This window comes from Apium graveolens, chromosome 8 (assembly GCF_009905375.1).
Source record: "Apium graveolens cultivar Ventura chromosome 8, ASM990537v1, whole genome shotgun sequence".
Lineage (NCBI taxonomy): Eukaryota > Viridiplantae > Streptophyta > Magnoliopsida > Apiales > Apiaceae > Apium > Apium graveolens.
Genome location: NC_133654.1, coordinates 23,983,968 through 24,056,056, shown reverse-complemented (window position 1 = coordinate 24,056,056; position 72,089 = coordinate 23,983,968). Strand labels below are relative to the sequence as shown.

The 72,089-nt window shown below is 36.5% G+C and overlaps 7 protein-coding genes across 7 annotated transcripts in view; 4 read left to right on the top strand and 3 right to left on the bottom strand.

The window, feature by feature from the left end:
- Positions 1-24,089: 24,089 nt before the first annotated feature.
- Positions 24,090-24,851, bottom strand: LOC141679407 (uncharacterized). Its single transcript, XM_074485909.1, has one exon. It carries the CDS (start codon positions 24,849-24,851, stop codon positions 24,090-24,092), a length of 762 nt encoding a protein of 253 aa, XP_074342010.1.
- Positions 24,852-35,733: 10,882 nt separating this feature from the next.
- On the bottom strand, positions 35,734-36,267 carry LOC141679406 (uncharacterized). The gene has a single exon (XM_074485908.1). It carries the CDS (start codon positions 36,265-36,267, stop codon positions 35,734-35,736), a length of 534 nt encoding a protein of 177 aa, XP_074342009.1.
- A 5,365-nt stretch (positions 36,268-41,632) lies between these two features.
- On the bottom strand, positions 41,633-42,208 carry LOC141679405 (uncharacterized). The gene has a single exon (XM_074485907.1). It carries the CDS (start codon positions 42,206-42,208, stop codon positions 41,633-41,635), a length of 576 nt encoding a protein of 191 aa, XP_074342008.1.
- A 5,647-nt stretch (positions 42,209-47,855) lies between these two features.
- On the top strand, positions 47,856-48,553 carry LOC141679404 (uncharacterized). Its single transcript, XM_074485906.1, has 2 exons — positions 47,856-48,104; positions 48,188-48,553. The coding sequence occupies exons 1-2, from the start codon at positions 47,856-47,858 to the stop codon at positions 48,551-48,553; spliced, it is 615 nt and encodes a 204-aa protein (XP_074342007.1).
- A 78-nt stretch (positions 48,554-48,631) lies between these two features.
- Positions 48,632-49,303, top strand: LOC141679403 (uncharacterized). The gene has a single exon (XM_074485904.1). The coding sequence runs from the start codon at positions 48,632-48,634 to the stop codon at positions 49,301-49,303; it is 672 nt and encodes a 223-aa protein (XP_074342005.1).
- Positions 49,304-65,306: 16,003 nt separating this feature from the next.
- Positions 65,307-65,828, top strand: LOC141679402 (uncharacterized). Its single transcript, XM_074485903.1, has one exon. The coding sequence runs from the start codon at positions 65,307-65,309 to the stop codon at positions 65,826-65,828; it is 522 nt and encodes a 173-aa protein (XP_074342004.1).
- A 380-nt stretch (positions 65,829-66,208) lies between these two features.
- The window catches only part of LOC141679401 (uncharacterized), a 10,354-nt gene continuing 4,473 nt past the window's right edge, over positions 66,209-72,089 (top strand). Inside the window, exon 1 of the mRNA XM_074485902.1 lies at positions 66,209-66,567. Within this exon, the coding sequence (XP_074342003.1) occupies positions 66,209-66,567 (359 nt within the window). The remainder of the gene's footprint in view (positions 66,568-72,089) is intronic.

Below are 72,089 nucleotides of genomic sequence, written 5' to 3'. Positions count from 1 at the left end.
GGCTTTTGACATGAATGGGAATTACTTAGACTTTACCCTAAGTGATCAATGCTTTAACAAAAACTCATTCATATTGAAAGTCAAAATCTTTCTTTCTCTTCTTAATACTGCTAGCTCATTAGTCTGTGTCTTATCAAATCATTTATCTTTTTAGGTATAAAAACAGACTTGTGCACTCGAACAGTTTTAGGAGAAAATCAAACTTCTTTCAACATTAGTGATTTCTTATTTCATTTAAAATCTTTTGAAATCACTATTGTACATCATTTCTCTCAAAAGATTAAATGTATAATTTTCATTTATTATAGATTTTAAGTACATTTTATCTCTATTGCCATATGTTCTGTAATACAGGTTCAGCCTCCAATGGCCTTCTTTCATTGACAGTCATGAGGTTGAAAACCCACAACATCTATCCCAGGCTGTAAAGACAAACACAGAAACAGAATCAACCAACACTCTCTTACCACTAAAATGAAGTATAAATGAGCGTGAGGGAGATAGTGCCTTAGTGCACCACATAAGGAAGGTTTCGAAGTCAACCCAGCAGCTCTGTCTCCTACAAAGATGAGTAGTATTTAAACCGAGACAACTACTAGCTCCCATACATCTTCTCAAAAATATGTAATGGCTGAAAAGGCACAAAAACAGTTACTAGATTCATCCTCTCAACATGGTGCGTCTATTAAAATTTGCTTGTCGGCCAGGGTATCCGATGTAGTGTCACCACCTCAAACATAAACAATTCTTGATGCACAAGGAAAGGTTACACACACAAAGGAGGAGTTGACGGAAACAAGAGTTTCGACCATTTTAAGGTCAGATTCGATTATGCAAGGTTCTTTAATGGACCAATTGCCTTTACAGGTGTTAGGAGAGGATATTGATCCAAAAGCCATATGTCAGTGGTCAGTGTCTACCTCCCCAGGCTTAAATCCCCTGGATGCATCTGCGGATAGTGGATCTGACATAAGCGCAGATCGGTAACTTGTTGACAATGATTCAGATATTACCTGATGAGTCACAAGGAAATGTTTTCACAGATAATAGAAGGGAACTTTGATCTTTATACTAAATTCTTTGGATCATTGTTTACCTTCCCAGAATTCAAATCTGGAACCCTAAAAGGGAAACTAGCAACTTGTAGATTATGACTCAGATTCATCTGACGAGTTTAACAAGGATGGGGATTTGCGAACTCCCATTGCACCACCTATGACCTCCCTAAGGATGGCTAAGGTGATTTTCCTTGTAGGTACAGCTGAATTTTGGAGCTATGAGAGGAGTGATACACTTGTGAGAATGAGTGTAAACATGAGTGGAGAGAAGAGTGAAACACATGTGAGGTACACTAAAACAGAATCACACACTCACGGTGAGGAAGAAAGAGAAACTACTTGTTATTTCTTTTCCAACCAAGTGGAATATAAGAACTCCTTCAGACAACGGCATATATTCCTTCTCTAAGGGGGAGATAAAATCTTAAGGAATAGTTTGGAGGATTCCTCAACTAAGGGGGAGAAATAGCAGGGAGGAAGAAAAAGATCCTACATATGTACACTACACCACACCATTATTATTTGTAACTACGGATCCTATTGTACGGGAGAGGTGGTAAACACAAGGTGATCTCCTTTAAGAAGTTGATTCTGATAGGGGGAGAAGCAAGAGAGATATGCGCTTCTCATCGGGAAATGTGGTTGTACAAAAGAAGATGAAACTACTTGAAGAAATGTTCAGTCTAGAGGAACATCTATTTGGAATCTGGAAAATGTTAAAAGTTATCCAGAACTTTTCTGCTATTTACTTTGCAATTCTGTTAACATCTTTTTCTTATTTGTTAGTTGAGTTATCCTCTAGGTATTTGTTGTTATTATCTAACAAACAAATAGGGGGAGATTGAAAGGCATATGTCATAGCCTATTTGTTTATTCGAGGATTTAACTCAACTCAAATAAGAATGTAACAAGTAAATAGTAGATCCATCGTCAAAGAGATCTCTCAAAGTAACATTTGTCAAAGGATTCAGAAACAAGGTTCATCTACAGACTTGAGGAATTACTTCACTGGAAGAAGTCCAAGAAATTGATCAAGCCTCAGTGATAAATCAAGATTGTGGATTTAATCAAGTGACAGAGATCTTGTCAGGGTATCAAATAGTTACAGGGATTTAATCTGAAGAAAATCAAGTTATCAAAGTCAAGACATGAAGAAACGTCACGAAAGTTAGTCACTCATGAACCAGGCAGTACATCGAGTGTCAACATTGAAGTGGTGGAATTGATTCATAATTGACAGTGATTTTCAGAAGAATGGTTGCTGTTGAAGAGTAGTATTAATTCTCTATTAATTAATTAAGTCATATAGTTTAATTTAGAAAATAAATTATATCTGCAAAGATTAATTTATTTATTAATTGAATTAATTGATTAATTAATTCTGAATTAATATTATGAATTTTCAGAATTGATTTTGAATTTATATTCAATATTAATTCAGCATGACAATCAATTGAACTGGTATGACAATCAGATTGTCATACCGAAAGTCATCCTAGTTCAAATTGATTGTCATACCGAAAGTTCTACTAGCTATGGGATTGTCTTGCCAGTTCAAACAATTGTCTCACTGATTATCATGCTAGTTCAAGCAATTGTCATACTGATTGTCATGCTAGTTCAGGAGATTGTCTCACCGAAAGTCATGCCAAGTCACAGATTGTCTTTCCAGTTCATTTCAGTTATGTTGATTAATTTAAAAGACAAAGCAGCAGACATTCAGCAAACTTAACGTTTCAACCAATTCAAGAACAGCAGCCACAGAAGAAATATTTTATCTCTCAACTGCTGAAACAAGATTATCAATTTCTAGTTATTAAAGTTAAATCCAAACCACTAGAAATCATTCTCTTGTTCTTGTGTAACTATCTAGCGGATCAAAATCCCTAGAACTTAATCTCAAATTGATTTTAGCATTTGATTCTTTTTATTGCAAAAATAGAAAAAGTTCATGTCGAATTTATTTTAGATTTGTGATAATTAATTTGAGACTAATCCCTTGTAATCGATACCGTTGTTGTAACACCTTTCAAGTTTAATAATATTTTTATTTAACTTGAATTTTGTTTCAATTTTTTATTCCACACTAAATTTGATTAAACGGTATAGTTTGTATTCAACCCCCCTTCTACAAACATATTTGGACCTAACATTCTTTTTTGTAGAAAAGAAATCCCTTGGAGAAGGAGGCGCTTACCTGTTGGAGCGTCGGAATAATACTGGTAACAGTCACTCTGACCTTACTGTTGTTTGTCTTTCTATTTATTTTTGTATACTGATGTAATAATCTTTTAATTTATTCATCTTGTTGCCTTGTTTATATATTATTATTGCATTTTCATATTTACGCCATACTTTTTCATCTTCCCATATTCGTCATATTTATCATTTCATTCATCACTCTTGTAGTTTTATGATTCGCCCCTCTTTTATTTCTCTCTTTAACTTGTCTTCAAGCAGATTGTGAATTTAAAGCTGATGAAAGCAATCTTATTGCCAAAGAGATTGTTGCGAAGATTCGTGCTCTTCTTGTTGGTGATAGGTTATGGCCCAATTGCCTTGATCGTCCTATCCTCAATGCAAGCAGAGTGAACGTTAAAGAGTTTGCTGCAAAAATGAGGAATGTTAGTCCCTAACAATACAACAAGAATTACAGAAGGGGGGTTGAATGTAATTCTGGCTACTTTTCGAGATTAATTAAAAGTGAATCTAACTTAATAATATGTAGGTGTTTGATTTGCAAAGTGCGGAATGAAGAGTTAGATAAATCAAAACACAAGTAACTAAAAACACAAGTCTTTAAAAACTTTCTGGTGGATTTGAATGTATCCACCAAAGATATATATATATATATATATATATATATATATATATCAAGAGAACCCTGTGAAGCTTGAATAGCTCACAGCTGCTTACAAATATGAACAACTAAACTTACAGAGAAATGCTACAGAATTCAGCTTACAATTGTTTCTCTTAGAATGTATTTTTTTGGTCTACTTTGTTCTACTTGCTACTCTTGGTTTATATATTACCAAGATTACATAGTAATAAGACAAGATAATAAAACAAGAACTTATCAAGTCTAATACCATGTTGCTTCACTACTCTATTCTAGCATCTTTGAATATCTTCATAATAGTATGGAAATGGTAATGCTTCTTTGTTCTAAAAAACCCAGCTGAATAGGATGCCACATTCCTTTTACAAACACTTGACGCATGTGACTGTGTTGTCACTGTCAACGGATGTTTGAATTGATCATCCGTCGGGTACATGATTATCATCCGTCGGGTTGCCTTGTTGATCATCCGTCGGGAGCTTTGTTGATCATCCGTCGGTGGCTTTGTTGATCATCCGTCGGGTAGCTTTTTGACACTTGACTTCATTTCATTTATCCATAATTATAAGACATCTTTTATTTACAATTAGTCAACGTATTCTGCATATTTAATTAAAGTCAACATGACTTATATGCTACTACAGAATCTATACAAAGGTGTTTGCAGAAATGTGCTACATGACTTATTATTACATAAGCTAGTCACTCGATGGATGTCAAATCATCATCCGTCGGGACTATATAGAGTCATCCGTCGGGACTATATCTGATCATCCGTCGAGTGCTACATTTTTCACTAATTTGAATCTACTAAGGTGTTTTGTTAATGTAATCATCAAGTTCACAACATATTCCCAACAATCTCCCCCAATTTATGTCTACTAGAATTGTAGGCATAAATTAAGAGAAACTTGATGATAACATAACACTCTAAAAATACAGATTTTAAAAGTAGTAGATAAAACTAATAAGTGCTGCAAGATTTACTGAAAAATTTACAAGGCAAAGTGTATAAAGATTTGCTCACAATTATTTTCAAGGTGCTCCTCTAGTCTGAGCAGATTGATCTATTTCCTTGATTGTCTGGATTTCTTCCCAAGCCTCCTGTTGTTTTCTTCTATTTGATTTTAGAGCTGTCTGTGGAATTCAAGTTCATCAGATTCTGAAAGATCTAGCATTCCTTGCATTTTCAGAAGAGTCTCATTGATAGAGATGCTCAACTGGTCCTCTAATCTGAAGAATCTTCTAACTCCCTTATCATCCATGAATTCCATCAGCCATTAGGGCCTTAGATGCACTCTACTCCCTGTGTAAGGAATAGTTAAGGTCTTTGGGAGTGCATCTTTGGCTTTAATACTCCTCAGTTCTTCAATCTTCTTTAGAACTAGTCTTCTAGCTGTCACATTGAATCCAAAGTTCTTTTTTAAGGATGAATAAACTTTTATCAGTACAGATTGGCTCTCTTGAAGAATATTCCTGTGAAGTGGCCATGATATCTCTTTTCCTCCCTTGTACTTGAATACTAATCTTTCAGGTAGATTTCTGTAAGCATCAACCCCTCTAACTTCTTCCAGTTCATCTAGATAAAGGTTTAGTTCAGAGAATTCCTTGATGTCACAGATGTACATTATATCTCCCTTGTTGACCTTGGTTTGAGCTTTGATTAGGGACTTGGATCTGAGAGTTGAGGGCTTCACTTTCTTGACTGTTCTAGTCTTTGTCTTCTTTGGCTTCATAAAATGAGGTAGATAGAGTTCAGGAATTGGTAGACTATCCCAGTTTATTGGCTCATCCTTTGGAATGATAGGTTCACCATGGAAATTCTTGGATGGATCTATCTTGAATTCTCCAGATGTCACAGAGGGCATGGATGTTTGAGTTGTTGTAGAAGTAGACTCTTTAGGAAAGTATCCTTCCATCTCCTCATCACTGAAATCCAATTTTCTCTTGATTCTTTGCTTGTACCTTGGCTTCTTTGTCTGTGGGGGTTCATTTTGCACTACTTAATCTTGAGATTTAGCAATTTTAGATGGTTGTGCAGAAATTTGTTGTGTGGGTTTCACAGCGTGTAACTTGGCCAAGATAGCAGCTTGCTCCTTCTTTTGTTTGAGCTTTTTAGCATCTAGAGCAGTTTGCTTCTTTTCTTGCTTCAATCTTGCCTTTTCTTCCCTTTTTGCTTCAACAAAATGAGGGTGTCCAGCCACAACACAAATTTCCTTACCATTTCTGAAAATCTTGGCAATTCTTCTTTTTAGAACTGAATCTGCAGGATCCTTGTAGAATGCTATAGACCTGGCCAACAGCTCCTTCTCATCAGTCTTTGGTGTCTCATACACTGTGTCCAAAGGATTCTTTAGTGAAGATTTTGGGTAGTTCACCTTTGGCTTCATGATTAGTTCTGCCTTTGGAGATTTGATGCAGGATGTCTGGCCTCTTTCCAGATAATTCATGCTCATGTCATTCACAGATATTTGCCTGACTTGAGAGTGATGAATGGCTGATTTTTCTGGCTTCTTTGCTAGACCAAACTTCTTTTGAATATCCTCATCAATTTTCTCCCAGTTTATTGGACTAAACTGCTTCTTCTCAGCTGCTCTCAAAGTGGTTACTACTTCATTAATTAGATCAATGTTATCTTTGGCTGGTGGCTTTGTGAAAGCAATTGTTGGCACAATTGCTTTACTCACTTGAATGTTGAGCACTTTTTGCTCCCCCTACTCCTAGAACTCTCTTTCTCCCCCTTTTTGTTATCATCAAGCTGAGTAGAGGAGGAGGTTTGTGCAGCCACCAGTTTTTGAAGCAAGTCTGTTTGTTGAGCTTGGTGTAGATGGATTGCTGTAAGAGATGCTTCCATTGTTGTCATTCTTGTATCCAAGGCATCTATCTTTTTGGCAAGATCAGAATTTTTTCCCGAGTTATCTCTTAATGTCAAGCATTGTAGCTTCTGGAAGTTTAGAGTCCATCATGTCAGAAATGTCCTTTTTCATCTGATCAATATCACCTTTGATAGTGTTGACATCTTGAGCATGTTGAAGACCTTGGATTTGTTGTAGTTGCAGAGAAGCAAGATGTGCTTGAAGGAGCTTTTTGGTGTTGGCATTTGTGGTGGTTTGTAGAGCAGAATTTGTCTGATTTATAAGTTGAATCAGGGTTGTCTTGAAGTAGTGTTCATCATATTGCTTTGAAAATGCCCAAGATGGCATGCCTGATCTTGAACTAGGGCCTACTTTCCCCCCTATGTCCAATGGCTCTTCTTCACTATCTCCACCCTCACCTCCAAAGAATTCTTCTGAACCACCAGTCTCATAATCAACATCACCAGCTGTTGGAGGCAAAGCTGTGATGGCATCCTTAGCTCTTTGCATGGACTGTGTGGTGTGCACCAAGTTTAGCATCCTTTCTGCATTGTCATTGCCTTGTCCAGCTAGAAGTTGATAGGCTGGAACAGGGTGAGTAAATGTCTCAGCATCTAAGGAGGTGGAATTTATAACAACTTGAGTTTGCTGAGACAGTCCATCCCTGTCTGCATCCTGGACATTCAGTAACTCACTTACAATGACATTCACCCTTATATCTCCTGTACCTGCATTTCTCTCATAATCTCTCTTTTCTTGCATCAAGGTCTCACCTTGGCTTCCCACCCTCACACCCTCACCTTCACCATCTAAGGTGGGACTCCTTACACTTACTTTTTCCAGTCCTGAAGAAATGGACAGCACTGGATCACTCTTTTCCTCTCCTTTTTCCTGGGAGCAACCCAGACTCTCACTCATGTCACTACCTTCCCTTAATCATAATAGTGATTGCGCAATTACTAAGTCATATGCACTTGTGACTATAGTTGAACTTTGGAGTTGTGTAGAGACACCCGACGTATGAGAAATATCCATCGGGATAGTAATTTGACCAGTCGGCGGATGACTACTGTTAGGCACATCCGTCGGGATACAATCACTACTCGACGGATGAGCAATATCCATCGAGTGAGTAGAAATGAATGAGTTTGGAGTGGAGACTATTGTGGACTCTGTGCAGATTGATGAAAATTTTGGCACAGATGTCTCAACAGTCTCAGAAAGAAATGGCAAGTGAGCCAACAAATCATTTAGAAGATGATGCTCACTTGCATGGATTTTTTGCTTCTCCAACAGAGTTAAAGATGGAGAATATGGTTGTGATGTTTGAATCAAGTCAACATCCAAAGAGTGTGTGGGAAAATTTGGTGTTTGAGGTGTTTCAGTTTGTACAGATTTTGGCTGTGACTCCACATTTGTTGGAGCCACATCAATTTGACTTTGAGATGGTGCAGTTGTAAGAACCCAAATTTTTTACATTGGTAAAAGTCCTTTATGAATAAAATTATATAATAACTTGAATTTTTGAGACCTTGTAAAATGTTTAATGAATAGTAACCCTGACGGACGGTCCAAAACTTTTTAGCCCACAATATGTTGTGCATGAGAAAATGAGTTTCAGAATTGATAACATGATTATACGTACCAAATGAGTGTATGTAGACACTATTAGTTTTCGAAGAAAACGAACTTTGAAAAACGACCATATTTACGAATCATCGAGGATTACGATTCGATAGAAAAGAAGGAATGGTGTGTATTTTTCGTTGGGGATTGATCATAATATAATTACGAATTTAAAACCCTACGGACTTATATCCAAGTATGATAATTCAAGACATAAGGAATAAATACGAAAGGAATTACGTCGCGAACCATTTACGAGAAAGTATTTCGAAAACGTTTAAGCGACCGAGCGAACGCACAAACGATTAAATAAACGTAACGCACTAACTAACCATGGTAAGAAATTATCCATGGTTAATTTATCAAATAGTGAGCTAGAGATAGGATGATCAATCAAGGCTAAGCAAATAGTGAGCTAAAGGGCTAAGTTAAGTAGATTAGCTTACAAACTACAAGGCTAGCTTGTTTTCTTGTCCATGGATTTGGCAACAAGAATAAAATCCTAGGATCTAAACTATAAGATATCAATCAATATAAGCTATCACAACCTCATTTTTAAGAAGCAACCAAGAAGCAACCAAGAAGCAAGCATAAAAACTCTCATTCTCTCCCTAAAAACTCCTATTCGGCCCTTCTTCTTAAAACCAAGAAATCAAAATCAAAACTTCAAGCTCTAGCCATGGATAAATCCTCCCATTAATTCTCAAGATTCCTAACAACTAAACTAAGGTAAGATAAATCTTTGAGCTCTTTTTATCAAGGTTTGATGGGTGAAATAAAATCAAGAAAGTTGCTAATGAATAGTATGAATAGTAACTTTTCTTGGGTTTCTTGATTTCAATGGTGGTTTTAGGTTCCAAAAACTATACTAAGCACTCCCAAGACTTCACCATCATCAAGAACACATCTTAAGCTTTCAAGAAAGGTAAAAAATTTTGACCCAACTTTGTTTAAGATTCAATTTCAAGATCCTTTTAGTATATAGTGGTAAACCTAGTTTTAGTGGTGATATTGTTGAGATCTTGATGTTTAGTTAAGTAGATTTAAGGTTGATTGTTGTTGCCTCAATAACATGATGTTCTTGAGAGGAGTTAGTGTGTTGATGATGATATGTTGATTGGTGGTGGTAGTATAAAGATCTAAGACGTAAACAAAACTCCGATCGTAAACGTAATCTCGTTAAAACGAACAAAATGTAACTTTAAGTTTCTGCAGAAATTCCCGAGAATTTAAAATGTATTTTCTTGAAAAATAACCCTTTTTATGATAGATAATGTTACAAGGATCGTTTAGGCGCTTGAATCGCTTGATTCTGATTTACGGATCAAAAGTTATGACCGTTTTACTAAAAGTGATTTACGCGACAAAAACTGCTACGAATTACGAATTTCAAAAATATAAAGGACCGACTTAAAAATATTCATAAATCATGAAACTTTTACAAAGAGTAGAAAATTTAGTTTCCTAACTTCCATAAATATTTCAAGTGAAAATAATGATTTTTCAATTTTATAAAAATATCGGAGCCGAGACCGCGTGATTAGAAACCGTAGAATCCATAAGCGGAGCCGACGACGAAAATGAAAATGGACTTAAGATACTTTGAAAAAGGAAGCGACCATAATGTGAATAAGGACTTAAAGAAATAATAAGGATAATATAAGTTGAGAGGGTGCATAATGATTAGCACATGAGTGCGGGTAGCTGTAAATTAGAACGGAACCTAACAAAACGACTTGTGTTATGGTTATAGATTTCCGAGCGGAACCTAGAGCATCCTCCACCTCAAAATACTCAGGCAAGTTTTCAAACCCTAACTTTTAAGAACTGTTGTGTTGTGAATATTTTACAAAACTGTGATATATGCATGAGATTTCTTTAAACTGTTTTACGAAGTTTGAGATGTCTTACATTACTCAATTATTGATAATTTCTAGTATATGTTCATACCGAGTTCGAAATGTAATATTTAGACCAAGAGTCGGTCGGTGTAAGCTTATAAAATCCAGAAGTATCCCGGAAGAGTTTATAATTGAGAACTTTAACGCTAGCGAGTTGTGTGGTGTGTATATATTTTAGACCGAGAATCGGTCAGTAAAAAATTGATGAAAACCCGGAAGTATTCCGGAGGTGCTTTATTTAAAGAATATTAGCGCTATAGCAGAGCGTGATGTATAAGTTATAAGACCGAGAGTCGGTCAGTTTTGTTTTTGTAAAATAAAAACCCGGGAATTATTCCGGTGATATTATAGGACGATTACAAGTCCATAATAGTACATTTTAAAGGGACTCAACCTCCACTTACCAATATTAAACACCTCGAGCTTTTATTAAAACGATTTCCAAAGATCGTATTCCCTCAACTATACTTTATCATTTGGACAAGAAATAATTACTTACTATTCATTTATTAGGGAGAAGTATTCTCCAGTAAATATTTACTTCAATCTCGATTAAATATTAAAGTTATTAATGTATTAAACATAAATTAGTTGAGGAATATTATTTTATTCTTTTAAAAGTAAACTCCTTCGAGGTTTAATTATTTATCGATTATTATTTAATTATTTACTATTTGTTAAAGGGTTTATTTATGATTTTAAAATCATAGAACCTGATTTAAAATACTTTCCGATTTTCGAAAATCATTCGAATAATTTCAGATCGTCGGATAATATTATCCCGACTTATTTAATATTTTGAATATAGTTTCAAGGAGAAACTTTTCCCCCTTAGTTAATTATCTGTTGACAACGGTCAACTCACATCCTTAGTACTTCCTCCGAAAATTTCGGAAGTACGTATATATATATATATACATTTATATCTTAGTAAGATAAACTGTTTCTATCAACAAGTAAAACGCTTGGGGAACTTCAATGTGGTTCGAGTTCTCGAGATATGATAGAATTCTTTTAAAAGGACAAGGGAGGGGTAGACTCTGGTACTATGTGTGCTAGATGGACTACCAAAGGTACCACAGGCGAAGGTACTCTGTGTACTCAGGAACTTGTGAAGTATGTGTATACCCAAAAATGGGACACGTATCCCGAATGCAGCAAGGGTGATAACCGGGATACGAAGGTGTCGTCCTTCTACTAGTAGAAAAGGTTACTATTATCGTATTACGACTGATCATCATATGCGGTGGCTCTAACGAGTGTCCTATTCTTCCAATTGGAATTGTGATGCAATACCATAACCCAAGCCTAGGTGTTGGGTTTACCATTAAGGTATTCGCAGGATAATAAAATCCACTAAAGAATTGATTTCATGAGAAGGTGTGTGTCACCAAGAAAAACTATTTTTGAATAAAACGTAATTATCATATATGATGTTTTAAGTGAGTTTATCATACAGTCATTTTCACACTGTACATTATTATGCTGGGCATTATAGCTCACTCTTGCTTTCTTTTAAATGACACAACACAACAGATAACCAGTATGCCGGTGTGGGACTTAGTCGCTTGCAGTCATGGGGAGAATCCCTGGCAGCCTTGTCTCAGGTGTGCCAGAGTATCAGATAGGTATAGGATATCAGTCGTAATTATTGTAACTTCATGTAGAGGTTATGAATAATTGTTTGAGATCCTGTAAAGTACATATGACTTTTAATAATAGATGATACTTGTCGTACGTCATTTCTAAGGCTATAACTTGTGAGTGTGTGAGATTGGGGTTCTGTGATATGGAATTATTGGATTATCGAGTTAATGCAGGTTACACATGATTGAAGGATTGCGTGACGACCCAGGTTCCTGACCCCGGATTTGGGGGCGTTACAGCAGTGACTGGGTCTTTAGCTCCAGTTTGCACTGTGTGTGTACCATGTGCATCCCCAAGGGTTTTAGATTTTTTCTTTTTTGTGTAGGTTTGTGGTGAACTTGTGTCCCTACCCCTTTTGTTCTGTGCTCCTGGTTGAGAGCTTGTTTCAATAGTTATATCCTTTTGGGAGGATGAAACTAGAATTGAGCTTTTATCCTTATTAACAACCACAGTTTGTTGGGAAACTGTGGTGTTGCTTAGTTTAGGCACACTATGCTCACCATCCTTATTCTTAGGGCTTCTTTGATTTTCACCCTGTCCCTCACTTATCTTTCCCACCTTCACACTCCCCTCTTTGTGTTTAGTGGATTTTACAACTGGCATCTTTTGAGAGACACCAGAGGGGGCTTTCTCTGTCTTTGGTTTGGAAACTTTGGTTTTGGTAGCTTGGGTAGGCATCTGTCTGGTCATTGACATAGATGCCACTGCTACACTAGAAGGCAAAGAAATGGTTGAGGTTGGAAGAGTAGAGACAGTTGAAATTACCCTACTTACCTAAGGTGCCTCCATTATAGGATAGTAGAAGAGTGGCACCTCTTTGTGATGATCTGCTCTATTGAGATCTGCAATAATTCTTCTTTCCTGAACCCAACAATCTAACTTATTAGTTGGGTTCTCAAGCACAATATCCTCAGAGAGGTGGTTAGCAAGCATCATTAAACATCTAGCATAATAAACATTCTTACCTCTCTTATTAAGCTCACCTAACTTAAATCCCAACTCAAACAAGACTAGATCACTAAAATTGAAATATTTATCAGTTACTAGCATATAAAGCATGTTGAGCATGGAGATATTAACAGAATCAAAATTGCTAATTTTACAAGAAAATACTTTAATGACTACATCACACAGATAACTCCATTCTTTTCTAAGACCCAATCTCCTAATTTCACTTAATTTAGAGATGGTGAGTGCATAACCCATAAAGTTTAACATGTTAATAATATCAGTGTCTGTGTGTGGAGTAGTGACAGTATTATCAGGAATCTTAAAGCATGCTTTAATAGTGTCACTATTAACACATAATTCCTTACCTTTAATAGTAAAGGTGATGGTATTGTCAGTTGAGTTGTATATTGCAGTCATCCATATTTTCTCCACAACCTCACAGTAGATAGTCAGAGACTCCAACATGGCATATTTGAGCTTACAGCCTTGCACAAAATCCATCATTTTGTGGTAGTCGCCAGACTGCTGAATCCCCTTGTTCACTAAAGCCGTGAAATTATTCTTCTCATAGATAAAGCCAGGACACAAGCTTGTTTCCTAGAAATTGACAGGTTCCTGTTGTACTTTTTTTATAAATTCTACAACCTGCATAATCTGCAACTGAATAACCAGTTAGATCAAAACCAGAATCTCTAGGGTACCAAATGCCAAGTTTTGGTGTACCTTTGAGATATCTGAAAATTCTCTTAATAGCAATTAAGTGAGAATCTCTAGGATCAGCCTGAAATCTAGCACAAAGACATGTAGCAAATATTATATCTAGCCTACTAACTGTTAAGTATAGAAGTGAGCCAACCATGCCTCTGTAACTTGAAATATCCACAGACTTTTCAGTAGTGTTTAATTCAAATTTAGTTGCAGTGGCCATGGGAGTTTTTGCAGATGTGCAATCCATTAGTTCAAACTTCTATAAAAAGATCATAAATGTATTTAGTTTGACTAATGAATATTCCATCACTAACTTGCTTAACTTGCAAACCAAGAAAGTAAGTTAGTTCTCCCATCATGCTCATTTCATACTTACTTTGCATCAGTTTGGAAAACATTTTGCAAAGATTTTCATCTGTAGAGCCAAAATAATGGCATCTACATAAATCTGAACAAGTATGCTAGAGCCATTAACATTTCTAAAGAATAGAGTTTTGTCTACAGTACCTCTAGTGAAGTGATTCTCTAAAAGAAATTTTGACAAAGTGTCATACCAGGCTCTAGGTGCTTGCTTCAATCCATAGAGTGCTTTCAAAAGATAGTATACATGATCAGGTAGATTTGGATCTTCAAAACCAAGAGGCTGACTGACATAGACTTCTTCCTCCAAAATCTCCATTTAGAAATCCACTCTTGACATCCATTTGATAGACCTTAAAATTAATATGGGATGCATAGGCTAAGAAGATTCGGATGGCTTCAAGTCTTGCAATAGGAGCAAAGGTTTCATCAAAATTTATTCCTTCTTGTTGATAATAGCCCTTAGCAACCAATCTAGCTTTGTTCCTGACTACTATGCCATTTTCATCCATCTTGTTTCTGAATACCCATTTGGTGTCTATTGGATTCTTTCCTTTAGGCTTGGGTACCAGCTTTCATACATTGTTCCTTTCAAATTGGTTTAGCTCCTCCCGCATAGCTAAAATTCAATCAGGATCCACCAAAGCTTCTTCTACCTTCTTTGGTTCTTCCTTGGATAGGAAACTGCTATATAGACATTCTTCTTGAGTTGCTCTCCTTGTTTGAACTCTAGAAGATACATCACCAATGATGAGCTCAAAGGGGTGATCCTTTGTCCATTTTCTTTATTGAGGTAGATTAGCTCTAGATGAAGAGGACTCATTTTTGTCTTGATGTGTGATTGAGTTTTGATTATTAGAAATTCCCCCTGAGTTTGTAAATCTATGATTTGAGAGAGAGGGACTTTCTGTAAGTGATCTATTCTGACTTTCAGCTTCTTTTGATGACCCGACGGATGGTGTATTTTGAGTTTCGACGGATGAGGCTGATTGTCTCCCGATGGATGATGCAGATTGTCTGTCGATGGATGAAGCATTTTATAACTCGATGTATGTTGAGTTATTGGCTTCATTGGTTGTATATTTTTCTGCACTATCCTTAGTTGTAGTTTCTTGATCACTTTCATCATGACTGTCATCACTAACCATCTCCACATTGTCAAATTTAAGGCTCTCATGATAATCTTCATATTGCAGTCCTTCAATCTTTTTATCATCAAACACAACATGTATTGATTCCATAACAATGTTGGTTCTCATATTGTAGTCTCTGTATGCTTTACCAACAACACATCCAACAAAATTCCTTCATCTGCTTTAGCATCAAACTTCCCATTTTGATAAGTTTGATTTCTCAAGATATAACATTTGCAGCCAAAGACATGAAGAAAATTTAATGTTGGCTTCTTGTTCTTGAACAATTGGTAAGGAGTCATGCATTTTACCTGATTAACCAAAGAAATATTCTGAGTGTAGCATGCAGTATTTACAGCTTCAACCCAGAAATATGTTGGTAACTTTGATTCTTCAAGCATTGTCCTTGCAGCTTCAATAAGTGATCTGTTCTTTCTTTCTACTACTCCATTTTGTTGTGGAGTTCTTGCTACTGAAAACTCATGCATAATCCCATTCTCTTCACAGAATACTCTCATAACAGAATTCTTGAACTCAGTTCCATTGTCACTCCTGATTCTTTTAACTTTAAAATCAGGACGATTGTTGACTTGCCTTATGTGATTGATGATGATTTCACTAGCCTCATCTTTAGACTTTAGAAAATATGTCCAAGAGAACTTTGAGAAATCATCTACAATTACTAGGCAAAATCTTTTCCTTGAGATGGACAACACATTGACTGGTCCAAACAAATCCATGTGTAGCAGTTGCAAAGGTTCTTCAATTGTTGAATCAAGTTTCTTTCTGAATGATGCTTTGATTTGTTTTCCCTTTTGGCAAGCATCATACAGTCCATCCTTAGAAAACTCCATTTGAGGAATACCTGTAACCAATTCTTTCTTTACAAGCTCATTCATGGTCTTGAAGTTTAGATGGGATAGCTTCTTGTGCCATAACCAACTTTCATCTTGACTTGCTTTACTGAGAAGACAAGTAACAGATTCTGCATTTGATGAGTTGAAGTCAGCTAGGTACACATTTCCTTTACTCACTCCAATGAGAACCACTTTGTTGCTCCTCTTGTTTGTCACAACACAGGCTTCTGTAGTGAAGGTTACTGAATTGCCTTTATCACAAAGCTGGCTGATACTCAAAAAATTATGCTTGAGACCATCCACTAAGGCAACCTCCTCAATGATGACATTGTCTTTTGAAATCAAGACATATCCCACAGTATAACCCTTGCTGTCATCTCCAAAAGTAATACTTGGGCCAGCTCTTTCCTTGAACTCTGTGAGCAGGGTAGAATCTCCATTCATGTATCTTGAACAACCACTATCCAAGTACCATAGATTCTTTCTGTTTCCCTGCACACATTAAAATGAAATCAAGTTGATTTTGGTACCCAAGTTTCCTTGGGTCCTGCCTTGTTAGCTTTCTTCTTTTATTTCTTAAATTTGATCTCTTTTGACTTGGGGATATCAGATTCATCCTTAATTATCTGATTTGGACCTTTGAAACCATTCATTAAAACAGAATTATCATGCACATTTTGATTAACAGGAAATGGCATGCTATTTGCAAACATGTTATTCCAGTAGGGCATGCTAAATGGCATTTGAGGCATATTAAATGCAGCATAATAAGGATTAGGTGCAAATGGCATATTAGCAAATTGTGCATTCATATTCTATGTAGACATAGCATTCAAAGGCATAGCACTCATGTTGGGAAAAGAAGGTGGTACAGTCATGGAAGTAGGCATGGCAAGTTTGTAATTAACAGAAAGATGATTAACACTACCATACTTAATACAGATTTTTCTAGGAGCATACTTATCAGGTGTGTAGTTGTTAGGTTTGTTAATTCCTACTTTCCAATTTCTATTGTTTTTCTTTTTAGCCTCTGTTTTAACCTCAATCTTTTCTAGTCTGTCATTCAATTGCTTTATGACAGATGACCAACATTCACTTTCTTCTCCTTCTTCACTTGACTAGATTCTCCTGAAATAAAGTTTTTGAAAACTGATCCATATTTATCATTTAACTTGGCAAGTTTGGATTTACTCACAGGTTTGCTCACAGCCGACAGATGAAGATTTATGTCACTCGACGGATAACCTTTTTTGATTATCTGACGGATGACTCTCATCATCCGTCGAGTCTACATCTGTTAGCAATCCTTCAACCAAATTGGATTCTAGCTTCTATTTACTCTTTTTCCAGGCTGCATCACAGAAAGACTCAATACCTTGAACTTTGGTAATTTGAGCATGGACATCTCTAGATGATTTCCATGCCTTAATCACCTCCTGTTCACGATCAAGCTGCTTCTTCAATATTTCTTCTTTCTTCAAGGACTCAGTTAATTCCTCCTTAGCAATCTTATATTCTATTCTCAATTTTTCAAATTCAATAAACTGAGACTCTAGCACATTATTCCTCTCACTTAAAAACAATTTTTTTTTCTTTGATTTTAGCATTTTCCTTAGTGAGAGACTTAAGTGTAACACACAAATGATATAATTCTGTAGACATGTCATTTATTGCATCATTACACTCAGCTTTAGATAAATGTGCAAGGTTAGTGGTGATTACCTGATTACTTGAAGAACTTGTCTCTGTTTCATCAGACTTGGCCCTTAGAGCTAGATTGACATAGCTGACATCTTCATCCTCATCCAGACCATCTGCTGCTCAGTCACTTTCTTGTGTAATAAAAGCCCTTTCCTTTTATTTGAGCAACTCAAAATACTTCTGTTTATAATCCACAGGCTCAAACTTTTTTTTGCTGGAATCTGACTTTCTACACTCATTGGAAAAGTGCCCTGCCAAGCCACATTTGAAACATTTGAATTTTTATTTATCTACCATGTTTCTATTTGGCTTAGTTGCTCCAAAGTTCTTCTTGAACTTGAGCTTGGCAAATCTTCTAGAAAGAAATGCAAGATGTTCATCAATATCATCCATATCATCTTGGCTCAAAGAATCTTCATTTTTTGCTACCAGCCCCTTGCCCTTGTTTTCACAGACCTTTAAAGTAGACTCAACAGCTTCTATCTTCATCTCCTTCTCTTTCTCTAACTCAGCAACCAGTGCAATGGACCCTCTTTTCTTTCTCCCTTTCTCCAGTCTTTCATCTTGCTCTATTTCAAGCTCATAAGTCTTTAGAATGCCATACAGTCTCTCTAGTGTAAACTCGTTGTATTCTTATGAATTTCTCAAGGAGACTGTCATTGGTTTCAATTCTTTTGGAAGGGATCTCAGGAATTTGAGGTTAGAGTCTTTGGTTTGGTAGACTCTTCCATGTAGCTTCAGAGCATTTAGTAGCTTTTGAAATCTACTAAAGATATCAGTGAGAGTTTCACCTTCTTCATAGTGGAAATGCTCATATTGCTGAATCAGTAACTACATCTTGTTTTCTCTAACTTGTTCAGTGCCATCACAGATTATTTGAATGGTGTCTCAAACCTCCTTGGTTGTCTTGCAATTGATGATGTTGTCAAACATGTAACCATCAACTCCATTGAATAAAATATTCATGGCCTTCTTGTCTTTCCTGACTTGTTCAATATCAGGATCTGACCATTCATGCCTTGGCTTGGGAACTGATGGCTCATTTCCAGTTGCAGCTCTCATTGGTACGTGGGGACCTCTCTATGCAATCCACATAGGACTCATCTTGAGAAAGTAAATGAAGATGCATCTTTACCTTCCAGTGATGCTAATTATCTTTGTCCAGAAAAGGAATCTTGACTCCAACATCCTTCTTGTTCATCTTGTTGTTTGTTGTGATCTTTAAACTCTTTGTGCTTCAAGAGTTAGTCCCTAACAATACAACAAGAATTACAGAAGGGATGTTGAATATAATTCTGGCTACTTTCGAGATTAATTAAAAGTGTTTCTAACTTAATAATATATAAGTGTTTGATTTGCAAAGTACGGAATGAAAAGTTAGATAAATCAAAACACAAGTAATTAAAAACACAAGTCTTTAAAAACTTTCTGGTGGATTTGAATGTATCCACCAGAGATATATATATCAAGAGAACCCTGTGAAGCTTGAATAGCTCACAGCTGCTTATAAATATGAACAACTAAACTTACAGAGAAATGCTACAGGATTCAGCTTACAATTGTTTCTCTTAGAATGTATTTTTTTGGTCTACTTTGTTCTACTTGCTACTCTTGGTTTATATATTACCAAGATTACATAGTAATAAGACAAGATAATAAAACAAAACCTATCAAGTCTAATACCATGCTGCTTCACTACTCTATTCCAGCATCTTTGAATATCTTCATAATAGCATGGAAATGATAATGCTTCTTTATTCTCAAAAACCCAGTTGAATAGGCTGCCACATTTCTTTTGCAAACACTCGACTCATGTGATTGTGTTGTCACTGTCAACGGATGTTTGAATTGATCATCCGTCGGGTACATGATTATCATCCGTCGGGTTGCCTTGTTGATCATCCGTCGGGAGCTTTGTTGATCATCTGTCGGTGGCTTTGTTGATCATCTGTCGGGTAGCTTTTTGACACTTGACTTTATTTCATTTATGCAGAATTACAAGACATCTTTTATTTACAATTAGTCAACCTATTCTGCATATCTGATTAAAGTCAACATGACTTATATGCTACTACAGAATCTATACAAAGGTGTTTGCAGAAATGTGCTACATGACTTATTGTTACATAAGCTACTCACTCGATGGATGTCAAATCATCATCCGTCGGGACTATATAGAGTCATCCTTCGTGACTATATCTGATCATCCGTCGAATGCTACATTTTTCACTAATTTGAATCTACTAAGGTGTTTTGTTAATGTAATCATCAAGTCACAACATATTCCCAATAAGGAAGAACGTGGAAAAAGATGAAGGATGTGCTTCTGAGATTCCTGGAAGTAAGAGCGCGGCTGCAACGACTAGAAGTAAGTTATTTACCCCTATTCCTAAGCCTTCTTTGTCAGATAAATTACTTGACAAAAATGAATAAGTCACTTACGTAATTTTGTAAAGCAGTCTTTTTATTTTATCATCATTGTATATTTTAATGATTTACTTCTTTGTTTCAAATGTAATTGTAATTGTCAATTCACTTTTTTTGATTCGTCAATATACGTTGGTGCATGCACTCATAGAGTGGTTAAGAGGCCTTTATCCCTCTTGAAACTCACCAATTATTATGTCATTTATTAGTATAACATGGATGCGTATAAGTGTTATTCGCTATTGCAATAAATTTAATAAAACTTTCATGTCGACTATGACTGTTGAATGCTTATAGCATTTGTATTTGAAGCAACACGATTGTAGTTGGGTGATCAGCCCTTATGTCCATAATTGACATGTTTTGTTTGTCATGTATTGGTATATAGTAACATTATAGAAATAACTCTAACAAAGTAGACTTGCGTAAATATGAAAAAATCTAGAAGACAAGCACAACTGATAGAAATAACTTGCATAACGACGTAATTCATGATGCAAAACACAAAAAATTGAAAATATATGACCAAATTTCTTCACATAAAATATCATGTCAATATAAACAAATCTCAACAATAGAGTATGTCATAGCGACTTATTAATCAAAGGTTCCAAGAAAACTAAATTAAGAAGATGAGTTAGAAAACTTTACCTGTGATAAAGCTTCAAGTGTAAAGCATTCCAGCTTCTTGGTACTTGAGTGTCATCCACACTCGACAACCGATAAGCCCCACGTCCAACAACTGTATCAATAAAGTAAGGTCCTTCCCATGTGTCGGCAAACTTTCCTTCTGTCACATCCATGGTGTTTTGGAACGTCTTCCTTAGTACCAAGTCACCAACACGGAAAGCTCTCACATGGACATATTTGTTATATGTGTTGGCCACCCTCTGTTGATAAGACACTATACGAATTTTTGCCATCTCTCGAAGCTCATCCCCCGTATCTACGTCATGAGCCAATTATTTGTTGTTCATTTCAGTTGTCAAAAAACCATACCTGGTAGTGGGCATCATGATCTCTGTTGGTAAGATAGCTTCAGTCCCGTATACTAAACTGTAAGGCATCTGTCTAGTTGACGTTTTAGGACTTGTCGTGTCCGATCACAATACCCAAGGTAACTCTTCGGACCATTTTTCTTTGCATGATGACAATCTTCTTTTGAGATTGTTGATTATGATCTTATTGCTCGATTCAGCTTGTCTGTTGCCTTGAGGATATCTTGGTGTCGACTTAATCAAGTTGGCATTCCATTATTTGAAAAATGCTCATGTCTTGTCGCTTATGAAATATGATCCATTATCACAAATAATTTCAGATGGTACACCAAATTTGCATAGAATGTTCCTTTTGATGAACGATATCACCTCCTTTGATGTAACATGCTTAAACACCTCTACTTTGATCCACTTCAAAAAGTAATCTGTCATGGCCAACATGAACACCTTATGCCCGGGTGCAGGTGACATCTTCCCCACAATGTCCATCACCCATTTCATGAATGGCTAAGAGGGAATGGACATGTTGAGATGCACTGATGGTTGATGTATGACGGGTGCATGTCTCTGACAGGCGTCACATTTTCTCGTGTAATCTAAAGCATCTTGTCTTAACATCAGCCAATAATAACCCAAAAATAGAATCTTTAATGGGAGGTTTCTTCCATTGGTGAGATTTCCACACTCTCCTTCATGCACATCCCTTAAGACCATGTCAGCCTCATGCTTTCTCAAGCATCTTTGAAGCAGCCCCGTAGAAGATTTCTTGAATAACTCATCATCTATGACTGTAAACCTTGAAGCCTTCATCCTAAGTATCCTAACTTCATTGTTGCTTTTGGGTTTAACTCAAGGTTGTAAGTAATATTTGTATGCTTGAATCCAGCTATCTAAGACCTCATTGGTATTGTCATCATGCTGATTAAGAGCTAACACTTCTATGTCATGAACCAACCTTTCAACAGCAGGCTTGGTGATATGAATGATTGGAATGTTGTTTAAGCTGAGACTTTTGGAAATAACCCCCAAACCAGCTATTGCATCAGCTTGTACATTATTTTCTCTTGGAACTTGTTGTATGCTGAAAGTGTCAAAATGGTTCGTCAATATTTCGGTGATGTTCCAGTATGTGATCATCTTGGGGTCTTTAGCTTCATAGAAATCGTTGACATGATTAACGATTAATGACGAATCATATTTTATATCAATATTTCTGATATTCATGTCCTTAGCAGTCATGAGCCCTGCGATCAATGCTTCATACTCAGCTTCATTATTGGTGGCTTTGAAGTCATAGCATATTGAATGTTCTATCATATCCCCCCTGTGGCGATTTGAGTACAAGCCCCAATCCCGCTCCATTCACATTTGAGGCTCCATCAGTAGATAGTGTCCATGGCTTGATGTCCACCCTTGAAATGACTTTTTGAAACTTCTCCTCAGCCATCGTCATTTGGCTTGGACTGAAATCAGCCACAAAGTCAGCTAGAGCTTATGATTTTATGGTCATTATGGTATCATATGTGATGTCGTAAGTGCTTAGACGTATGGCCAATTTTGTCATCCGTCTCGTCAAGTTAGGTTTGCTCAAAACATTTCTCAAGGGAAAGTGACATGTATTTTGTGTGATTCAAAATAATGCCTTAATTTAGTTTAAGTCATGGCCAATGCAAGTACTAATTTTTCAAGAGAAGTGTACCTTCCGCATCTACCAAGCTTTTGTTGACATAATAAACAGGCTAATGGAGACCTTCACTTTTTTTGATGAGCACTCCACTTACTGCATAATCTGTAACAGACAAATAGACGTAAAGGTCTTCACTTTCAAGAGGTTTAGATAAAAGTGGAGGTGTAGCGAGAAAACTCTTCAAATCATGTAATGCAGCTTCATGTTTTTCATACCATATAAACTCCTTGTTCTTTCTCAACAAATCATAAAAGAGCTTGCATTTGTCCGATGACCGTGAGATAAACCTGTTTAAAGCCGCGGCTCTGCCCGTCAATTTCTAGACATCTTTGACATTCGATGGACTTTTTAATTCGAAAATTGCCTTAATTTGTTATGGACTAGCCTTAATGCCCCTCTTGGTCACCATGTGTCCGAGAAACTTTCCTAACGATACAACAAAGTTGCATTTAGACCGGTTCAGCTTCATGTCGTATGATCTCAATATGTCAAACACCTCCTGTAGGTCACAAACATGATTTTCAGCGTTCACAGACTTGACCACAATGTCATCTATATAAACTTCCATTGTTTGGCCTAACAATCCTTGAACATTTTATTGATGAGTCTTTGAAATATTGCCCCAGCATTGCTAGTCCAAAAGGCATAGCCAAGTAACAATATATCCCCATGTCCGTAATGAATGTTATCTTCTCGCAATCAGCCGACTCCATTTGAATTTGATTAAAACCACTTGAAGCATCCAAAAATGTAAGCAATTCATGTCCAGATGTTGAGTCCACCATGGTGTCGATGTGGGGTAGTGGATAGGGGTCCTTGGGGCAAGCTTTGTTCAAGTTAGTGTAGTCGACACAAACTCTCCATTTCCCATTCTTTTTCTGTACTATGACAACATTTGTTAACCACTCGGGATAGTCAACCTCCTTGATCAACCTAGCCTTCATAAGCCTGTCCACTTCATCGTTAATTATCTTATTTCTCTCTGCTGCAAATTTCCTTCTTTTTTGTTGAACAGGGTTGTAGCTAGGATCAACATTTAACTTATGCATGATGACATTTATGTTTATTCCTCTTATGTCATCATGTTCCCACGCGAACACATCCAATCTCGTAGTCAAGAAATGCACCAAATTTGCCTCAACTATTGGGGATAGGTCTTCTCATATTAAGACTTTCTTGTCTCGCGTCCTTAGATCGACCTCAGCTAATTTCTCGGGTCCTGTGACTGTGGCCACAGGTGTCTCATTCCCATGATGTTGGACAATTGGTACATTCACGTGCCATATCTTGATCCCCTCGTATTTCCTGAGTTCCCTATGGTCTTGAGAATTTGAGAACTTAATAATATGTTGATGGTATAACTTTCAAATTATGAATCCAAGGACTTTCCATGATTATATTGTATGTTGAATCCACTTCTACTATGCAGAATTTCTCCAAGAGATTGACTCTTTGTGCATACGTCGGCAGTGTGATCTCACCCAATATACGCTTAGTCTCTCCACTAAATCCCACCAATGTTGTCGATTTCTTAATCATGTCGCTTTCCGCCAAAACCATTTGTTTCAACGTGCTCAGCATCATGATATTGGAAGCACTCCCGTTGTCAACTAATATCCTTTTGATCAGGCAATTCCCCACAGGGAGTGAGATCACAAGTCCTTCTTGTTGTGGTTCTCGAATACTTCTCTTGCCCGATTCGTCAAATATCAAAGACAGTAGAGTATTATTACCAACTCCTACTTGAGTAACACATATGTCTGTCTCTCTAGCCACCCTTTTAGATTGTGAGTATGTAGACCCATACACTTCAGTACCACCTACGATGAAGTTAATTACTTTATGATGTGGTGGTGGTTGTCTAACTGGTGTTACATTGTCTCTATTGGGTAACCTGTCTCTTCTGACATAAGACGCCTTCTTGGATGTCATGAACTCAGTTAAATATCCCTTCTTGGACAAAAACTGTAGCTCCTTTCGTAAGGCCATACAGTCATAAGCTTTATGTCTGTAATTTCCATGGTAGTCACACCATAATTTGGAGTCTGGATTCGCCTTAGGCTGGTTGCTCTTCGTTTGCCATTTGACTATATCTCCCATGTTAGATATATTTGATAATGTCATGGCTAATATGTTTTATGTTTAGATTTCAGATCTTATTTGAACAGAACAAATCAGTACTTAACTGATCAGTACTTATACTGGACGTCAGAACTTAAGGGATATCAGTACTTATGTTATCAGGAGATAAGCATCAGGAGATAGATATCAGAACTTAAGTACTGAAGGACGATCAGATAAGGACAGTAGCTGATTGAAGTTAAGAAGATCAAGATAAACATAAGAAGAGATATGCATGAAGAAGGAATTCCGTGAAGAATGGAATACTTGGAATAGAAGATATCTGATTGATATATATTAGGAAGCAGAATTATATTCCATATCAATTAGCGATTATCTTGTAACTGTGTAGTATATAAACACAGACATAGGGTTTACACTATAAGTGTTATCATTATCGAGAATATTATTTACTGTAACCCTAGCAGCTCTCATGATATTTTGTTCATCACTGAGAGATAACAGTTTCAGATTGTAACAGAGTTTATTGTTTCAATAAAGTTTGTTTTCTGTTACATAAGTTCTTGAAGTTTGATTTGATTGTAATAAACACTATATTCACCCCCTCTACAGTGAAAGTGTGACCTAACAAGTGGTATCAGAGCCTTCTGTTAACACACATACAGTTAAAGATCCAAACACAATCATGTCTGACACAGAAACTCCAACTAAGCCTACCAAAACTGAGGAATCATCAAAGACATCAACTCAGAGTCGATATGAGACTATCAGAGTTCCCATATTGAGACCATCTGAATATCCCATATGGAAGGTAAGGATGACCATGTTTCTGGAAGCAACAGATCCAGAATACCTTGATAGAGTCAAGGAAGGGCCTCACAAACCTACCAAGCTCGCTGTTGTAGTTGCAGGTGAAACAGCAATGACCGTACCAAAGGAAAAGAGTGATTACACTGCTGAAGATATAGCATCTATTGCTAAGGATGCCAAGGTACGACACTTATTGCATAGTGCCATTGATAATGTAATGTCAAACAGGGTAATCAACTGCAAGACTGCTAAGGAGATATGGGATGCACTGGAGACAAGGTGTCAAGGAACTGAAACAGTTAAGAAGAACAGGAAGACAATACTCACTCAAGAGTATGAACACTTTGACTCTAGGACTAATGAGTCATTGACTGATGTATATGATAGATTTGTCAAACTCTTGAATGACTTGTCATTAGTAAATAAGGAGTATGATCTTGAAGATACAAACCTTAAATTCCTGTTAGCTCTTCCTGAATGTTGGGATTTGAAGGCAACAACAATAAGAGACAACTACAATCTTGATGAAACAACTCTTGATGAAATCTATGGAATGCTCAAGACTCATGAACTTGAGATGGAACAAAGAAGCAAGAGGAAAGGAGGAAAGTCAAGGACAGTTGCTCTCAAGGCTGAAGAGGAATCCCCCAAACCACCTTCCTCAAAGAAAGACAAGGGTAAAGCTCTTATCATAAAGTCTGATACTGAGTCATCAAGTTCTGAGAGTGATGATGACTCAGATTCTGAAAGCTTGCCTGAAACTGATGCTGATGAGGAGATGATGAAGCTGTGTGCTCTTATGGTGAAAGGAATCACAAAGATTGCATACAGGAAGTTCAGGAAGGGAAAGAAGTTTTCCAGGAAAGGCATAAGTTCTGATAAGAAGAATTTCAGAAGATCTGAAGGAAGAGGAGGAAAGTCTGACAGAGGAGATTACGCTAATGTTAAATGTTATAATTGTGGTGAGAAAGGCCACATATCTCCTGATTGCAAGAAGACCAAGAGTGACAAAGGCAAAGCTCTTGTCACAAAGCAGAAAAGCTGGACAGACACCTCAGACTCTGAAAGTGAGGAGAACTATGCATTGATGGCAAATGCTGATAAATCAAGTTCTGAGAGCAGTTCTGAAGCTGCTGAAACAAAGGGCAACAGGAAAAATATTTTAGTTCTGGACAGTGGATGTTCAGGAAATATGACTGGAAATAAGGCCCTGCTATCAGACTTTGTGGAGAAAGCTGGCCCAAGTGTTTCTTATGGAGATGGCAACATGGGAAAAACTTTAGGATATGGCAATATCAATCTTGGGAATGTCATCATTAAAGATGTAGCTCTGGTCTCAGGACTTAAACACAACTTACTGAGTATAAGTCAAATCTGTGACAGAGGTTATCATGTTGATTTCTTTGCAGAACATTGTGAAATAGTTAGTAAATCTAAAGAAAAAATTGTTCTGAAGGGATTCAGGCGTGGTAACATTTATGAAGCTAAGCTTTTAACAAGTTCTGATGGTTCTGCAATCTGTTTAGTGAGTAGAGCCTCAACTGAAGAAAGCTGGAATTGGCACAAGAAACTCTCTCATTTAAACTTCAACAAGATAAATGAACTGATCAAGAAAGATCTTGTGAGAGGACTGCCAAAATCAGTGTTTGTTCCTGATGGTCTTTGTGACTCATGTCAGAAGGCTAAACAAAGAAAATCTTCGTTCAAGAGCAAGACTGAATCATCAATTCTTGAGCCTTATTATCTACTTTATGTTGATCTATTTGGTCCAGTGAATGTCATGTCTATTGCAAAGAAGAAATATGCGTTGGTCATAGTAGATAAGTTCACCAGATACACATGGGTGTATTTCTTGCACACAAAAAGTGAAACTGCATCTATCCTGATTGATCATGTCAAACATCTGGATAAATTGATCAAAGATTCTGTGAAAATTTTGAGGAGTGATAATGGCACTGAATTCAAGAATCTGATAATGGAAGAGTTCTGCAAAAATCATGGAATAAAGCAGGAATTTTCTGCTCCTGGAACTCCACAGCAAAATGGAGTTGTTGAAAGGAAGAATAGAACTCTCATTGAAGCTGCACGAACAATGCTTGAAGAAGCAAAGCTTCCAACCTATTTCTGGGCTGAAGCTGTGCAGACTGCTTGTTTTACTCAAAATGCAACACTCATTAACAAGCATGGAAAAACACCATATGAGATGGTGAAGAACAAGAAGCCAAATCTCAAATACTTTCATGTATTTGGATGTAAGTGTTTTGTTCTCAAGACTCATCCTGAACAGCTATCCAAGTTTGATCTAAAAGCTGATGAGGGCATCTTTGTTGGATATCCACTTTCTATAAAAGCCTTCAGAGTCTATAATTTGAGAACAAAAGTGGTCATGGAATCTATCAATGTCTCTTTTGATGACAAGAAGATCACTGGACTTGAAGATTGCATTGATCATGATCAGCTGAGATTTGAAAATGAAGATTCATATTCTGATACCTCAAGTCCTGACAGTCTAAGTACTGATACTGTAAATTCTGATGGATTAAACTCTGATGTTATTGAAACTGTGGTGACTACGTCAAAGGTAGATGCACCAATGCAGGGGGAGCATACTCAAGATATTATCACATCTCAAGAAGCATCAGAACATACATCTGGCTCTTCAAATACTGATTCGTCAAGTTCTGATAAGCCAAGTACTGAAAATCTAAATACTGAAGGATCCGACTCAGAGAGCATAGTTTCAGGGGGAGCATCAGAAAATGAAACCGAAGACAGCATGAATCATGGGGGAGCATCCAGTTCTAGAGAAAATCTTCCATCTGCAAGGAAGTGGACAAAATCACATACACCTGATTTGATAATTGGAAATCCTGAGGCAGGTGTCAGAACTAGAACAGGTACTTCGAATGAATGTCTTTACAATTCTTTTCTCTCTCAGTCTGAGCCAAAGAAAGTGGAAGAAGCTCTTCAAGATGCTGATTGGGTGCAAGCAATGCAGGAAGAGTTGAATGAATTTGAAAGAAACAAAGTCTGGACCTTAGTGCCAAGACCTAAGAATAGATCGGTTGTTGGTACAAAGTGGGTATTCAGAAACAAAACTGACAGTGATGGCATAATTGTAAGGAACAAGGCAAGGCTGGTTGCAAAAGGATATTCTCAACAGGAGGGAATTGACTATGATGAAACATTTGCGCCAGTTGCTAGGTTAGAAGCCATAAGGATATTCATGGCTTATGCTGCTCACAAAAAGTTTACTGTCTTTCAAATGGATGTGAAAAGTGCTTTTCTCAATGGAGAATTGGAAGAGGAAGTATATGTTGAACAACCTCCAGGCTTTGTAGATTCCAAACATCCAGATTATGTCTACAGGCTTGATAAAGCACTTTATGGACTTAAGCAAGCTCCTAGAGCATGGTATGAGACTTTAGCTCAGTTTCTTCTGGAAAGTGTATTCAACAGAGGAACTATTGACAAAACACTGTTCTATCTCAACCATGGCAAGGACTTACTTTTGATCCAGATTTATGTTGATGATATTATTTTTGGGTCTCCAAATGACAAACTTTGCAAAAAGTTTGCCAAACTAATGCAGTCAAGATATCAGATGAGTATGATGGGAGAACTCAGTTATTTTCTGGGCCTTCAAGTCAAACAGAGTGAAGAAGGAACTTTTATTTGTCAATCTAAGTACACCAGAAACTTGCTGAAGAAATTTGGAATGCAAGACTGTTCAAGTGCATCCACCCCCATGGCCACTGCAACAAAACTGGATAAGGATACTGGTAATTCAATAGATATTACTGATTACAGAGGTATGATTGGCTCACTTCTCTATCTAACTGCTAGTAGACCAGATATCATGTTTGCTACCTGTCTTTGTGCAAGATTTCAAGCAGATCCAAGAGAACCTCACTTAACAGCTGTAAAAAGAATCTTTAAGTATCTTAAAGGAACAGCTGATCTAGGATTATGGTATCCTAGAGAATCAGATTTTAAATTAATAGGTTACTCAGATGCATATTTTGAAGGTTGCAAAATTGACAGGAAAAGCACAAGTGGAAGCTGCCAATTTCTTGGAGGCAGGTTGGTTTCTTGGTATAGCAAGAAATAAAAGTCAATTTCCACATCAACTGCAGAAGCAGAGTATATTGCTGCAGGAAGCTGCTGTGCACAGATTCTCTGGATGAAGAATCAGTTACTGGATTATGGGTTAACATATTTCAAAATCCCTATTTACTGTGATAATCAAAGTGCTATTGCTATGACAGGTAATCCAGTTCAACACTCTATGACAAAGCACATCAGTATCAGGTACCATTTCATCAGGGAACATGTGGATGAAGGTACAGTGGAATTGCATTTTGTTCCCACAGATCAACAAGTAGCAGATATCTTCACAAAACCACTGTGTGAAGCTACCTTTACAAAATTGGTAAATGAACTTGGAATGATTTCAGGTTCTTTCTCTAAATCTGCTTAAACTTGTTCTATGTTATCAGACTTTATGCTCAGTATTTACAGAATTAATCTCTTTGTGTATTCTGTGCATTAATTGATAAATGTTTTTAAGTACTGACTGTTGTCTGATACATATTTCTTAACTCTAATAAGTGATATATCTGTTTAAGTAATCATTCAATCCTATGAGGATAATTGTGCTAGATACTGACCTACTAGTCTTCAATAAACAAATGATCCCATGAAAGAAGTAATTATTTCTGTGGAAATCTTATGACACAAGCAAATTCTGATACTTGAGCTTAGTTTAGTTTACTTTATTCATCTTATTACTAAGTCCCAAATTAGAATAATGCTACTCATCTGTTTAAGTTCTGATTCTAGTAAAACTGCTGAATGTACTAAGTGCTGATAAACCTCACTTATCAAAAAAAAAAAAAAAAAATCAAAGAATAAAATCAGGTACTCCTTTGAGATCTAGAGTAAAAATGTGAATGGGACGACCCAAGTGCATAACTGGTATTAAGTAAATATGCATTAGAAAAGCAAAATATTTTTCTTGGTGACTTTTCACACTCTATGATTACTGGAGAAATACTCTGATAATAGCATAAATTCTGATAAGCAGTCGTGACTCACTTACACTGAGAAGCCACTGTAAAAGAGAATTTTAAAGATGCATAAAATTAGCACAAAAACAGTTGAGGTGGACTCATGCATGAACTCATTTATCAGTAGGTTTCAGGATAATGACAGCTCTTTAGCAAAATTTTAATTATGACTTATTTCTAAGATGTACTGAAGTAGATCAGACTTTACTCTTTGTCTGTTATTTAGCTTAATGCACACACTAATCACTCCATCTGAATGATGAAAATTTCTGTGGTGGTCTATGTTATTTTAGATAAACAGTCATTGTGTCATTTTTGCACAAATTCTGAGGACAAGTTCTAATTATGTTCTGATGATTAAGTTCTGACGTTCATAACTAAGAACTTGTATGAGTATTTACTAAGATGAGCATTCCTTTTTCGAGTTAAGAAATTATGTTCTGAAGACTGTTAAGTTCTGGTATAGGTCTAAGTTCTGATTTCTCAGTCTAATCCTTTACTTGGCTTATCTTTGAATGAAATTTAATAACAGTCTCAGTTTGTACTCGCATATGTTGAAGTGGAAGCTTAATAGTCACTATGATTAGGATTAATGGTTTTGTACTTGAACAGTCCACTGTTTCTTGTGTCTTGTGCGGTCTAGACCATGATTCCTCTTTCCAATGACTGTTATTCTTTTTCAAAGTCTAGGGAGACGAGGTAGAATTAATTCTACCTGTCAGCATTAAATATCTTTGCGTCTCTTGGCATTCTCTTGCCTATATACACAGCCACTTCACATTAGTCTTCTCATCACACTTGTATCACAAATTCAGTCTTGTTTTTCATTTACTATCACAAATGGCTGAATTTGGCTGGTTCTACAATTACGGTGATGAGACTGTGCATGTCTTTTTGAATGGAATTCCAACTCCCTACCCTATCACCAACATCCCTCACAATCTCTGGATTCAATTTCCAGAGGTTATCAACCGTGATCTTGTGGCCATTCGAAGAGACCTTCACCTTCGTCGTATCCGTCAGCAAGAGCGAATCATACGACTCGCCATCTTGTTCGTCGAAGATAGGAAGAGGAAGATGACTTAATCTCGTCTTCTTCCTGTTCTTCTTCATCCTCAGCTTTGTCTGGCTTCTTAGCTAGGACTAAAGCTGTTGATGTTAGGATTAGAAGCTTAGGGAAAATCTTGTATTGATGTAATTTCTATTTCATATATGTATTGACTTGATATATTAATGAAAACTGTTTTTACTTCAAGATTTTGTCTCTGAGTTATTTTATCTTGTGTTGTTAAATCCTGCTTGATATTCTGATGACCATTTAAATTTTGTCTTTATTTAAGTTCTGATTCTTTGTCAGCACTTATTCATCGAAATTATCTCGGTCATTTTAAACATGATTCATTTTCAGAATATTAATGTTGCAGTGAAAAATAATTCAATCAGTGCTAACGGTTTCAATTTTGAATTAAAACTGTGTCTCTTGATAAATGAAGCTGAGAAGGCAACTTCTCAGACGGATTCTGCAATTGGGGGTTCTAGGCTTCTCAAGAGGCTTAGACGTATGACGGTTCCTGAAACTCCCAAGGAATCCAAATCAACAAGGAAGTACAAGAAACAGAGGGCACAAAGGCCAGTTTCAGATGATGAGGAGGAAGCAGCTAAGGAAGGGGATCAGGAATCTCTGATCTCACAAGACAAGGAATTTGCTCCAGTCACTTCTTCTCCATCAACTCCATCTCAGGTACCTGTATCTGACAAGGCTAATTCACCTTCTATGTCTCTTATTGATCCAGGCACAAGTGCTGAAATTGATATTCAGAACCTGGTTGTGCCTGAAATACTTTTGTTAGAAGCTCCAACAGCAAATAATCCTTCCACAACACCTGTTACTGATGCTGTTCAAACTCCTGAGTTATCACTAACACCTTCTCTGCATCAAGATGCTGATGATCAGATTTTAAGTGAGCATCAGGATATGGCTGTTGATCAGAACTTAGTATCAGATCAGCAATTAGAGGATGTTGAAGTCTCCATTGCTACTCACACAGTTGTCTTATCAGAAGATACTGATTCTCTAAGTTCTGATGCTGCAAATGTTGGAGATACTGGTGAGGCTGCTACAACTGTAGATGCTGATAAAGCAGGTCCTTCAGGACATACTCCTCCACTGACTCTTCCTAAGTCTGAACTGGTAAAGGAGTTTGTTATCAGGGATACACCAGTACCTTGGAGTGAAACTCCTGCAGGTCAGGAGTGGACTAAGGAATGGAACTCAGTTTCATGTGTTCCAAATGCTTTACATCTTGCTGAGCACTTGACTAAAGCTGATGAAATGTTACATTCTGATGATTTTAAAACCCAGCTTAGAGTCACTGCATTGAGTACTAAACATCTACAAGGTCTTCATTCCAACACTCATGCAGAGCTACACAAGATTCAGGAGAACTTTATCAAACAGGAACAAGTTTGGAAAATTGATAAGAAAAAGTTCTTTCAACCTACTATTGACAGGGTTGCTTATATTGAGAAAACTCAAGAGAAGCAACAAGCTCAGATTGATCAACTTCTGATAAATCAAGCTTCTCAGCAATCGCAACTTACTGAAATCCAGACCTCAGTGGAACTACTTATCTCTCTTTTATTACCCGCTGATGCCAAAAAGGGGGAGAAGGTAATTAAGTCCAAATGCAAAACCAACAAGTCACTGCAAGGAAAGGATGATGGAAAAGATGACCAAGGAAACTCTGGAATGGGTAGTGGTCATAGTCAAGGTAGAAGGTTTACATCAAGACAAGCTAGTCACAGAACAAGTTCTGATACTGGGAAAAGAATAAGTTCTGCTGCTGGTAAAAGGATAAGTTCTGATGAACTTCTAGATCTTGATGAGGAAATGTCAAGACAGTTATTTCTTCAAGAAAATCCAGGGATGGACTTGGAAAGTTTAAAGGAAGAAGAAGCCAGACTTAAATCAGAGAAAGTCACATCTAAATCTGAAGCTTCTGGTAAAAAGTTACTTCCAAAACCTAAAGGCATTGTGATCAAAGAAAGGATACATACTGAAGAAACTTTGGCTAGATCACAACCACAGATAGATCCAAGATCCAAGGGTAAAGAAAAGGTTGGTGAACCTATCAAGTCTTATGTACCTCCTGAGGAAGAAGAAATTACTGATGGAAAAGATGATCTTGCTCTGACTTCAAGAAAAGTTCTTAAAACAACCTCTGACATGGCTCAAGTTGTTCAGAGTCAAGAAATTGTAAGTTCTGATATTCAGAAGAAGCAAGTAACCTCTGACAGTGCTCAAGTTAACTTGATATCAGAAAATAAATCTAAAACACTCCTACCAGGATTCACTAAAGCAAAACAGACTCAATCTTTGAAGACTACTCCAAGTGGTTTTGAAGCAAGAGTAGTTACTGGAAAGGAAGCTAGAGATAAAACTGGATTGGGAAGTGCTGATGAAAGAAGAGTACACAACACTACCGATGATCCAACTTCCTTGAGTGAACCAGGTATTGGAGCAACTCCTGAGAGATTGAATCAACTAGAATCTGTACAGATGGTTTACCATACCTCCTTGAAAGAATACATCATGTTGTATTTCATGACAGATGGTAGGGTTTATCATATAAGACAAAATGCCATTCCTTTGAAGTATTTTGAAGAATTGGAGCATGTACTTTTCTTACTTCAAGTGGATAACAGAATAACAGAGACTGCTGCAAACTACTTAAAAGAACAGATTCAGAGACAGAAAAGGCTTTATTCTGTTAAGTCTGACAGCAGATATGTTCCAAAGTACAGAAATCACAATGGTGATATTGTTGATATGAAGCCTAATACTGCACAGATCAGAACATATCTTGGTATTAAGGGGCTTGAATTCAATCTAGAGTCTAACAAAGCTTATGTCATAAGATTAGATCGGGAGTTGAGAAAAACAAAGATTAATGATCTCAGAGCTGCAATATTTCAAACTGGTGAAGATACTGCAGAGCTTAAAGATGTCAAACGGAGAATGATTGATGAACTCAGATATGCTGAGAAATGTTTGTTGAAGAATTATCTCAGAACAACTCCTGACATCAGAGAGATCAGAAAATGATGAAGCCAAGTCAAAGATCTACAACTACTTAAAATTCTGATGTGTATACAGACTAAAGTTGTTATCAGAAGTTGAATTGGTAAAAGCTTTAAGGACTGTAAGTTGTAGTTATCTTGTCTATTTCTCATGCATTTGTACTTAATGTTTTTGACATCATCAAATATCTGTTAAACTTGTATATTTTGCTAATTTACAAGTTGGGGGAGATTGTTAGATATATTTGATAATGTCATGGCTAATATGTTTTATGTTTAGATTTCAGATCTTATTTGAACAGAACAAATCAGTACTTAACTGATCAGTACTTATACTGGACGTCAGAACTTAAGGGATATCAGTACTTATGTTATCAGGAGATAAGCATCAGGAGATAGATATCAGAACTTAAGTACTGAAGGACGATCAGATAAGGACAGTAGCTGATTGAAGTTAAGAAGATCAAGATAAACATAAGAAGAGATATGCATGAAGAAGGAATTCCGTGAAGAATGGAATACTTGGAATAGAAGATATCTGATTGATATATATTAGGAAGCAGAATTATATTCCATATCAATTAGCGATTATCTTGTAACTGTGTAGTATATAAACACAGACATAGGGTTTACACTATAAGTGTTATCATTATCGAGAATATTATTTACTGTAACCCTAGCAGCTCTCGTGATATTTTGTTCATCACTGAGAGATAACAGTTTCAGATTGTAACAGAGTTTATTGTTTCAATAAAGTTTGTTTTCTGTTACATAAGTTCTTGAAGTTTGATTTGATTGTAATAAACACTGTATTCACCCCCTCTACAGTGAAAGTGTGACCTAACATCCCAGCTTGGTGAACTCCTTCATGATGGCTGACGAAGTTATTGTGAAACCATAGTTATCGTATATTGGTGGCAGATTAGGGTCCTTCCTCCAATCTACACGTTCATCCTTTCTCCAATCACTGCGTTCCCACGTCGTGTTGACATCACTTCATCCCTGGAAGGCCTCGAGTAGGGTTTGTATTCCCTAGACCTTGGTGTCGTAATCTTTCTCGAAGGCCTGTAATATTTCTCATAATCCTCCCTCATGTCTTCTTCTAACCTCACATGTGCCATAGCTTTAGCTTCTATGTCATCCATAGTTCTACATGGGTACTTTATCAACTCTTCATAAAGTGGAGATTCCATCTCTAACCCCCTTCTGAATGCCTCAGTAGTTGTGGGTACATCACAGTTGGTAATGGTCACTTTCTCTCTATTGAATCGTGTCAAGTTATCATATAGTAGCTCTCTATAACGTTGCACAATCTTGTATAAATCGTTGGTGGTCTTCTCAAACACTCTACTGCTAGCAAATTGTATATTAAATGCATCTTCTAGGTTTGTGAATATTTTGATGCTCCTGTGTGGAAGATTAATGAACCATTGCAAGGCTGGTACTGACAATGTTGAACCAAATCCCTTACACATACAAGCCTCCTTTAAGTCACTTGTAATAGGTTGTGTTCCAGTGGGTCACTAGTGCCATCATATGGCCTCATTTATGGCATCATGAAGTGTTTTGGTATCTCTACCAAAGCAATATTATCATGAAAAGGTGAATCAACATAGCTCGTAGGAGTCGCTTTCTCCAATGGATTCAGGATGTTGGGGATCCTTTCAACTAAGTCCCTCCCCTCTTGTAATTCTCTTTTAAATTCCTCTGCAATTTGGCTTCGAGATTTAGTACTCCTGTGACGTGATCTCCTTCTGTTATTATCCACTTCTCGATCCTCATGATCATCATAACGTTGTTCATCATGTTGTCTCTCTATGTCATCATAATTATTTGGTATGTTATTGATATCCTCTATCTCAACGACATCATCGGTAACCTTTGTTGTTCCTTCATGTTGATCCCATTCCTCGGCATCATCCATATCCAGACGTCTAACCACACTTGGGATCGTCTTCTTTGTAGTCTTCTTGGTTTTGGATTTGGCCGTGGCCAGTTCTTTCTTCAACGTTTCATTTTCAAAGTGTACCTTCTCCATACCCTCTTGTAGTTTTTTCAACGTTGCTATCATCTCTTTATTGCTCTCATCCTCAGCTCCTTAATTGGTAGCCTGTTCTTCCAACTCATCGCATGCCATCGTAGTGAACCAACCGAATCCTTAGCAAGTTTCCCACAGACGGCGCCAATTATTTTTACCATTTTTTGTAGGTTAAATGCTAAGGTTGGTTTAATGTTCAATTTGTGTAATTTAGCTAAAACAATAAGAATATAAGAGAGAATGGCACAAGAAATTGGTGACGCGGAAAACCTGAGAACGAGAAAAATCGCGGGTGAGATTGTGTACCCAACCTAAATGAAATCCACTAATTGTTTAATAACGATTACAAGGTGTTTGATTTGATACATAATCTCGATTATACATTATATCTACTATCATTTTCGTGTTCTTAGTCTTCGTATTTGTTTTGGGTAATGGTGTCTACTGCGAAATGATCTCCTTCCTTATGAAATCAAGAACTAAAGTTTGTGTATATTTTGTAATGTTTTGCTTCGTCGGTTGTGTACTGACCCCTATCCATGCTTGCCTTTTATATTTTATATCCCCTCGATCTTCTCTTATTTGTTCCACTTTTTTCTCCCCATATTTGAATCATCTTTATCCCTTCTCTCATTATTTGATCATGCCTATAGACTCGGTCTTGCTGTTAAGTTTTACTTCTCTGAAATAGAGGCATTGTTGGACTCAGTCTCTAGCTCTATTCTCCCAACCTGATTGTCAGCTACCTCCTGCGATGTTGTCTAGGTTTCATCACGTCCTTATCATATTCCCGTCTTAGCACATTCCATCATCCTGTCATGTCGAGGCCAAGAAAATTCATGTACAAACAGCTATTACGATCGGCGATCGCCATGATCTGTAATGCGATTTTTTTCGCAAATTGCACCGCACCTAATTAAGTAAAGTTTAAAAATTAAAAAATATTAATTTGGTTAGATTTTAAAAAATATGATTTTGGTTTTAGAACTATTAAATGAAAATTTATAAATACCTTTTTATTAGCATTTAGTTAATAATGAAATACGATGTGATCCAAATCAAACCAAATAAAATATACCCTGCTCAGAGTAGTGTCTGGGCAGGGTAAGATGTACGCAGATCATACCCCTACTTCGATGAATAAGAAAACTGTTTTTTGTGAATACCCCTGACTTAATGTACGACAAAAAATAATGGTGTATGGCAAATATAAAAATGAACAAAATGATAGATAATACTATAACAAAAAAAGTAAGATAAGTGCATGAGAAAAACGTTAGCCCATGGTTGCATGCACAGGGGAAATACCTACACGGACCCCTCTTCGAATTTTAGATATTTTATGTTCTCAAACTAACATAGTCCATGATTGTAGTCAAAATTGGATGGACCTAAGGCGGGAAATTAGTAGACACAACCTTTTTTACTCTAATTCGTCATCTCCAAGCAACCTATCTAATGTCATGTCACCTGTGAGATTTAAGATCTTCATATTAATACTCAATTGATCAACCCACGTCCTACGCCGTCCACCTCATTTTCGCTTACCCCCAACCGATATGCCTTCAACCCCTCTGACTGGGACTGACGCAAGTCATCTCCGAACATGTCCATATCAACATAATTTACCTTCCCTGAATAACGAAATTATTCAGTATGAAACTTATTATGTTTTACGTACATTTTACAAACTGTAGTTAGCTGAGATAATTTGTTTAAATGGGTGAATATGTAGTAGTCTAGCATATAAATATTTTAATATTTTAAATAAATTAATATGTAATAATTTGACGTGGCACAATTTTGGTTTCGGCTGAAAATTAAAGTAAAAAGGTATAAATATGATTTTAAAATTCAAACCAAACCAATTTCCAACGATTCATTTTTTTGCATGTCTTTACTAAATGAAATTAAAGTGTTAATTTAAAAGTGTTTGAAGAAAAATTATCACCATCATCCATTTTATTAGCAAAAGTGGGAAGATTATAGTAGAAGAACATGGAGAATATATTGTACGTATTTACGTTACACATATATCACGATCTCCGAGGTCAAAAATTTGGAAAACACCACCAGAAGTAGTAATAAAAGTGAATGCAGATGCATCAGTTGGAGAAGAAGGCTGGAGAGATATGGGTGTTGTACCAAATAATCATGAGTGAATTGTTATTTCTGCTGCATCAAGGAGGGTACGAGCTTGGTAAGCACCTGTAATTGCAGAAGCAAATGCCATGATTCTTGTAATTGGCAAGAAGGCAGGTTTGCAATCATGTCATCCTAGAATCTGATTGCCAAGTATTGATTTCAAAATTCTCATCAGCTACCATTTATTTTTCTAATATCGACACTGTTCTAGAAGATATTTTATCTCTTAGTGCTTCTTTTGATTCTGTGGGTTGTTCTCATGTTAGAGGGGAATGGAATGTAGTCGATTATCACCTCGCATGAGTAGTATTTTTTGGTGTTGAACAACTCTGAAATAATCATTATCCTCAATGAATTAGTCAGTATTATGAACAAATTTTTTATTGTTTAATGAAAATTTCTCCAGTTTCAAAAAAATTATTGTCTACTTTTGTTTATGAAGAATTGAAATATGTAAGCCATATTTTGTTTATCAAGAATACTTTTACTTTTTAAAAAGTAATAGCATATAATCTTTGTGATGCACGTTGTTTTAATAAATTATTATTTTATTTTAAATAGTACATATAATTATAAAAATAAAAGAAAACTCATGATTATGTAAACCCCTTATATTAATCAAATTCAAGTAATTATATTTAGTTTATTTTTAATTTTATTTTAGTGCGGCCTGAATATTATCAACAACGAATTATCTCTCATTTCTAAAATTGTTTTAGCCCGGTTCAACAATATATTTTTTCTAACCGCAATATAAGTATTTTTTATTTTGTTTAAGCGCAATGCAACAAATTCAACTAAGTATATAATAGAGTATATATATATATTGATTGTATTCCTCATATTTGTTATATTTTGTATTGATTTAGATTTTTATTAATTAGATTTTAATGTTTTGTTGTAAGGAAATTCTAAACTTGGATGAAGTGGAGAATAAAAGCTTAATTTGGAGTTTTATTATAAGAAATTCGGATTTGTTGGGCTACACGCGCACACTTTATTGTTTGGGTCATATCTTTAGTTCCATAATGGACTATTTAACAACCCACGCGAAGATAACGTAATTATCTTTCATTTTAAAGTGGTCTATGTATTAAATTGCAACATCGAGCGGCACAGAATTACTGAATAAAATTCAACTACGAAATTTTTAATATTTCATTTTTAATATAAGTAGTTTAAATCTAGTAAGATGCATTTGGCAAAAAAAATAGTAAGATGCACAGGTTCTTTCTTATATTTACTATCTTATTAATTATATTTTTAAATTTAATTTTATATTAGTATTTTTTGTTTAGAATAAATTTTTAAAATATATTAAATACTGGGGAAAGTACGAGGATATAAATATTTAAATAAGTAATGATAACTAAATAAAAATACACCTAAGAGCATTCACATCCGAGTTTTTTTATTCACCCCATCTCTATAATTTATGGATTTATATTGATATTCACTCTAAATACTCCCTCCATCCGGATCCCCAAAATAGGGACTAATTATAGGGGGCAAAAATAAGTCCCCATATTTGGGGGCTCAAAGTACAGACCGCATCTGCACACCCTCCCATTCCCGCCACATTCATCTCACAAATACCCGCCATATACTTTTTTTCTTTTGTATTTATATATATATTCATACCTAATTTCACTTCTCATGCTTTCCAAATGTCCTTCTTCCGAGTCGTGAATCATCACTGATTGAATTCGTCACCTATTGGATTCATCACCATCTAAAACTTTCTCTCCTCTTAAGGTTTTTTTCTCAATTATCTTCCCCTATTTATCTTTACTTGTATCTACTCATATGATACGAGTTTAGTTTTTTGGTATATATTGGAATCAGTTTTAATCTTGTCTACTAATTACATGATTTTGCATCATTTATTAATATATCAAGTTAATAAAGTATTGAATTTCTAAATTAGATACAAAATTTGTGAAGAAATGATGGATACACAGGAAACGAAATATGGGTATTACACAAGTCTTTTAACCGAAGATTATCAACTCGATTCCATTTATGTTTAGCAAAACAAAATCTCCCCTATAACCCCTGACGACTCTCCACCATTTCCTCCTAATGAAGAAATCAGTAGTAGTAGGAAATCTGCAAGGGGCGAATTTTACCCCTAGAGAAGATAAGTTACTTGTTTCCGCTTGGTTAAATTGTAGTATTGATGTCGTTCAAGTAACTGACCAGAAGCACTCCAAACTCTAGGAAAAAATCTATAATTACTTTCAGTAGTATAGGGAAGCCAAAAATTATCGAATAATAAAATTTTTAATACATTGATGGTCAGTTATTCTTACGGCTTCTTGTGCCTTCACAAAAAAATTTCTTTTGTTCCCTTGTGGTGATGGAATTATTTTCACAAAAGTTTGCCATTTTGGATAAATACCATCTGCAAGGTAATAGCCCATCGTATAGTTATTTCCATTAACTGTGTAATTAACCGGAAGAGCACGACCTTGAGCAAGTTCAGTGAAAATGAAAGATCTCTTAAGCACGTTAATGTCATTATGTGAACCGAGCATACCAAAAAACGCGTGCCATATCCAGAGATCATATGAAGCAACGGCTTCTAAAATAATAGTTGGTTCCCGTATATGGACAAAGTACCTACCTTTCCAAGAGGTGGGGCAGTTTTTCCACTTCTAGTGCATGCAGTCAATGCTTCCAAGCATACACAGAAATCCTTGTTGTTCAGCAATATCAAGTAATCGGATAGTATCATTAGCATTAGGAGACCTCAAATACTCATTGGAGAAGACACTAACTAAAGTCTCAGTGAACTTTTTGAGACTCTCCATTGCTGTGGTTTCACTTATACGAATGTACTCATCCATAAAATCTCCTGTAACTTCATAGGCAAGCATTCTAAGTGTCGTGATTACTTTTTGCATAGAAGTTAAACCAATTCGTCCATCATTATCTCTTCTCTGCACAAAATACGGCTCAAATGACTCTACCTCTCTTAAAATACGAAGAAATAACGGACGACTCATATGAAATCTTCTTCGAAATAGATTTGATGGATACACCGGATTCTCTGCAAAATAATCACGAAATAAACGTTCGTTCCCCATGTTATGATCACGCCGAATAAACTTAAGACGTTGCCTAATTTCATGATGATTTGATACATGCCCATAAGCCTCCTTAATTTCGACATCGCTATCATCTTCCGATGAAAAAGATGCCAATATTTTACGAAACAATGATCGAACCATTTAAGATTTGTGAGAATTAGTAAGAATTTCCTTCTTGCAAATAAGATTTGGAAGTATGATAAAAATGAGTTATCATTAAAGACCGTTGAAGGTGAAGAAGCAGGAGATTTTAAAGTGATATTATATTTGATTTTCAAATTTGAAACTAAAAAGGAGAGATAATGAAGTATATAAAAAGAGTATGGGGATAAGGATGGGGTATGAGATGTAGGTGAATTTGTTTTGATAAATAAATTTTAGAAATAATTTTGGGAAATTGTCATTTATAGTAAAAATATAGGGATTGATATACAAAACTGGATGTGAATGCTCTAATAAAGGTAAATTAAGTGAGATCAATTTGGTTCTAACTTCTAACAGCAAAAAAGTGCGAACACAGAGGGTGTCGACTAGAGAACAAAGATGATCGGGCGTGGAGGGAAAAGGTAGAGGGAATTGGATTGAGTCACCCTAGTGATAACTCTATTTCTTCCCGGGTCTTCTCCTCTCTCACATACGCTAGAGCCCTGTCCACGTGGCAGCCGGAGTGAGGTTAACCTGCTTGGTAGGGGACTCTGCAAAATAGAACCGGAGGGGGGTTTTTTCCCGCGGCAACTCTGGTGTGAGAATAAGAAATGGGGTTTCTTGAAGAAGAAGAAGAGGGAAGAAGAGGGAAGAAGGAGCTATTCAAAAATATGTATAGTAGTGTGTGTATAGGTGTGTAGCAATCAAATATTTTTCAAGAGCCTTTTAAAGGTCCCAAGATTTAGGGTTGTTGGGGTTTGTACCTCTTCATCCGAGCCTTTGATCATTCTTGGTTGGTGATTGATTGGACGATTTGGATGGACTGTGGGGTCAGGTCCTTCTTCCACCAGTGTTGCCTTGGGATCTTTGCACATGAACGACTGTGATGCAATTATTCCATTTTGGGTAACATGAGACAGTTGACTCTTTTGTCCTGTGCCACGTGGCACCGGGGACCACCCCAGTTTGGGCCTGGGGTGTTATCTCTCTGGGCTTCTGTTCCTTTATTTGGACTTGGTTATTTCTGGCCTATCACCTGGTGTAAGGGCTTTATTGGAGGAAATAATTAGACTACTGCTATATTATATTCTAAATAATCATTTAAAAAATAATCTAACATTGATAAAAAGATAATTAAAATAATTCGGTAAAATTATCGAATACCAGAATCTAATTCTAATTTACGTAATTGACTTTAATAAGATGGTATATATAATTTTAAAAAGATTTATAAATAAGGGTTATTATGTAAATTTAGCTTATATTAAGAAATAGATACCATATCAAAAAATTTAATATTTCATTTATTATATAATTGTAGAAATAATATAACATCCAATTCTAACTTTTCTCTAACAATTTTAAATAGGCTATATATTTAACAGGAGAGCTTTGGTCCACAAATTATTATTTAAAAAATATGCGTATGCGTTACACTTTTCAATAAAAATAATGAGTTTTCGAGTAAATGAAAATGTTAAAATATAATATTAGATCACTCGAGACTTTTTTAAAAAAATTATTGTTTTAGATGAGCTTATTAGTTAAAAATCTTATAATAAAATATATACTTAATTTACATGATTATTATAATATTTAAAATATATTATTTCTAATGCCAAAAAATTCATGAAATATAAGTATGTTCATATAGTCAACTTAGAAAATATATGTATAAGTATCTTGTTATGATTAACATTTAATAAAATGTCAAAATTATAAAAAAAAAAAATTCTAATCGAGAGACATGTTAGTATTGTGTTCTAGTCGCTCTCTTCAAAGCAAAAAGATACTGCTTCTTCGAATTATATTATTTTTGTAATGCTAATTTGGTATTCATAATTGCTTCTTCAAATTATAATTTTTTTTCTATATAAATATTCTTATAATATCATTTTTCCCTTCTTTACTAATATGTGTATAAAAAATATGGCAATCATGTCGACTCGTTCTTAGGAAAGCAATATTGCTTCTTCAAATTAATAATCTCCTGATACTAATTACGTGCAATTTTTATTTTTTTTTATAAAAGTGTAGAGGAATATCCGAATATAAATGTAGCTCAACAAATTATATAATTGCATAAAATAAGGTATGAAGATAGATTGGATGCCATGATGGGTCACTTGTACTAAAATATACATGGAAAGGCGAACAAGAAGTGTGGCTTTGTCGGATCAGTAGACTTACAAATCAAGTGATTATTAATTTAAACACCCCGTCAGAAGATTATGGATGACTAAAACTATAGTATAACTTTGACAGCAAATTCAGCCAATAATTGCTATAAATAAATTGATGATTATAATATGAAATATAACCAAGGCTTGATATCATTTTTTTATATATTCGTGTATTTAGAATCTGTTACTCAAGATAAGTACTCATGATGTCAGCTACTCAGCTGGGCCATTTTCCTAATTTTATAATAATTAAATAATAGTATAGTGTTAATTACAAATTTATTTGCCGTTTTCCTATATACAGTAGCTTAATATTATTTTTGTTTGTCTCAAAAATATTATTATATGTCAAGTATGGTGACGTTTTTGTACAACTTCCAAAAAGTCAGAGTATCCTGGGCCATAATTATTTGGGGTTCTATTTCTCGGTTTTGCTCCCTCTCATTTCAAAATTTATTTAAGCCTATTTATAGATGAGTGATAATGATGACGCATGTGACAGCTGTAGCGCAACGGCTACGAAGCGGTTGAGTTTTCAATGGTGTTTGTACGAAGAAAGGACGTGTCCTCCTGTAAAGACGCGTCTTGGATTTTGGAGGGTAGCAAATCAAATTTCGTTGATATTTCTATGGATTAAAATTTCAACTTTGTTTTCAACTGCGTATGAAATTTGTGGGTAGTTGTTATAGCTAAAATTTGGCATCGAGTCATTTCGGGTCAAGAATAGGTCAATTGGAAATAGAATGGGGGCAAAGAGATGAATGATTAAGTTGTAGGCTACAATGTACTAAGGGAGGACGCACCCTCTATATATAGGACGCGTCCAAACATTGAGTGGACTGTGTAATTTGGGTCGTTTGAGGTCGAGGTTGTCATGCCAAGGGTTGTGGAGGAAATCTCAATACGTCTAGGACGCGTCTAGGATGCAGGGCGCGCCTTGAATGAATAGAGTTAACAAGATAGATTGTTCATATGTTGGGATTGCAATACAAAGAATATATGTGCATTCTACAGGAAGAAGAGGACGCGTCCTGTCCTTGGGAGATGCATACTTTTGAATAGTTGGGCTTGTCCTCATTTAGGACAAGGCAAACAGGGACATTTTGGGGACAAGGCAAGTATGAAAAGAGGGATGGGGATTGTTTTCACTAACGTATTTGTTGCAGGTACTCTTTGAAGATTTCCCTCCATGAGACGGTCAAGGAGGGGGATGTCCGTAAAAAGCTTGAAGGCCTCCAGGGGGTATGCCTGATGATTGAAGGCCTCCTCATGTATTCAACGGGTGTTCTCATTGGGGATGCGGGGTTAACTTTGGCGTGTGCTTTGGAAACTCTGTTCTTGTATTCAACTGGTGTCCATCGTTGGAGAACTTTGGAGTCATCCTGCACTTTGCACCCAAGAGCTTGGGATCACCTGTCCTGCTATCTGGTGGGTTATCCTCATTCGGGTACATGGACGCGTCCGACATTTGAGGTGAACCGTGGTTGTACCTACGTTCGTAAATCAAGGGAGATAGTTTTAGCGGAATGTTATCCTTGCGCAGGGAGATGCACTATCCGTGAAGTCCTACGATTACGAGCGAGCCTTGGGCCTTCGTGGTTGGGCCTCATAGTTGAACATTCCTAAAGCTAGCGGAAGATGGATTCTGGAGGTACTTCTACCGGGCCTAGGAATGAGAAGTCTAAGCCCATTAGATTTCTTGTTCCCCAAGAACTATGTCAGGCTTGATCCCTATATAAAGGGTACGTAGGCACATTGAGAGGGTAAGAAGTTGAGAGCTGATAAGGAACCACCACTTATCCTAATCAATCTCAACCACCAATTAACGCATAACCACCACACACCGCTTGATTTTCGGGCATAGAACCACCGTCAGAGATCTTGATTCCGGCGATAAACCTCAAATTTTGTTGTTACCAAATTCCTCCGTCAACAAATTGGTGCTAGAAGGAGGGGTGATGATCAAGTTCATAATCTTAGGAGGAAAATATGTCTTACAATCGTGATGGAAGATCTTGTGATGGAAGTGATAGCAGATCTGAAGGAGATGGCGAGGGAGGCTATACTCGGCATGAACCCTACGTACCCAGATATATAATGGATCCTCCACGAGCTCCAGATATAGGAGGAACACCACCAGTTCACATCAGCAATGCTGATATCTTGGAGCAGCTGTATCGCATGAGGGACACTCTGAACAACTTTAACTTGAGGTTGAGCACGGTAGAGCGACTCAAAACAAGGAGGGGTCGTTATTTACCCCGCCATGGTCACGCCGTGGGGAAAGCTCCCGTGGTCGAAGAAGTCACCCAAGATGTTCGCGACCAAGCTAATGAAGGAAACCTTCGAATCACTCCGCAGCGCTTGGAATACTATGAAGATGTCGAGCCTATTGTGGAGCTTATCGATGAGGACACTGATGAGAGAGAGAGACCTCGTATCGACAGTCAGGTTGTCCCGCATTCGCATAGGTCCGGGCGTATGGTGGACGAGCATCGTCGTGCGGAGAATATCCAGAACCGGGGTGAAGAAAGAAGAGATTTTTCAACCCTGAAGAAAAGACTTGGCATAAGATTGGGGGATGATGATCTAAGATGTTGTTGTTGGAATGGAAAAAGGAAGGTAACATTGGAGAAGCGAGGCCCCGTGATACAACGGGTGTGCCCCTTGCATACCCAAGGGATGGTAGGGCGCGACACCGCGGACACGAGCGTGCCCCTCCATGTGGAAGATTTGGAAGTTTTGGCCGGAGTTACCAAAGGAATGGTCGGGGAAGGGTGGAATATCAGCAGAGAAGGGTGCCGTATCATGAAAGGCGTGAGGACGCACCCGCAACTAAAGAAGCTCCCATCGTTATTCCTATAGCCTCATAGAGTTCCACATGTAATGGATCAAGGACGCATCTTCGTGGTGGAGACGACATCCGAATTCAAGAAAGGTTGCAAAATAATGATGAAGCCCCGGGACGCGATCAGGAGATACCTCGTGTATAAGGGGAGGCTCTAAATCAGGATGGTAATTGACCACAGCCGCAGCCTCAGGGCGAGGGGCGGAAAGATCCACTGACACAAACTGGGGGTAACCAGGGGGAACATCAACAACCCCATTAACTCAATGTTCAAACCATCCCTGAAGTGGGAACGTTCAATGTGGATGATCTTAAAAGGTTGCTCAACCATCTCAAAGGAGAAAGGGTCGCAGCAACCGCGCAAGCCCCATCTCCCTTCGATGCAGTTGTAAGGGAAGTGCAGCTACCTGTTGGGTACATGAACACGACCAATGACTTACGTTTTCACGGAAACTCTGACCCCGTGGAATTCTTGGAGCGCTTCAATATTGAAATGGATGTATATCAAGTACCTGATTTAGCACGGTGTCGTCTTTTAGCAGCCACCTTAAGAGGAGGTGCTCAACAATGGTTCCAGAAACTTGGTCCGGGGATTATCACGTCATGGGAATAAATGAAAACTTTATTTTTGACTCAATTCCAAGCTGTAGTGAAGTATACCCCGCCTGTCACCATACTGGCAAATGTGAAACAGAAGGAAGGAGAAAGCTTGACGTTGTACTTCAAAAGGTTCAATGCAGAGTCTACCTTGGTGAGAGGCGCAACTGATGAGATACTGAAAATACTTCTTATAGATGGTCTGCATGTGGGAACAGATTTATGGAAACATTTGCAAGGAAAGGACCCTGTGTCATTGGCTGACGTACTTGCGTAGGCTGAATCCTTCAAGGAGATCGAGCAGTCGTTCGCTGAGACTAGAAAGAATAATAACACCAACAACTCAAGGGGCGAGCTAAGACGAGAGATAGGTCTGCGAGTCCAGAGTACCAACAGAATGCTCGAAGTCCTAATAGGGTAAATGACCTGAGCATGCGAAGAGAGTGGAGTCCACTGTTGAATTATGAAAAGAGAGTGAGCAACTATACTCCTTTGGCGGCGTCCATTGATCACATCTTTGAGGTGAACAAGGATAGGGGAATCTTCAAGAAGCCGGATCGCTTGACCTTATGGAAAAGCAGAGACAAGAAGAAATATTATGAATACCATGAGTCTATCGGTCATGATACCCACGAATATCATCACCTAAAAGATGAAATTGAAGAGTTGATCAAGGCCGGGTATTTGGGAGAGTGGATTGACAAGGTGAAGTGATGTAAAGGAAATAATGACAAGGGGAAAGATGAAAGGCATCCCTCACAAGCAAACGTTAATTAAAAGCCAGCAGATGTCATGTTCCAAAGAGCTGGAAGTATTAGAGCAATTTTTGGAGGACATCCATTTGTTGGTGATAGTAATCGGGCATTGGAGAGGAACGCAAGAGAAGCGCGACATCAACCACTGACCAACATTCATAGCTTGGAGGATAGACCATCAAAAATATTCAAAGGGGAGTCTGCTGATATTACTTTTAGGGAAATAGAGTCAATATGGGTGCATCATCCCCATAATGATGCGTTTAAGATAACTATGCTTGTTGGGACAATGAACGTGCATCGGGTCTTCCTGGACAACGGGAGCTCTGCAAACATCTTGTACTATAACACATACAAGAAATTGGGTTTCCTAGACAATGATATGAATTTTGAAGATGCCCATGTCTATGGTTTTACCGGAGAAGCAGTGAGGGTTATGGGTTCAATTAGACTTCCTGTCACGCTTGGGGAAGGAGCTCTGTCTATTACTCAAATGATAGAATTCAAAGTATTGGAGCAAGAATCCGTGTATAATGTGCTGGTGGGTAGACCTTGGTTATGGGCCTTCATAGTGATAACCTTGATACATCATTTAATGATAAGGTTCCTTACGCCTAACGAAGTAGGCATCTTGAGAGGATCACAATATGAATCGCGTGACTGTTATCACAAGGCTGTTAAAGAATTCTGCAGGAGAAGATATGAATAAAAAGGCCTTCCCGAAGAGGATATAACAGATATCCAAGTAAAGCCAAATGGAGAAGTTCACGCCCACTACTTTATGGAAGACCCAGAGGAGGAAGAAGCTTATGTGGCCAATACATATGCTTTGGTGCTAGGGAATGTTTCGAGAATTCGTAGTGTTGAAGAAGTCATGGTGAATCATGAAGGAGATGTTGTGCAAAGAGAAGTTAATGGAGAAAGATTAGAAGGAAGGAGTGAAGCCTTTCAAAGCTTAAAAATTGAGTCCAAGGTAGATGCTCCTCAAAAAGAGGACGCTACCCTTGGAGAATGAAAATGTACGAGAGCTTGATGCTCCTCAAAAGAAGGACGCGCCCTCTTCATCTGTAGTGTGTGAAACTATGCCTTGTCCTGAGGTGGATGCTCCTACCTATAAGGTGTTGGATTTTAATCGCAGCGGGGCATGGTAAAACACTTTTACACATACAAAATCCAAATAAAAGCACATAAATCGTGGTAAAAACGTAGGGATCGATTACTAACCTTTAATATGCGTTCCAAGAGCAACGATCGGAGATCCTTAGCAGCTGCTCCTCAAACGTGAAGCACTCCACCGGTATCCACCAAGAAAACGACGTTAAGGAGGAGGAGGAGGTGGAGAGAATTTGGTTTTCTAAAACTTTTGGGTTTTTTTGGGTTCGAATGAAAATAGGGTTTATAATAGTATATTTATAGGCAAAATTTTCAGCTGAAATTTTCCCATAAATATTATTATTATTATCCCATTTATTATTCTCATTAATAATTAAAACACCTTTTAATTATTAATCCTTTTTCTAAACACTTTAGAAATAATTCTCTCTCTTGATTTAATTTCCAAAAATTAAATCCTTTAATTAATAATATTAAGAACTTTTCTTAATTAATTTATAATCAATTAAATCTCATTTAATTAATTATTAAATTTGCCAATTAATTATTTATTTCATAAATAAAAAATTATCAGCCATTATTAATTAATTCCTCCACCATTAAATTATTCTATTTTTATGGTGTGACCCTGTAGGTTCAATATTAAGCCGATAGTAGAAATAAATAATAATAAAACTATTTTATCATTATTTATATAAATTCTCTAATTTATTAAATATGATTAATTAATTAATCACATTCATTCTACATCGTGAGGGATACTTCTCAGCATATCGCGACTATCCGGATAATATGAATTCACTGCTTAGAATACCAAGAACTTATTCAGTGAATAGTTACCGTACAATAAACTCCTTCTACCCTACAATGTCCCGATTAAATACAAGGCATGGATCTCGTGTCAAGCCTATCTAATTCAATCACTTGCTTACCATTTACTATGCGTAGTTCTATGCAAATTAGAAACTCCTTTCTAATTTCATTCACTCTGGCCAGAGATTCCTGAACTAGCATAAGTGGATCAGCCTTGAACATTCGCTTCCTTCACTGGAAGGGGTAGATCCTATATTGATCATACACTATCTTCGTGTACAAATTCCTATACCCAGTAGAGCCCTAATAATTATCCCTGGAGACTAAGAACTAAACCAAAGCATAGTTCAGTGTACACAAGATGACTATGATGACCTCAAGTCTAAGGATACTTGTACAACTATCACTATGTGAACAACTGCTGACACGTGAGTGAACTCCATCAGTTGTTCAACTGTGCGAGTCATGTTCAGTGAACTTATTCTATAATAAGCATCTACATACTAGCTATAGTGTCACCACACAAATGTCTATGAGAACAGACATCCTTCATAATGAAGCAAGCATAGTATGTACCGATCTTTGTGGATTATTAATTACCAGTTAGTAATCCTACGACGAGGAACTATTTAAGTTTAGAGTTATCATCTTTTAGGTCTCACTATTATGATCTCATCATAATCCATAAAAAGCTTTACTCTAAACTATGGTATATCTTATTTAAATACTTAAATAGATAGAGCCCGTAATAAAAACAAAACAAGTCTTTTATTAATATCAATGAAATGAAAATAGATTACATAAAAAGTTATTCCTAAATCCTAATACATGATTGGACTTAGGACATATTCCTTTCAATCTCCCACTTGTACTAAAGCCAATCACTCTGATATCTAATACCCATCTAGTCTTTATGACGATCAAAGTGACTTTCATAAAGTAGCTTTGTGAGTGGGTCTGCTATGTTGTTATGTGTGTCAACTCTAATTCAATACAACACGAGAAATGTTATCGCGCTCCCACTAACCCTTTTGTAGACACATGGTTCATCTACGTTTTTTATAAAACCAAACTCTTTGATTGTCTCATCAAAACGGATGTTCCATCTACGAGAAGCCTGCTTTAAACCACATATGGTTCGCAGTAGCTTACACACTAGGTTTTCATTTCCCTTGGAAAGAAAACCATCTGGCCATTTGCCAGATCTCATAGTAGTAGTAAGCACCAATCGCAAGCAAAATCCGAACTGATTTTAACAGGGCTACAGGTAAAAGGTTTCATCAAAGTCAATCCATTGCCTTTGTCTGAATCCTTTTTCCACAAGCCTGGCCTTATAGGTCTCCACCTGGCCATCTGCTCTAATCATTCTTTCGTATACCGTATACATAGATTCCTTTCCGGATTTCATGGCACTATGCCATTTCTCTGAGTCAACACTACTCATAGCCTCATTATAGGTCACAGGGTCGTCATCATCAATGATCGACAACTCATTATCATTCTTAATGACAAGGCCGTATTACCTCTCAGGTTGGCGAGACACTCTCCCTGTTCTATGAATGGGCTGTTCCACAAAAGGTTGTTCAATCAGAACAGGTGTTTCCACTTGATCCGTAGTAGTTTGTGCTTCTTGAACTTCATCAAGTTCAATTTTGCTCCCACTGTTTCCTTCAAGGATAAACTCCTTTTCCAAGAAGGTAGCATGTCTGGAGAGAAACACCCGATGATCGGTGTAAAAGTAATACCCTAAAGTCTCTTTAGGATATCCCACAAAACTACATTTTACGGATCGATATTCCAGCTTATCTGGGTCAACTTACTTGACATAAGCTGGACATCCCCAAATCTTAACGTGTTTAAGACTCGGTTTCCTTTCTTTCCATATCTCATACGGAGTTTGAGGAACAAATTTGGAAGACACCTTGTTCAGTAAATATGTTGAGGTTTCCATTGCATAACCCTATAGGAATACTGGAAGATTTGCATAGCTCATCATGGACCGCACTATGTCTAACAAAGTTTGATTTCTCCTTTCAGATACTAATCTGGAGGAGTCCACTGGGAGATTATACAATTTACTTTGAGATAATCTAGAAACACTCCATTCAAGTATTCACCACCTCGATCTAATCGAAGAATTATAATACTATGTTTTGTTTGTTTCTCCACTTCATACTTATACTCTTTGAACTTTTCAAAGGCTTCAGACTCGTGTTTCATCAAACACATATCCGAATCTAGATCTATCATCTATGAAAGTAATGAAGTATGAAAATCCACCCATGGATTGCTTAGACATTGGTCCACATACATCTGTGTGTACCATTCATAGCAAATTTGCAGTCCTCTCTCCATGTCTACTAAATGGAGACTGCAGTGCCACTATGAAGTGAGATTTTCATCATCCCTTTTCTTTTATTAGTTTGTTCAATCTGAAGTAAATTATGTCACATATATACAGACCATTATTTAAAGCACCACGTCCATAAAGAATATTATCTCTAAGAATAGAACATTCATTATTCTCAATAATAAATGAAAATCCAGCCAAGTCTAACATGGGAATAATATTCCTCATAATCGAGGGAACAAAATAACGATTATTTAAAACAATAGTCTTGCCCGTAGGCATATGTAAATGAAATGATTCTACATCTACAGCCGCAACCCTTGCTCCATTGCCCATACGTAGAATCACCTCATCTTTTTCAAGATTCCTACTTCCCTTTAGTCCTCGCAACGAATTGCAAATATGAGAACCACAAGCGGTATATAATACCCAAGTAGAAATTTGACCTAGTGACATATTAACTTCGATCATGAACATGCCTGAATCGGAAGCGGTAGTCTTACTACCATTCCTCTTCTTCAATTCTGCAAGGTAAACCTTGCAGTTTCTCTTCCAGTGCCCCACCTTGTTACAGTGAAAGCAAACAACTTTGCTCTTGGGGTCTTCAGCTTTTGGTGGAACCGGCTTTTCTTCACCTACTTTCTTCTTCTTGGAAGAGTTCCTTTTCCTTTTCTTAGGATTGGAACCTTCACCAATTAGAAGAACAGAACTCTTCTTAGGGGGAAAATTCAATTCCGCAGTCTTCAACTTGTTGTGGAGTTCAGGCAGGCTGACATCCAACTTATTCATCTGAAAGTTCACAACAAACTGCGAGAACGAACTCGGAAGCGATTGCAAGACCAGGTCTTGGCTCAGCTCCCCATCCATGGCAAAACCAAGTTGTCCAAGACGTTCAATAAAATTGATCATCTTAAGTACATGGTCATTCACAGATGATCCCTCAGACATCCTACAACCGAACAGCTCATTCGATATCTCATATCGAGCTGTCCTCCCCGCCACATCATATAACTCTTGTAAATGCATTAGGATAGTGTGAACATCCATATGCTCATGTTGCTTCTGTAGCTCAATGTTCATGGAAGCTAGCATGATGCATTGAACAACATTTGCATCATCTATCCACTTACGATACACAACATGTTCATTATTATGTGCATCACTAGCAGGTTCAGTAGGCTTAGGTGAGTCAATCACGTATTCCAGCTTCTCAATCCTGAGAACAATTCTCAAGTTTCGAAGCCAGTCAGCATAATTAGGGCCAGTCAATTTGTGAGCATCCAGTATGCTCCTTAGTGATAGTGCAGAAGACATAATGTATATTGTAAATCTGTAAATGATAAACACATAACAACACTTAGCAAATATTCGATTTCATTTTAAAAACACTATATGAATCGGGTCTTTATTCATAAGTGGCTCCCACTAGTTTACCTAATTTATTCAACCCCCTACGTGAAAAATTAAGCATTCATAATGCTAGTGGGAATAGGGATCCTACATTTCATTACACAACCCCGGTTGTGGCACGAACCGCCATGTAATGTTCAATAGGCAGACAACTCTTGTCAATTACATCTTATGTTATTCCCTAATCAAACTTTAGCCTCTTGAATAATTGAGTCACGGCTGTGGCACGACAAACTCAATATTCTAAGTCAAGTCTAACCCCACATTCCGTATAGTTGAATCAGTCCCCAAAGGCCCACGGCTGTGGCACGTAACGACCTTTAGATTCTTATTCAATGTACACATCTCTATGTAATAGACAAGTATTTCTTATTTCGAAATCAAAGCCCTCGGCTGTGGCATGAAACGACAATGATTTAAAAATAAGAACTACTTTCTATCATGTTGGAAGGCTATGACCGACACAAGCCTGTTGTATCATTGGCCAATTACTACTTGATATTATTTAATTTTAGAGGGATTATATTACGTTACAATCATAATCATATTATAAAGAAATTCTTCCTTTTAAATTAAATATTTCAAAACAATAATCAATAATCAGATGATTCCCAGATCGGGTGGAGCATTGTCAAGAGGCGTCACTTAATAACCCTTTCTTACAGATAGAAATCTGTTGTTGACAGAATCATCCTTTCTCTCATATCGAAAATTCATATTCAATTACATGTTTCATAAACACAAGAATCTCATGATTGTATTCATAATATTATTATTAAGGTTATGAAACAATTTCACTATACTAGGTTGTCTAACAAACGCCTTATGTTCATTTAAGTTCACCTAAATCCATCATCGCATGATAAACTAAGCATATATCACATATATAAACATGAATAAACATCAAGGTAGGCATGTTACATCATCTAGCAAATTGGTCTAAGCATTATACATCTCTATGTATCACATGAAGCATTTAAAAGCAGTTAAAACAGTTAAAAACAACTTTAAAATACTTTTGGAAATATAAACAGTTCAAAACTTTTATATAAACTAAAATTTAATCACTCCATTAGATCCGTCTCGGAAAAACGAATCCAACAATATATTGCACACCCAAAACGGAGTTACTAAACTCCCAAAAAATCAAATTTAATGTGGACAGTCGGGCTGTAACGCATTACAGGAACGCGTTACAAGCCCTGTAACGCATTCCGGTGATGCGTTACAACCCTTTTAACCAATTAAAAGGTGTAACGCATTCCGTGAATGCGCCACAGGGTGTAACGCATTCCCGGAATGCACGACACCCTTTTTTTTTCTTTCTTTTGCAACAGCCGCCGCTTTCCTCCTCGGTTGTTGTGCTGCCGTACTGTGCCCTGTCTTCCTCCTTTTCCGTGCAGCAGTACAACACAGACAATACAACAGCAGATATACAAACATATATGTATATACAACAGAATATACATATATATACTTATTTAATTACGAATTTTAATTGCAACAACTTCAAAAATTCATAATAAAAAATCTATACATCATAAAATTATGAAAAAAATACCCAGACGATCGACAACACTTGTAGAACCCAGATCAACATTCAAAATTATTCTGAGAAACGATTTCTCATCAGAAAAAATTAATCCATAATATAACTTGTAAAAATCATAATTAATTCATACGAGCACATAAAATTCTGATTTTTTTACCACAGATCTATATGCATACAACCTATGCTCTGATACCAATGTTGGATTTTAATCGCAGCGGGGCATGGTAAAACACTTTTACACATACAAAATCCAAATAAAAGCACATAAATCATGGTAAAAACGTAGGGATCGATTACTAACCTTTAATATGCGATCCAAGAGCAACGATCGGAGATCCTTAGCAGCTGCTCCTCAAACGTGAAGCACTCCACCGGTATCCACCAAGAAAACGACGTTAAGGAGGAGGAGGAGGTGGAGAGAATTTGGTTTTCTAAAACTTTTGGGTTTTTTTGGGTTCGAATGAAAATAGGTTTATAATAGTATATTTATAGGCAAAATTTTCAGCTGAAATTTTCCCATAAATATTATTATTATTATCCCATTTATTATTCTCATTAATAATTAAAACACCTTTTAATTATTAATCCTTTTTCTAAACACTTTAGAAATAATTCTCTCTCTTGATTTAATTTCCAAAAATTAAATCCTTTAATTAATAATATTAAGAACTTTTCTTAATTAATTTATAATCAATTAAATCTCATTTAATTAATTATTAAATTTGCCAATTAATTATTTATTTCATAAATAAATAATTATCAACCATTATTAATTAATTCCTCCACTATTAAATCATTCTCTTTTTATGGTGTGACTCTGTAGGTTCAATATTAAGCCGGTAGTAGAAATAAATAATAATAAAACTATTTTATCATTATTTATATAAATTCTCTAATTTATTAAATATGATTAATTAATTAATCACATTCATTCTACATCGTGAGGGATACTTCTCAGCATATCACGACTATCCGGATAATATGAATTCACTGCTTAGAATACCAAGAAACTATTCAGTGAATAGTTACCGTACAATAAACTCCTTCTAACCTACAATGTCCCGATTAAATACAAGGCACGGATCTCGTGTCAAGCCTATCTAATTCAATCACTTGCTTACCATTTACTATGCATAGTTCTATGCAAATTAGAAACTCCTTTCTAATTTCATTCACTCTGGCCAGAGATTCCTGAACTAGCATAAGTGGATCAGCCTTGAACATTCGCTTCCTTCACTGGAAGGGGTAGATCCTATATTGATCATACACTATCTTCGTGTACAAATTCCTATACCCAGTAGAGCCCTAATAATTGTCCTTGGAGACTAAGAACTAAACCAAAGCATAGTTCAGTGTACACAAGATGACTATGATGACCTCAAGTCTAAGGATACTTGTACAACTATCACTATGTGAACAACTGCTGACACGTGAGTGAACTCCATCAGTTGTTCAGCTGTGCGAGTCATGTTCAGTGAACTTATTCTATAATAAGCACCTACATACCAGCTATAGTGTCACCACACAAATGTCTATGAGAACAGACATCCTTCATAATGAAGCAAGCATAGTATGTACCGATCTTTGCGGATTATTAATTACCAGTTAGTAATCCTACAACCAGGAACTACTTAAGTTTAGAGTTATCATCTTTTAGGTCTCACTATTATGATCTCATCATAATTCATAAAAAACTTTACTCTAAACTACGGTATATCTTATTTAAACACTTAAATAGATAGAGCCCATAATAAAAACAAAACAAGTCTTTTATTAATATCAATGAAATCAAAACAGATTACATAAAAAGTTATTCCTAAATCCTAATACATGATTGGACTTAGGACATATTCCTTTCAATCTCCCACTTGTACTAAAGCCAATCACTCTGGTATCTAATACCCATCTAGTCTTTATGATGATCAAAGTGACTTTCATAAAGAAGCTTTGTGAGTGGGTCTGCTATGTTGTTATGTGTGTCAACTCTAATTCAATACAACACAAGAAATGTTATCGCGCTGCCACTAACCCTTTTGTAGACACATGGTTCATCTACGTTTTTCATAAAACCAAACTCTTTGATTGTCTCATCAAAACAGATGTTCCATCTACGAGAAGCCTACTTTAAACCACATATGGTTTGCAGTAGCTTACACACTAGGTTTTCATTTCCCTTGGAAAGAAAACCATCTGGCCATTTGCCAGATCTCATAGTAGTAGTAAGCAGCAATCGCAAGCAAAATCCGAACTGATTTTAACAGGGCTACAGGTCAAAGGTTTCATCAAAGTCAATCCATTGCCTTTGTCTGAATCCTTTTTCCACAAGCCTGGCCTTATAGGTCTCCACCTGGCCATCTGCTCTAATCATTCTTTCGTATACCGTATACATAGATTCCTTTCCGGATTTCATGGCACTATGCCATTTCTCTGAGTCAACACTACTCATAGCCTCATTATAGGTCACAGGGTCGTCATCATCAATGATCGACAACTCATTGTCATTCTTAATGACAAGGCCATATTACCTCTCGGGTTGGCGAGACACTCTCCATGTTCTATGAATGGGCTGTTCCACAAAAGGTTGTTCAGTCAGAACAGGTGTTTCCACTTGATCCGTAGTAGTTTGTGCTTCTTGAACTTCATCAAGTTCAATTTTGCTCCCACTGTTTCCTTCAAGGATAAACTCCTTTTCCAAGAAGGTAGCATGTCTGGAGACAAACACCCGATGATCGGTGTATAAGTAATACCCTAAAGTCTCTTTAGGATATCCCACAAAACTACATTTTACGGATCGATATTCCAGCTTATCTGGGTCAACTTACTTGACATAAGCTGGACATCCCCAAATCTTAACGTGTTTAAGACTCGGTTTCCTTTATTTCCATATCTCATACGGAGTTTGAGGAACAGATTTGGAAGGCACCTTATTCAGTAAATATGCTGAGGTTTCCAATGCATAACCCCATAGGAATACTGGAAGATTTGCGTAGCTCATCATGGACCGCACTATGTCTAACAAATTTCAATTTCTCCTTTCAGATACTAATCTGGAGGAGTCCACTGGGAGACTATACCATTTACTTTGAGATAATCTAGAAACACTCCATTCAAGTATTCACCACCTCGATCTAATCGAAGAATTATAATACTATGTTTTGTGTATTTCTCCACTTCATACTTATACTCTTTGAACTTTTCAAAGGCTTCAGACTTGTGTTTCATCAAACACATATACGAATCTAGATCTATCATCTATGAAAGTAATGAAGTATGAAAATCCACCCATGGCTTGCTTAGACATTGGTCCACATACATCTGTGTGTATCATTCATAGCAAATTTGCAGTCCTCTCTCTATGTCTACTAAATGGAGACTGTAGTGCCACTATGAAGTGAGATTTTCATCATCCCTTTTCTTTTATTAGTTTGTTCAATCTGAAGTAAATTATGTCACATATATACAGACCATTATTTAAAGCACCACGTCCATAAAGAATATTATCTCTAAGAATAGAACATTCATTATTCTCAATAATAAATGAAAATCCACCCAAGTCTAACATGGGAATAATATTCCTCACAATCGAGGGAACAAAATAACAATTATTTAAAACATTAGTCTTGCCCGTAGGCATATGTAAATGAAATAATTCTACATCTACAGCCGCAACCCTTGCTCCATTGCCCATACGTAGAATCACCTCATCTTTTTCAAGATTCCTACTTACCTTTAGTCCTCACAACGAATTGCAAATATGAGAAATACAGGCGGTATCTAATACCCAAGTAGAAATTTGACCTAGTGACATATTAACTTCGATCATGAACATGCCTGAATCAGAAGCGGTAGCCTTACTACCCTTCCTCTTCTTCAATTCTGCAAGGTAAACCTTGCAGTTTCTCTTCTAGTGCCCCACCTTGTTACAGTGAAAGCAAACAACTTTGCTCTTGGGGTCTTCAGCTTTTGGTGGAACCGGCTTTTCTTCACCTACTTTCTTCTTCTTGGAAGAGTTCCTTTTCCTTTTCTTTGGATTGGAACTTTCACCAATTAGAAGAACAGAACTCTTCTTAGGGGGGAAATTCGATTCCGCAGTCTTTAACATGTTGTGGAGTTCAGGCAGGCTGACATCCAACTTATTCATGTGAAAGTTCACAACAAACTGCGAGAACGAACTCGGAAGCGATTGCAAGACCAGGTCTTGGCTCAGCTCCCCATCCATGGCAAAACCAAGTTGTCCAAGACGTTCAATAAAATTGATCATCTTAAGTATATGGTCATTCACAGATGATCCCTCAGACATCCTACAACCGAACAGCTCCTTCGATATCTCATATCGAGCTGTCCTCCCCGCCATATCATACAACTCTTGTAGATGCATTAGGATAGTGTGAGCATCCATATGCTCATGTTGCTTCTGTAGCTCAATGTTCATGGAAGCTAGCATGATGCATTGAACAACATTTGCATCATCTATCCACTTACAATACACAACATGTTCATCATTATGTGCATCACTAGCAGGTTCAGTAGGCTTAGATGAGTCAATCACTTCCAGCTTCTCAATCCTGAGAACAATTCTCAAGTTTCGAAGCCAGTCAGCATAATTAGGACCAGTCAATTTGTGAGCATCCAGTATGCTCCTTAGTGATAGTGCAGAAGACATAATATATATTGTAAATCTGTAAATGATAAACACATAACAACACTTAGCAAATATTCGATTTCATTTTAAAAACACTATATGAATCGGGTCTTTATTCATAAGTGGCTCCCACTAGTTTACCTAATTTATTCAACCCCCTACGTGAAAAATTAAGCATTCATAATGCTAGTGGGAATAGGGATCCTACATTCCATTACACAACCCCGGTTGTAGCACGAACCGCCATGTAATGTTCAATAGGCAGACAACTCTTGTCAATTACATCTTATGTTATTCCCTAATCAAACTTTAGCCTCTTGAATAATTGTGTCACGGCTGTGGCACGACAAACTCAATATTCTAAGTCAAGTCTAACCCCACATTCCGTACAGTTGAATCAGTCCCCAAAGGCCCACGGCTGTGGCACGTAACGACCTTTAGATTCTTATTCAATGTACACATCTCTATGTAATAGACAAGTATTTCTTATTTTGAAATCAAAGCCCTCGGCTGTGGCACGAAACGGCAATGATTTAAAAATAAGAACTACTTTCTATCATGTTGGAAGGCTATGACCGACACAAGCCTGTTGTATCATTGGCCAATTACTACTTGATATTATTTAATTTTAGAGGGATTATATTACGTTACAATCATAATCATATTATAAAGAAATTCTTCCTTTTAAATTAAATATTTCAAATCAATAATCAATAATCAGATGATTCCCAAATCGGGTGGAGCATTGTCAAGAGGCGTCACTTAATAACCCTTTCTTACAGATAGAAATCTGTTGTTGACAGAATCATCCTTTCTCTCATATCGAAAATTCTTATTCAATTACGTGTTTCATAAACACAAGAATCTCATGATTGTATTCATAATATTATTATTAAGGTTATGAAACAATTTCACTATACTAGGTTGTCTAACAAACGCCTTATGTTCATTTAAGTTCACCTAAATCTATCATCGCATGATAAACTAAGCATATATCACATATATAAACATGAATAAACATCAAGGTAGGCATGTTACATCATCTAGCAAATTGGTCTAAGCATTATACATCTCTATGTATCACATGAAGCATTTAAAAGCAGTTAAAACAGTTAAAAATAGCTTTAAAACACTTTCGGAAATATAAACAGTTCAAAACTTTTATATAAACTAAAATTTAATCACTCCATTAGATCCGTCTCGGAAAAATGAATCCAACGATATATTGCACGCCCAAAACGGAGTTACGAAACTCCCAGAAAATCAAATTTAATGTGGACAGTCGGGCTGTAACGCATTACAGGAACGCGTTACAAGCCCTGTAACGCATTCCAGTGATGCGTTACAACCCTTTTAACCAATTAAAAGGTGTAACGCATTCCGTGAATGCGCCACAGGGTGTAACGCATTCCCGGAATGCGCGACACCCTTTTTTTTTCTTTCTTTTGCAGCAGCCGCCGCTTTCCTCCTCGGTTGTTGTGCCGCCGTACTGTGCCCTGTCTTCCTCCTTTTCCGTGCAACAGTACAACACAGACAATACAACAGCAGATATACAAACATATATATATATATACAACAGAATATACATATATATACTTATCTAATTACGAATTTTAATTACAACAACTTCAAAAATTCATAATAAAAAATCTATACATCATAAAATTATGAAAAAAATACCCAGACGATCGACAACACTTGTAGAACCCAGATCAACATTCAAAATTATTCTGAGAAACGATTTCTCATCAGACAAAATTAATCCATAATATAACTTGTAAAAATCATAATTTATTCATACAAGCACATAAAATTCTGAATTTTTTACCACAGATCTATATGCATACAACCTATGCTCTGATACCAATGTTGGATTTTAATCATAGCGGGGCATGGTAAAACACTTTTACACATACAAAATCCAAATAAAAGCACATAAATCGTGGTAAAAACGTAGGGATCGATTACTAACCTTTAATATGCGATCCAAGAGCAACGATCGGAGATCCTTAGCAGCTGCTCCTCAAACGTCAAGCACTCCACCGGTATCCACCAAGAAAACGACGTTAAGGAGGAGGAGGAGGAGGTGGAGAGAATTTGGCTTTCTAAAACTTTTGGGTTTTTTTGGGTTCGAATGAAAATAGGGTTTATAATAGTATATTTATAGGCAAAATTTTCAGCTGAAATTTTCCCATAAATATTATTATTATTATCCCATTTATTATTGTCATTAATAATTAATCCTTTTTCTAAACACTTTAGAAATAATTCTCTCTCTTGATTTAATTTCCAAAAATTAAATCCTTTAATTAATAATATTAAGAACTTTTCTTAATTAATTTATAATCAATTAAATCTCATTTAATTAATTATTAAATTTTCCAATTAATTATTTATTTCATAAATAAATAATTATCAGCCATTATTAATTAATTCCTCCACCATTAAATCATTCTCTTTTTATGGTGAGACCCTGTAGGTTCAATATTAAGCCGGTAGTAGAAATAAATAATAATAAAACTATTTTATCATTATTTATATAAATTCTCTAATTTATTAAATATGATTAATTAATTAATCACATTCATTCTACATCGTGAGGGATACTTCTCAGCATATCGCGACTATCCGGATAATATGAATTCACTGCTTAAAAATACCAAGAACCTATTCTGTGAATAGTTACCGTACAATAAACTCCTTCTACCCTACAATGTCCCGATTAAATACAAGGCATGGATCTCGTGTCAAGCCTATCTAATTCAATCACTTGCTTACCATTTACTATGCGTAGTTCTATGCAAATTATAAACTCCTTTCTAATTTCATTCACTCTGGCCAGAGATTCCTGAACTAGCATAAGTGGATCAGCCTTGAACATTCGCTTCCTTCACTGGAAGGGGTAGATCCTATATTGATCATACACTATCTTCGTGTACAAATTCTTATACCCAGTAGAGCCCTAATAATTGTCCCTGGAGACTAAGAACTAAACCAAAACATAGTTCAGTGTACACAAGATGACTATTATGACCTCAAGTCTAAGGATACTTGTACAACTATCACTATGTGAACAACTGCTGACATGTGAGTGAACTGCATCAGTTGTTCAGCTGTGCGAGTCATGTTCAGTGAACTTATTATATAATAAGCACTTACATACTAGCTATAGTATCACCACACAAATGTCTATGAGAACAGACATCCTTCATAATGAAGCAAGCATAGTATGTACCGATCTTTGTGGATTATTAATTACCAGTTATTAATCCTACGACCAGGAACTATTTAAGTTTAGAGTTATCATCTTTTAGGTCTCACTATTATGATCTCATCATAATCCATAAAAAGCTTTACTCTAAATTATGGTATATCTTATTTAAACACTTAAATAGATAGAGCCCGTAATAAAAACAAAACAAGTCTTTTATTAATATCAATGAAATCAAAACAGATTACATAAAAAGTTATTCCTAAATCCTAATACATGATTGGACTTAGGACATATTCCTTTCATAAGGACGCGCCCTCAAGTATATGAATGGAAGTGGAAGACTCTCGGGACTTTGATTTTGATTTGGATCCTAGGATCCCTATGCCTGCTGAAAAATAGGGCAAGCTGAGGACACGATATCTATCCATATCTACAAGGATGATCTGAGGAAGATATTTAAGGTGGGATCTCAGTTAAGCTATGAGATGAGAGGAAGGCTCGCCCGTTTTTTGATGAAGAATCTTGATGTCTTTGCATGGAGCCATTCAGACATGGTTGGGATTGACTCGGGAGTAATGTGTCATCGTTTGAACATCTTTCCTAATTGCACGGGCATACGTCAGAAGCGTCGACCGGTGAGCGGGGAAAGGGCAATATCATTAAAAGAAGAGGTAGATCGACTGTTGGAAGTTGGACTAATCAAGGAATCTTTATACCCCGAGTGGCTCGCAAATTCGGTGCCTATAAAAAAACCAAATGGGAAGTGGAAGACGTGTGTAGATTTCACAGATCTTAACAAAGCTTGCCCGAAGGATAGTTTCCCGCTACCACGGATTGATCAGTTGGTTGATGCAACAGCGGGGCACGCCCTGTTGAGCTTCATAGATGCGTACTCCGGTTATAATCAAATTCCAATGTATGGCCCCGATCAGGACCATACATCCTTCACCACCGATAGAGGATTATATTGTTATATAGGGATGCCATTCGGGTTAATCAACATGGGCGTGACTTACCAGCGGTTGGTGAACATGATGTTCAAAAATCAGATTGAAAGGACAATGGAAGTATATGTTGATGGCATGCTGGTCAAATCAAAGGAGGCAAATGACCATGTCAAGCATCTAATGGAGATATTTAACATCCTAAGGAGGTTTCGCATGAAGTTAACCCGCATGGAGAATCGTAATGTTGAATCGATTTATATCTAAATCATTCGACAGATGCAAGGAATTCAAGACGATTAAAGTGGAAGGGAAAGATTTTGTGTGGACACCGGAGTGTGAGGAAGTTTTCAGAAGGATCAAGGAACAACTAGGGAACCCTCCCATACTGTTGATACCATTGGATGGAGAGTCTCCGATTCTATACCTTGCAGTCTCGGAGTATTCAATGAGCGCAGTGCTGGTGAGAAAAGAGGATGCGCAACAGTCACCAGTATATTATGTGAGTACGCGACTGCACGATGTTGAGACTCGCTATACTAGCATGGAGAAGTTTGTCTATGCGTTGACCCTCGTATCGAGGAAGTTATGCCCGTATTTAAGCTCATAGAATTGAAGTTCGTACAACATATCCTCTGTGGCAAGTCCTTCACAAACCAGAATTATCGGGAAGGATGGCTGTGGAATTGGGGCAGTTTGACTTGGAATACATGCCTCGCACCGCAATCAAAGGACAAGCTCTAGTTGATTTACTATTGGAGTTTAATTCTGAAATTGATGATAAGGATCTGATAGCGTTACATCCTCCCATTCTTGAGGAAGTATTAGACTTATTTCTGAAAGAAGAGCTTTCACACCCGTGGTGGATTCTGCATGTGGATGGAGCAGTTAACAATGAAGGGGCAGGCGCGGGCATAGTGCTTGTATCTCCGGAAGGCCATCATCTGATGAGCGCGATTCACTTTAAGTTCTATGCTACAAACAATGATGCAGAGTATGAACCCCTTATTAATGGCCTGAAGATTGCTTTGGAAATGAGAGTGCGGAATCTAATTGCGAAAAGTGATTCAGAGTTGGTGGTAAACCAAGTAAATGGGGGATTTCAAGCTCGAGGACCGCGAACAGAATTATACTTGAGGTGCACGCAGCGGCTGACTAGAAAGTTCAAGAAGGTTAGACTGGAGTGTGTACCATGAGAAAGAACAGCAACGCGGATGCTCTGGCAAAAATGGGGTCCCAACAAGAAGCCATGTTGTTGAGATCTATACCCTTGGAAATTCAGGAGATTCCTAGTATACCAGAGGTAAAAGTGATGCAAGTAGATGAGGCTCCCAAGGAAATATGGATGATGCCTATCCTTGCCTACATTCACAAGGGAACACTCCCTGAGGATAAATTTAAAGCTCGATGACTCCACTACCAGGCTGCGAAATATGTGGTGTATGACGAAGTTTTGTATAAGGGAAGCTTCAATTAACCGCTGCTCAGATGTGTCGATAAGGAAGAGGGAAATTATATCCTAAGGGAGGTACATGAAGGAATTTATGGTAATCACTCAGGGGATAACTCATTGGCGATGAAGGTTTTACGCCAAGGTTATTATTCGCCTACGATGAATGAGGATGCTACGAACTTTGTTAGAGCATGTGATCGCTGCCAACATTTTGCAAATTACTCATTTATGCCAGAAACGCTTTTGACACCTATAGCGAGTCCATGGCCATTTTCCATGTGGGGAATTGATCTTATTGGAGAATTACCGAAAGCTAAAGGAGATGTCAAGTATGCAGTGGTCGCAGTCGATTACTTTACTAAGTGGGCCGAGGATATGTCGTTGACAACTATCACTGCAAAGAAAATCAAAGACTTTTTGTTCAACTCTATTGTGTGCAGATTTGAAATTCCTTACAAAGTTGTTTCTGACAACGGAAAGCAGTTTGTGAAGGGTTTCAAGCACATAAACGCAACGGAAACAATAATTAAAAACGTGGAAAACCAGAATTTTTGAAACCCACCGCAGGATCCATGCGAAAAACAGATATTTAATTCGTAGATCGGATTGTTTACCTTAAGAAGCTTAACAAATTGGTTGAATAATGGAGATCCAAAGATTGTTCAATCACCACGCATCCCGCTCTCGCGATCTACACTCTATCGATATCCACACGAATGCTTGAACTCAAGGATTGGATGTATACTAGCACAAATTCGTTTCTTCTTGCTCTCTCCATTTTATCTCTTGGTGGCTAGGGTTTTAGTAAAATTCTTGCATCCAAAATCAGCCACACAAGAGATATTATATCGAGAGTATAATAAGAATTATAACTCTTAACTAATTAGGAGTTATTATTAATTCAAAATTCACGTTTGTATAATAATTAAGTCACACTTAATTATTTAACAAATGAATTTCATAATTAATATTAGTAAATTCGAATATCAATATTTATCTAATTAATTAAGTCATACTTAATTAATATTATAATTAATTCAAATTACTTTAATATAATTTAAATCCAATTTAAATTAAATAATCCTTCAAGCATTCTTTGTGTGTGACCCTATAGGTTATTATTACATTGGCAATGAATTTTAAATATAAATTTAAAATCATAAATAATGAGCGGCATCTAGTAATACATCATTGCTACCCAAGTAATAATTATTGAATTGGTGAACGATTAAACTTTTCGTGAATAATGTACAATGTAATATAATCCCTTTAACCGCATATTATAGATTAAAATAGAGGCATATAATGTGTCATCCTCATCAATATTTAATCAAGGTTTCCTTGATCAATGAGTAGACTATCATATCAAATCAACATTTGAGCGTATCCACGCATTTCATAGTCTAACTCATACAAGAGGCCAATAATATCACTCCTAAAATTAGGAGGGTTAAATCCTTTCCAGATCATTCATATTTCTCATACGATTCATAATATACTCGAAATACACTTTTATCATTACCCGGTCAAAGGTAACTTTTAATGTAATCAAAGTACATTAATTCTCGTATAAAAATATAATGATGTCAAGTCTAAAGACCGTTACATCATTATCACAGTGAGAATTACTTATGAAACAATATACATGTAGAATCTCACATTGTGTCTGTCCAGCACCATGTACATATACATCTTCCTGTATTTTTGACTTTAGTATCACTATACCTATGATCAATGAGATGTGATCATCAGTCAACAAACACACCAGTCTTAATGCATTATTATTGTCTCTTAATAATACTTGACTAGGGACCTTTAGGAATATTGATATTATTATAATAATTTCATTTCTAAGTCACGTACTTAGAGATATAGAATTGCATATCATATTCCAAGGATATTTATTAATCTAATATTTACATCGCTGTAAATTAAGAATTAATAAATTATAAAGGGAATAATCGATAGAATATAAACATTAATAATCCTAATGTCTTAAACTAAAATATCATAGTGTTATCTCTAGGGCACAAACACTAATAATCTCCCACTTACACTAGAGCCAATCACCCATGTATCTAATACTCATGGAACTAGTATGACCATCGTGCTTCTGCTGCGATAAAGCCTTAGTTAGTGGGTCTGCAACACTATCATTACTATGCACTTTACATTTATATCTCCTTGATCATTAATCTCATTAATAAGGTGATATCTCTTAAGTATATGCCTAAACAGTCTCCTTGGCTGTTTCAAAAATATCAATATATTCAGATTCCATTATAGAATCATCAATGTTCTTGATGTGAACTATTCGAGCTAACATCACTTATATTTAGACAAAACACAAAACTGACATAAACACGTAATCATCCTTGTCTGTCCAAAAATTAGGTTCATAAACTAGCATCAGTGTAACCTTTTACAACTAGTTCCCTATCTTCTCCATATACCAAAAATAAATCTTTAGTCCACTTTAAGTACTTAAGAATATTCTTGAAAATTATTCAGTGACCCTCACCCGGATTAGAGTGGTATCTGCTCATCATGCTCAAAGCATACAAAACATCGGGATAAATACATATCATTGTACACATTATAGATCCAATTGCTAAAGTATATGGAACTTTCTCAAACGGCCCTAATCATCTAATAATTTATTGGGCAATTATCTTTTGAGATCACTATCCCATGAGACATCAAAACATATCCTTTCTTTGTCTCCTGCATCCTAAAATGATGTAATATTTTATCAATGTATGTACTCTGAGTAGGTCGATTAATCTTTTCAATCTATCTCTATAGATCTTGATCCCTAATATATAGGTAGCATTGCCTAAGTCTTTCACCGAGAAACTATTTATCAACCAAGTCTTAACAGCCTGTAGAGAAGGTATGTCATTCCTTATTTATTATATGTCATCTACATATAATACTAGGAATGTCACATGGCTCCCATTAACTTTCTTGTAAACGCATAGTTCATCTTCATTTTGAATAAAGCCAAACTCTTTGACCGTTTCATCAAAATGAATATTCATTCTCCTTGAGGCTTGCTTCAATCTATAAATAGATAGAAGCAACTTACAAAATATCTTAGCAAACTTTGGATCGACAAAACCCTCAGGTTGTATCATATATACATCATGTTCAAGGCTCCCATATAAGAAAGTGGTTTTGACATCCAATTGCCAAATCTCATAGTCAAAGTAACCAGCTATTGCTAGCAAAATCCCGATGGACTTGACCACAGTAACTAGTGAAAAAGTCTCATCATAGTCTATACCATGAATTTGTTTGAAACTTTTTGCCACTAGTCACGTCTTATAGGTCTGTACTTTATCATTTATGACAGTTTTCTTCTTGAAAACCCACTTACACCCTATAGGTTTTACCCCTTCGAGTGGATCAACTAAAGTTAGTACTTTATTTTGATACATGGATTCTATCTCAGATTTCATGGCCTGTAGCCATCTCTCGGAGTCTGGACTGTTCATAGCATCTTGCTAGGTGAGAGTCTTATCATTATCCGTAAGCATCACATCACCATATTGAGTCAAAAGAAATTCATAATTTTTCCCGGGCTTATGGCGAATACTACTAGATCTACGGACAACCTGTGTTTTCTGAACATGATTACTTTCAACATTTTGATGGACATCCTGATCTTATTCCAACTTTGGTTCAATGTTATCATGTGGTTCTCGATCTTCATCGAGATGTATTATCCTCCCACTAATTTTCTTAGAAAGTAATTCTCTCTCAAGAAATACAGCGGCCCGAGCAACAAACACTTTGTTCTCGGAAGAATTATAAAAACTATACTCTAGTCTCACTTGGGTATCCCACAAAATAACATCTATCTAATTTTGGTCCAAGCTTGTCAGAGGCTAAATATTTTACAAATGCTTCACATCCCCAAATTTTCGTAAATGATATGTTATGACATTTATCAATCCATATCTCATATGGAGTCTTTTGGACCGCTTTAGTCGGAATTTGGTTAAGTGTATATGCAGCCGTTTCTAGAGCATAACCCTAGAAACTGAATGGAAGATCCGCTTGACTCATCATCGATCACACTATGTCCAACAAGGTACGATTTCTCCTATCGAAAATCTATTCCATTGAGGTGTTTCAGAAGGAGTAAGTTGTGATACAATATCACACTCTTTCAAGAAACTCTTGAATTTGAGGCTTAAGTATTCTCCTCTATGATATGATCGTAAAACTTTTATACTTTTCCTTTGTTTGCTTTTCTACTTCGGCCTTATATTCTTTGAACATTTCAAAAGAATCGTATTTATTCTTCATAAGAACCACATATCCATATCTACTGAAATCATCAGTAAATGTTATGAAGTAGTATAAGCCACCCCTTGCCATCATACGCATTTGACCACATACATCATTATGCATAAGTCCTAATCGTTCGGTGGCCCTTTCACTTGATCAGGTAAAAGAAGCTTTAGTCATTTTTCCAATGAGACAAAGTTCGCATCTTCCATATGATTGAAAATCAAACTTATCCAAGTATCCATCTATATGTAACTCTAAAATGCGTTTCTCTTTATATGGCTTAACGACAATACTAGAGGTAATGTTTGATTTGAGTCATCTTAGAACATATAAATTGTTAACTATTTGTGCAACATTATAAGCCTTATCATTAAAATAGAATAAACAACTATATTTTATTTAATTAAAATGAAAACCTTTCTTGTCCTGACAGGAAATTAATTTAATGTATCCGTTAAAGGCAGGCACATAATAACAATTTATCAAGTTCTCAATCTCGCATTATGGGAAAAATTAGGTATCGAGTTCCTTTAACTATAGCAATAACTTTTGCTCCAATTCTAACCTGATACCTGAAGATTGACCATTGCCGGTCTTCTTCTTTAGATCTTCTAAACAAGCTCGACAATTTAACTTCCAATCATCCAGTTATTTACACAGACGTGGCAATCATCTCTTTTAGCAACACCACTATCAGGCTTCAAAAGCCCTTTGGGATTGGACTTTGGTTTGGCATCGAATAAGATCAAATCTTCACTTTTCCTGTTCATTTTCCTTTCCCATTTGCATTCCTTGTGTACACCATCAATATGGACGTAATTCATGCCTATACCGTGTTATTTTCAGCAGTTCTAAACATGTTTAACAACTCAGTGAGTGTTCTGTCTATCTCATTCCTTTTGTTATTAACAAACTAAAAATAGAAGTTGTTCAAAGGTCGTTTGATCAAATCAAGCTGAGTCTCTAGACTATTCTTGAATCCCAAAATATCAAGGTACATATACCTATCATCTTTACAACATGTGGTCCAACCGGATATCATTCTCCCATTAATGCAAAAGTATGGTGCCTTATTATTGTCAAATATTTCTAACGAGCCTTTGAAGGTGCCCAATCATATCATAAGCATCATTATGCTCTTGTTGCTTCTAAAGCTCAGCACTCATAATTACAAGCATGAGATATGAAAGATCAGTTGCATAATTAGTTTGCTTCTGGTAAGTATTTTGTTCAGCACATGTTTCATTCTCGGCTAGAAGAAATAAGTGAGGGGTTTGAGTGACATTCTTGAATCTGAGGACAATCCTCAAGTTCCCATGTCAATTGAGGAAATTATTTCATTTTAGCTTGTCCTTCTCAAGGACTATTACATAGAGAAGTTATTTGTGTTATTTGTCATTTGATATATATAATATTAAAGTGCATAAAATGACTTAGTCTACAGATGATCATTAAATTATGTTCAAGTGATTATTCATATATATATATGCATAATATATATCTCCCACTATTGTTATCAAATCAATAGCCCTAACTATTAATTCGGAAAAAATATCTTCTATATTCTTTCTAGTGAGCCCAGATCCATATTTCACCATGCGTTAGGTAAGCTTTGGGTTTTTTCCTAAAACATGATTATTTAGGTAGACAATATTTGTCAATTATATCAACTATATAACTCCTGGATAGCTTGGTGGAACAACAT

Bases quoted from the DNA above. Each gene is read 5' to 3' on its own strand.
- LOC141679407 (XM_074485909.1), bottom strand. From the start codon at position 24,851: ATGGGAGATATAGTCAAATGGCAAACGAAGAGCAACCAGCCTAAGGCG.
- LOC141679404 (XM_074485906.1), top strand. From the start codon at position 47,856: ATGAAAACTTTATTTTTGACTCAATTCCAAGCTGTAGTGAAGTATACC. The intron at 48,105-48,187 runs GTACTTGCGTAG...CAACAACTCAAG, and splicing joins ACCCTGTGTCATTGGCTGAC to GGGCGAGCTAAGACGAGAGA.
- LOC141679402 (XM_074485903.1), top strand. From the start codon at position 65,307: ATGGCTGTGGAATTGGGGCAGTTTGACTTGGAATACATGCCTCGCACC.
- LOC141679406 (XM_074485908.1), bottom strand. From the start codon at position 36,267: ATGTGTAAGGGATTTGGTTCAACATTGTCAGTACCAGCCTTGCAATGG.
- LOC141679405 (XM_074485907.1), bottom strand. From the start codon at position 42,208: ATGGTTCGATCATTGTTTCGTAAAATATTGGCATCTTTTTCATCGGAA.
- LOC141679403 (XM_074485904.1), top strand. From the start codon at position 48,632: ATGTTCCAAAGAGCTGGAAGTATTAGAGCAATTTTTGGAGGACATCCA.